The sequence below is a fragment of the Haliotis asinina genome, chromosome 8 (assembly GCF_037392515.1).
Source record: "Haliotis asinina isolate JCU_RB_2024 chromosome 8, JCU_Hal_asi_v2, whole genome shotgun sequence".
NCBI lineage: Eukaryota > Metazoa > Mollusca > Gastropoda > Lepetellida > Haliotidae > Haliotis > Haliotis asinina.
In genome coordinates, this window is record NC_090287.1 from 37,314,466 (window position 1) to 37,384,451 (window position 69,986).

Below are 69,986 nucleotides of genomic sequence, written 5' to 3' on the forward strand. Positions count from 1 at the left end.
TTGTATGTGAGATGAAAGTTTCTTGGGTGTAGCTGACAGTTTTTTCCATGTAAGATGAAAGTATCTTGTATGTGAGATGAAAGTTTCTTGGGTGTGGCTGACAGTTTTTTCCATGTAAGATGAAAGTTTCTTGTATGTGAGATGAAAGTTTCTTGGGTGTGGCTGACAGATTTTTCCATGTAAGATGAAAGTATCTTGTATGTGAGATGAAAGTTTCTTGGGTGTGGCTGACAGTTTTTTCCATGTAAGATGAAAGTTTCTTGTATGTGAGATGAAAGTTTCTTGGGTGTGACTGACAGTTTTTTCCATGTAAGATGAAAGTATCTTGTATGTGAGATGAAAGTATCTTACATGTGAGAACAAAGTTTCTTGGGTGTGGCTGACAGTTTTTTCCCATGTAAGATGAAAGTTTCTTGTATGTGAGATGAAAGTTTCTTGGGTGTGACTGACAGTCTTTTCCATGTAAGATGAAAGTATCTTGTATGTGAGATGAAAGTTTCTTGTATGTGAGATGAAAGTTTCTTGGGTGTGGCTGACAGTTTTTTTCCATGTAAGATGAAAGTATCTTGTATGTGAGATGAAAGTTTCTTGTATGTAAGATGAAAGTTTCTTGGGTGTGGCTGACAGTTTTTTCCATGTAAGATGAAAGTATCTTGTATGTGAGATGAAAGTATCTTACATGTGAGATGAAAGTTTCTTGGGTGTGGCTGACAGTTTTTTCCATGTAAGATGAAAGTATCTTGTATGTGAGATGAAAGTTTCTTGGGTGTGGCTGACAGTTTTTTCCATGTAAGATGAAAGTATCTTGTATGTGAGATGAAAGTTTCTTCGGTGTGACTGACAGTTTTTTCCATGTAAGATGAAAGTTTCTTGTATGTGAGATGAAAGTTTCTTGGGTGTGGCTGACAGTTTTTTCCATGTAAGATGAAAGTATCTTGTATGTGAGATGAAAGTTTCTTGTATGTGAGATGAAAGTTTCTTGGGTGTGGCTGACAGTTTTTTCCATGTAAGATGAAAGTATCTTGTATGTGAGATGAAAGTTTCTTGTATGTAAGATGAAAGTTTCTTGGGTGTGACTGACAGTTTTTTCCATGTAAGATGAAAGTATCTTGTATGTGAGATGAAAGTATCTTACATGTGAGATGAAAGTTTCTTGGGTGTGGCTGACAGTTTTTTCCATGTAAGATGAAAGTATCTTGTATGTGAGATGAAAGTTTCTTCGGTGTGACTGACAGTTTTTTCCATGTAAGATGAAAGTATCTTGTATGTGAGATGAAAGTTTCTTGGGTGTGACTGACAGTTTTTTCCATGTAAGATGAAAGTATCTTGTATGTGAGATGAAAGTTTCTTGGGTGTGGCTGACAGTTTTTTCCATGTAAGATGAAAGTATCTTGTATGTGAGATGAAAGTATCTTACATGTGAGATGGAAGTTTCTTGGGTGTGGCTGACAGTTTTTTCCATGTAAGATGAAAGTATCTTACATGTGAGATGAAGGTTTCTTGGGTGTGGCTGACAGTTTTTTCCATGTAAGATGAAAGTATCTTGTATGTGAGATGAAAGTTTCTTGTATGTAAGATGAAAGTTTCTTGGGTGTGGCTGACAGTTTTTTCCATGTAAGATGAAAGTATCTTGTATGTGAGATGAAAGTATCTTACATGTGAGATGAAAGGTTCTTGGGTGTGGCTGACAGTTTTTTCCATGTAAGATGAAAGTATCTTGTATGTGAGATGAAAGTTTCTTGGGTGTGGCTGACAGATTTTTCCATGTAAGATGAAAGTATCTTGTATGTGAGATGAAAGTTTCTTGGGTGTGGCTGACAGTTTTTTCCATGTAAGATGAAAGTTTCTTGTATGTGAGATGAAAGTTTCTTGGGTGTGACTGACAGTTTTTTCCATGTAACATGAAAGTATCTTGTATGTGAGATGAAAGTATCTTACATGTGAGAACAAAGTTTCTTGGGTGTGGCTGACAGTTTTTTCCATGTAAGATGAAAGTTTCTTGTATGTGAGATGAAAGTTTCTTGGGTGTGACTGACAGTCTTTTCCATGTAAGATGAAAGTATCTTGTATGTGAGATGAAAGTTTCTTGTATGTGAGATGAAAGTTTCTTGGGTGTGGCTGACAGTTTTTTCCATGTAAGATGAAAGTATCTTGTATGTGAGATGAAAGTATCTTGTATGTGAGATGAAAGTTTCTTGGGTGTGGCTGACAGTTTTTTCCATGTAAGGTGAAAGTTTCTTGAATGTGAGATGAAAGTTTCTTGGGTGTGACTGACAGTTTTTTCCATGTAAGATGAAAGTATCTTGTATGTGAGATGAAAGTTTCTTGTATGTGAGATGAAAGTTTCTTGTATGTCAGATGGAAGTTTGTTGGGTGTGGCTGACAGTTTTTTCCATGTAAGATGAAAGTATCTTACATGTGAGATGAAGGTTTCTTGGGTGTGACTGACAGTTTTTTCCATGTAAGATGAAAGTATCTTGAATGTGAGATGAAAGTTTCTTGGGTGTGACTGACAGTTTTTTCCATGTAAGATGAAAGTATCTTGTATGTGAGATGAAAGTATCTTACATGAAAGATGAAAGTTTCTTGGGTGTGGCTAACAGTTTCTTCCATGTAAGATAAAAGTATCTTGTATGTGAGATGAAAGTTTCTTGGGTGTGGCTGACAGTTTTTTCCATGTAAGATGAAAGTATCTTGTATGTGAGATAAAAGTATCTTACATGTGAGATGAAAGTTTCTTGGGTGTGGCTGACAGTTTTTTCCATGTAAGATGAAAGTTTCTTGTATGTGAGATGAAAAATTCTAGGGTGTGGCTGACAGTTTTTTCCATGTAAGATGAAAGTATCTTGTATGTGAGATGAAAGTATCTTACATGTGAGATGAAAGTTTCTTGGGTGTGGCTGACAGTTTTTTCCATGTAAGATGAAAGTATCTTGTATGTGAGATGAAAGTTTCTTGGGTGTGGCTGACAGTTTTTTCCATGTAAGATGAAAGTATCTTGTATGTGAGATGAAAGTATCTTACATGTGAGATGAAAGTTTCTTGGGTGTGGCTGACAGTTTTTTCCATGTAAGATGAAAGTATCTTGTATGTGAGATGAAAGTTTCTTGGGTGTGGCTGACAGTTTTTTCCATGTAAGATGAAAGTATCTTGTATGTGAGATGAAAGTTTCTTGGGTGTGGCTGACAGTTTTTTCCATGTAAGATGAAAGTATCTTACATGTGAGATGAAAGTTTCTTGGGTGTGGCTGACAGTTTTTTCCATGTAAGATGAAAGTATCTTGTATGTGAGATGAAAGTTTCTTGGGTGTGGCTGACATTTTTTTCCATGTAAGATGAAAGTTTCTTGTATGTGAGATGAAAGTTTCTTGGGTGTGGCTGACAGATTTTTCCATGTAAGATGAAAGTATCTTGTATGTGAGATGAAAGTTTCTTGGGTGTGGCTGACAGTTTTTTCCATGTAAGATGAAAGTTTCTTGTATGTGAGATGAAAGTTTCTTGGGTGTGACTGACAGTTTTTTCCATGTAAGATGAAAGTATCTTGTATGTGAGATGAAAGTATCTTACATGTGAGAAGAAAGTTTCTTGGGTGTGGCTGACAGTTTTTTCCATGTAAGATGAAAGTTTCTTGTATGTGAGATGAAAGTTTCTTGGGTGTGACTGACAGTCTTTTCCATGTAAGATGAAAGTATCTTGTATGTGAGATGAAAGTTTCTTACATGTGAGATGAAAGTTTCTTGGGTGTGACTGACAGTCTTTTCCATGTAAGATGAAAGTATCTTGTATGTGAGATGAAAGTATCTTACATGTGAGATGAAAGTTTCTTGGGTGTGGCTGACAGTTTTTTCCATGTAAGATGAAAGTATCTTGTATGTGAGATGAAAGTTTCTTGGGTGTGGCTGACAGTTTTTTCCATGTAAGATGAAAGTATCTTGTATGTGAGATGAAAGTTTCTTCGGTGTCACTGACAGTTTTTTCCATGTAAGATGAAAGTTTCTTGTATGTGAGATGAAAGTTTCTTGGGTGTGGCTGACAGTTTTTTCCATGTAAGATGAAAGTATCTTGGGTGTGGCTGACAGTTTTTTCCATGTAAGATGAAAGTATCGTGTATGTGAGATGAAAGTATCTTACATGTGAGATGAAAGTTTCTTGGGTGTGGCTAACAGTTTTTTCCATGTAAGATGAAAGTTTCTTGTATGTGAGATGAAAGTTTCTTGGGTGTAGCTGACAGTTTTTTCCATGTAAGATGAAAGTATCTTGTATGTGAGATGAAAGTTTCTTGGGTGTGGCTGACAGTTTTTTCCATGTAAGATGAAAGTTTCTTGTATGTGAGATGAAAGTTTCTTGGGTGTGGCTGACAGATTTTTCCATGTAAGATGAAAGTATCTTGTATGTGAGATGAAAGTTTCTTGGGTGTGGCTGACAGTTTTTTCCATGTAAGATGAAAGTTTCTTGTATGTGAGATGAAAGTTTCTTGGGTGTGACTGACAGTTTTTTCCATGTAAGATGAAAGTATCTTGTATGTGAGATGAAAGTATCTTACATGTGAGAACAAAGTTTCTTGGGTGTGGCTGACAGTTTTTTCCCATGTAAGATGAAAGTTTCTTGTATGTGAGATGAAAGTTTCTTGGGTGTGACTGACAGTCTTTTCCATGTAAGATGAAAGTATCTTGTATGTGAGATGAAAGTTTCTTGTATGTGAGATGAAAGTTTCTTGGGTGTGGCTGACAGTTTTTTTCCATGTAAGATGAAAGTATCTTGTATGTGAGATGAAAGTTTCTTGTATGTAAGATGAAAGTTTCTTGGGTGTGGCTGACAGTTTTTTCCATGTAAGATGAAAGTATCTTGTATGTGAGATGAAAGTATCTTACATGTGAGATGAAAGTTTCTTGGGTGTGGCTGACAGTTTTTTCCATGTAAGATGAAAGTATCTTGTATGTGAGATGAAAGTTTCTTGGGTGTGGCTGACAGTTTTTTCCATGTAAGATGAAAGTATCTTGTATGTGAGATGAAAGTTTCTTCGGTGTGACTGACAGTTTTTTCCATGTAAGATGAAAGTTTCTTGTATGTGAGATGAAAGTTTCTTGGGTGTGGCTGACAGTTTTTTCCATGTAAGATGAAAGTATCTTGTATGTGAGATGAAAGTTTCTTGTATGTGAGATGAAAGTTTCTTGGGTGTGGCTGACAGTTTTTTCCATGTAAGATGAAAGTATCTTGTATGTGAGATGAAAGTTTCTTGTATGTAAGATGAAAGTTTCTTGGGTGTGACTGACAGTTTTTTCCATGTAAGATGAAAGTATCTTGTATGTGAGATGAAAGTATCTTACATGTGAGATGAAAGTTTCTTGGGTGTGGCTGACAGTTTTTTCCATGTAAGATGAAAGTATCTTGTATGTGAGATGAAAGTTTCTTCGGTGTGACTGACAGTTTTTTCCATGTAAGATGAAAGTATCTTGTATGTGAGATGAAAGTTTCTTGGGTGTGACTGACAGTTTTTTCCATGTAAGATGAAAGTATCTTGTATGTGAGATGAAAGTTTCTTGGGTGTGGCTGACAGTTTTTTCCATGTAAGATGAAAGTATCTTGTATGTGAGATGAAAGTATCTTACATGTGAGATGGAAGTTTCTTGGGTGTGGCTGACAGTTTTTTCCATGTAAGATGAAAGTATCTTACATGTGAGATGAAGGTTTCTTGGGTGTGGCTGACAGTTTTTTCCATGTAAGATGAAAGTATCTTGTATGTGAGATGAAAGTTTCTTGTATGTAAGATGAAAGTTTCTTGGGTGTGGCTGACAGTTTTTTCCATGTAAGATGAAAGTATCTTGTATGTGAGATGAAAGTATCTTACATGTGAGATGAAAGGTTCTTGGGTGTGGCTGACAGTTTTTTCCATGTAAGATGAAAGTATCTTGTATGTGAGATGAAAGTTTCTTGTATGTGAGATGAAAGTTTCTTGGGTGTGGCTGACAGTTTTTTCCATGTAAGATGAAAGTATCTTGTATGTGAGATGAAAGTATCTTACATGTGAGAAGAAAGTTTCTTGGGTGTGGCTGACAGTTTTTTCCATGTAAGATCAAAGTATCTTGTATGTGAGACGAAAGTTTCTTGGGTGTGACTGACAGTTTTTTCCATGTAAGATGAAAGTATCTTGTATGTGAGATGAAAGTTTTTTGGGTGTGGCTGACAGTTTTTTCCATGTAAGATGAAAGTTTCTTGTATGTGAGATGAAAGTTTCTTGGGTGTGGCTGACAGTTTTTTCCATGTAAGATGAAAGTTTCTTGTATGTGAGATGAAAGTTTCTTGGGTGTGGCTGACAGAATTTTACATGTAAGATGAAAGTATCTTGTATGTGAGATGAAAGTTTCTTGGGTGTGGCTGACAGTTTTTTCCATGGAAGATGAAAGTTTCTTGTATGTGATATGAAAGTATCTTGTATGTGAGATGAAAGTTTTGTTGTGGAAATGTCTGAAAGCAGGCAGCAGAGTAACACCTGCTAGAGATGAAAACATGGACATTGCTCTGGTCAACGAAAGGGTGAAGGGCACCTGTTAGTAAATACAGAGGACAATCAGCCTTGATTACCCTCCGAAACAGCTTTCAGAAAGACGAAAAGGTGATAAGTAATAGTTATTACCATAGTTTCCGAGCTGTATCGGCAGATATCAGGACGGGTTTGTCCGTGGGGCCCATCCGAGGCGAAGCCGAGAACGCTCCCCACGTACAAAACCGCCCTGACATCGATAATTAACAGGACGCTTTCATGAATGGTTGCCCCTGGCAACGAGGTGTTAGTGGGATGTAAGAAACGGATCGCTGAAATATCAGTGATGACAGGTACAACTTAATGAAAGAAATCATTTTATATGTTGTTTTTTTAGAATGTGTGTTGTTATTTTTTGTTTGGTTTGTCTATATTGTTTGTTTGTTGTTGTTGTTGTCGTCGTCGTCGTCGTTGTTGTTTTCTTTGAAGGGTGGGGGTTGGGTGTGGAGTCATGTACGCCAGTCATCACTGACAATATCCACGTCCATCCATACTGACGCAAATTGCACACGTGACACAATGGAATCCAACAATGTGCAATACAATAGGTAATGCAAGGAAGTACATGTTGTATCTTGAAAGTTAAGCATTTGGGATGTCGTAAAGTTAGGTTGCTTGTTCAAAACCTGAGACGTGACAAATACTTGCAACGCCTCTGAACTGATGAAACAATTGTTGTGAACAACGACGTTCGACATTTGACATGCATGTATATGGATCTCTATCGTTTTGTCCAACACTAACAGTTAGAATGCAAGGATGAAGCATACGAGAAACGACTTCATTGGTAAACACTATTTACTCATTGCATAGATCGAATTTTTATTTTTTTTGTTTTTCATGTTTATCAAGTTAACTGCAATGAACAATAAACGATAATATTGCGAACAAAATATAGACATACATCAAAAAAGGTGCCGGAGACTCTCAATGTGTGTTGTTTACGCCACTCTCAACAACATTCCAGTTACATGACGACAGAGCAGACACTGAGAGAATAATGATGGCGAAAACTGATCTGGCACTGCAAAACCGTTTGGTCGAAAAGGACAGAAATCATTTAGCCCTGTACGTCCGACTGTCCAGCCATGTCCAGCCACCTGGTTCGGTTGCGCCTGTGGTAAGGCGTTGGGGCAACATAGCCCGGAAACCAGTATAGGCTGTCTACCGGAGCGGCTGCATAGCCTAGTGGTTAAAGTGTTCGCTCGTCGCACCGAAAACCCAGGTTCGATTCCCCACACATACGCATTATGTGAAGCAATGTTTGGTTTCCTCCACCGTGATATTGCTGGAATGTTGCTATATTACAAATTGTTAAACGATCTGTGTTACATGGATGTTCATCCTTATCGTGTTCCCTACGGACGTTTCCGTATGTCACTCTGTGTGGTCTCTTCACTACTGCCCCGTCCTTTAGGTCTTATCCAGACATTGATCTATCTTTTCCTGCCCGTCCCTCCCTTCCAATAGTATTTTCAAGGCAAATCAGGGACAGTGGTGTAGTCTGTTGGTTAAAGTGTTCGCTCGTCACGCCGAAGACGCGGGTTTGATTCCCCATGTGTGTACAATGTGTGAAGCTCAGTGTGTATACCCCACAGTGATATTGCTGAAATATTGCTAAACTAGCTGAAGTCTAATCTTGACGCGAACCATTACCGTATGAGGAAAATACTCAGCGATGCCAGTCTGACACATATTTCCGTTTGGCGAAAACCATGATCATGGTGCCGACAGACCTAGAAACATGATCAGGGCGAACTGGGATTCGAACCCACAACCATGGGTTTCTGGAGGACCCAAGGGACGGAACTCTACACAGCGGTGTATCGGATGACAGTACTTCCTGTTTCCACGATTACATGAACAATACCTAGGTTCCAGGGCTGAGATTTTTTATGTTCTCTTAGCGATAAGATTGTCGTAAGTGTCAAACGTGTGTACACCTGATTGCTATTTTCAGATATGAAAATACACGGTAAACGTTTTTCGTGCATAAATGAACAATGTCTAGGGTATCAGGAACTACAATTTAAATGGTACATTATTGTTACAGTGTGTAAATAAAATGTTCTATTTTAAATGCGTTCATACTAACACTTGTACTGTGCACAAACTCACAGGTAAGCTCGTTGCAGCTGTAGGCTTGTGGTCTGTTATTGAGGGTTACAAGGGATCTGTGTCTGGTTCAATCTGTGCATCGGCCTGCTGTCAAGGTTCCTATTGTTTCCTAGTTTTCAGGTATCATTGATTTCTTGCCATATTTAAAGCTTTTTACTGCTTTTCACTCGTGGCAGTCTATTATCTGCCTCAGAATCAGCACAGCACCAGCACATTACGCTCAAGTTAAGGCTAGATGTCTCAGTTTTAGATGTACGTGTACAGTGGAGCTATAAGCATTTAGTGCATGAAATAACCCCCTAGAGTTATTTATGTAATGAATGCGCGCGCACATACAAACAATGGCGTATTGTCTTGTGATGATATATACACAATGTACATATTGGTATGTATATATCACATCATATTTCCTCATAGAAACGATTAAGGGAGGTGCAAGTGTTCCTTGATTTATTTCCAGAATATCACCCACAGAGCACGACACACCTTGTGAAGAAACCTGTAAAAGAATAAATGAACACTTGTACTTTCTTGTGTTACCATATTTGTTTCCATAAGTATATATTTAAAGAACCAAAGACGACATACAGGTAATGTTATTAAACGACGAAATATGTGAAGAAATCTGAAAAAGAATAAAGGAAGTATAACCTCCGTTAATCGTGGTTATCTTAGAGCCTGGTACTGGGTACCGCTGAAAAAAAGCAATATTTTATTTATTTCACGCAGATCAGATGTTCACATCAGCTGTTGGCTTACTCTGTCTGCGTCCACGAGGCGAAGTGGGATGTTTTTTTATCATTGTAAATATTAGTTATTATAGTTGTCCTGTACGACAGTAATAATCAGAGTACACGTGAGTATAGTTTTACGTCGCTCTCAGCAATATTCCACCCATATGGCGGCGGTCTGTATATAATCGTGTCTGGACCAGACAAGTCAGTGATCAACAACATGAGCATCGATCTTCGCAATGGGGAACGATGACATATGTCAGCCAAGTCAGCAAGTCTGAACCCGATCTCGTTGTCGCCTCTTACGAGAAGCAGAGTAGCCTTTTATGGCAAGCATGGGTTGCTGAAGGCCTGTTCTACCCCGAACCTTCACGGTTCCGTTGTACTTAAGCAATGTTTTATTCATCTCACGGAGATCAGATGCTCACATCAGCTGTTGACTTACTCTGCGTTCATCCCTGGGGCGAGGTGAGATGTTTTTTAGAATATGATCGTAAATATTATTAATTATAGTTGTCCTACTTGAGAGTAATAATCCGAGTACAAATGTACATGTACATACTTCTATCTGGATGATTGGTAGGTATGTTACTTATAGTATCGCGGCATGGTTACTAAGGCAACTACATGTTAACGTGACTGAATGTCTTACATGATGCGTATTGCTTATGTGAGAGACATGAAGCAATTGATGTATTTTTTTCCATCGTTGTGGGCGTTTTGTTATTGTTCATATAAATGGACAGTCAAGTAGGGATCTCCATATCCCGCACCGCCAGTTCCGAAATAGTCCCTGTCCGTAATACCCAACAATTCATCATTTCTCTACCGCCTACATGTACCTATGTTACAGCATCATATCTATATATCTTTTGTACTAAATTTCACTTTGTCGATGTCCAAGTTTGTTTATCACCTTTCCGTTCTAGAAGCATACGAGGTTGATTGTAATTGCTCATTATGCTTGAACGGTTTTCTGCATTGTGATTATATAATGGTAACTGCATCCGTAGATATGTGTAGGGGTTAAAATATCAGATCATTCGTTTATTCGGACAGAATTTGAGAAAACATGTGTCTCGGATAGGCGATGTTCAATTGTAGATATACGTCCCCTGCCGTACACGGACGTGCAAATTCGTAAAGCTTGTTCACCAGGTGTCCAACTAAGACCCGGCTTAACCATGGCTTATGACAAGTTGGAACGAGAACTGGTGGCTTGTTCTAGCTCGGGTCTTTATTGGGGTTTTGGTGTATGGCATCTCCGAGTAGAACTACATTAAATACATCGGCGTTAGTTTTTCATTCTTTGCAACTATCAGTTCAGTTATTTTCGCAGGGGACGCGGGTCTCCGCAGTTCTGGAGTCAATATAGATACTTTTCTAAAACTAATTGAATCTAGCATTTAATTCTTTTCTTAACACACTCACTGTTGTCACTGAGGTTTTCCATCACCACTGAGCGAAGTGATTCCAACTATGGGTACCTTGGTGTGGTCTGTCGTCACATTTGGCTGTTAGAACACCGTTCATTTTGTCTTTGAGGTTCAAGAATCGTTCACAAACCTTTGACACGACTGGAGATGGATGTTCATGATGTTGAGCACTGGATAGTCTGATCCAGACGTGAATATATTAACAAACCGCTGTCATATAGCGACGTTAAACGACAAATAAATAGACAAAACCTTTTAGAAAACATACCATGCATGCAAGTCTGTTATGATAGGCCCGCATATATTTTGTGGCTGAACTGATGTATATAAATGGAATATGCATCGAAGTGAGAATAACAGAGAGACTCATATCCATACGCACCATCCCTTGAGGGTGTAAACGATCCATTGTGAACAAACCCTACATTCCCTGGATCTCAGACACACAAGGTTGTAGAAAGGCAGTTGTCAACATGTATATATTTAGGAGCTCTTGACAATATCTAAGAAATCGAAAGCTATAATATATCAAGCAGTTGGACACTGAGTAGCAGGATACCAACTTCTGGTCTAACTTCTTTCGTGCTGGTTGACCTCCTTCAACAAAATAGTTCAACAAATCCACAAAACAATTATTTATTTCACTGAAGTAAGCAATCTGATTGTACCTTAAACAAAATGCACTTCAACAGAGGACCAAAGAAGATTCAAAATACTGTGAGGCACGGACACATATTTAGTCTGACCATAAACCTTACGTAGTAAAAAAATAAATAAAAATAACAGAGCACTAAAGAAAAGTAACGGCTTTGCCTAAACCAAACTTGCAACATGGGAACAACTTTTACAGATGAAAGAGGAAAATGTGGGCATGGAGAGGGTACTAAGATGGACTTGTTGATGGGGGTAAGAAGGACATTTAGGTGTACAACAGTGGCTGCATCAGTGAAGAGGAGATTTCAGAGCACATGGGGGTGGGTGGGTTAATTTTTTAACACTGCTGAAAACAGATGGGTTGGATTCGGGTGTGTGGCATGTAGAAATGGTGTATATGGGCTGCATAATGAAGTGGAGGCTTGTAGAGAGTGAATTTGGCTCAACACTGCCCTGAACAGATGCATGAGGTTGTGGAATGAAGAAATGGTGAATAAAGCCTGCATTAATGACCTCTGAGATTGCAGATAAGTCATGTAGAGTGAGTGAATTTAACGCCACTGTTGGCAACAGGAGTGGGTCAGATGGCATGTGGTTGCAGTTGGGATGTGTGGCATGAAGAAATGGTGTGTGGATGATGCATCCACAAAGTGTGAGCTTGGAAATAAGTGGCGAAGGGGATACACCTGGGGTCATTAAGTAAGGTGGACTCATAATTGGTGTGTATAAAGTTGCCCCTCAGGGACAGAAGTAGATGTAGGTGCTAGGGGGCACATAGTGCATACATCCTGTGTGTAAGTCAGGTCACGACCTGTCTGCCTGAAACACTGGATCAAGAGGCTGACCCTGAACACATGGTAGAAGAGGAAGAGATTACACTGAGTGTTTCTGCTCAAAGTTCACATCGGCAAACCACATCAAGCTAAGCCAAGATAAGCCCCCAATACCAGGAAGCTTACTCGCTCCAGCTGCCCAGGGAGTACTCTTTCATTGGTAAAATAATAAATGAGATAATTCTGTCAACTATTTTTTTCACACAGACTTGTTTCCGGGAAAAACACTATGAATTAAAACAATCCAGTCCAATTTTTTTTTTTCACTTTTACCATAATCTTTGGTAAAAATACACAAATAGCACATGACCATAGCATGCTTAACAAAACGGAATGTTGGTGTATAAGCTCTAGGGCTGACTTGCACGTAGTGATCTTAACACCACAATAATTTAACTCCCATTCTTCAACATTGGCTTAAGATGGTTGTAGCCATAAGACTGCTTTGTACAAGTGGGAAAAATTATCTTAGTTCACTCAGTCTATGGTCTCTCATAACACAATTCTGTGAAATAATGAACCTGAAGAAAATACAAAACAAATTGCACTTCAGATGAACAAATGAGGACACACCGTCACTTCCACTTCTTGTGAACTCTGGTAAAACAAAAAGCACCTCCAAACATTCTGTTGAACCCAAAGTGGTCTTGCACTTGGAATAGTTGAAGTAGTTCACTGTCAGATCTGACATCAGAATCACCTTAAGAATGGAATATTTGGTACTGCTATCACAGATGATGTCCTGTTTGATATGAGAGTGCCACAAGCCATAAAGTTGCACTCAGCCTGTGGCATACTATTGGGATTAAGTCTTGGTGGTGCAATGGCCATTCGATGATAGCAGCCACAGAGTGGTGCCTTGTCCAGATGCTATACACTGGCCACCCTCTGTCCATACACTATACTCATGTGATGACCAGTCAATGATATACGCCATACCATGGCACTCTTTATTGCCTAGCATTCACTCGGCCACATGAGTGGCTGGTCAATTATTTAAGCAGTTCACTGGCACGCCGTCTGCAAGGTATACAGATACGATGACCCATCAATGACGCCATACCATGGCACTCTTTATTGCCTAGCATTCACTCGGCCACATGAGTGGCTGGTCAATTATTTAAGCAGTTCACTGGCACGCCGTCTGCAAGGTATACAGATACGATGACCCATCAATGACATGTCATACAGTGGCACGCTGTCTGCAAGGTATACAGATACGATGACCCATCAATGACATGTCATACAGTGGCATGCTGTCTGCAAGGTATACAGATACGATGACCCATCAATGACATAAGTCATACACTGGCACGCTGTCTGCAAGGTATACAGATACGATGACCCATCAATGACATGTCATACAGTGGCACGCTGTCTGCAAGGTATACACCTATGATGACCCATCAATAATACAAGCCATACAATTTGCTCTCTTTGGCAAGATGGCTGTCTGACTGCAGGTGGGCAGACAGTGTTCTGGGAGTGTGACACATCACGTCACACAGCTCACATGTCACTGTATCACTCCGATGCCTGAAAAGAGAAATACACAGATTAATGGTTCACAACACATAATACTGGGTGTCTCATACATATATGTACAGTGGAACCCCATTTATCCAGACATTTTGGTTAACCTCCGAAATTGTCTGGATAACAAGAATAACTGGATCAAACAAGCAAAATGTAGAGGCAAAATCTTACTGATGAGATGTGCACACACCTGTCAAATCCTAACTAATAGCTGAAGTGATATGCATCCCTAGTGTTTTGATGCGCTGGTAATCAATTCTCATCAAATACCTGTCGAGAGATTAACAATGAGTGCACACTGTCGCGCAGTAAATTGTATTGACATGACACATACGCTTGCAACACTGATGTCCATATGGATGAAAGAATCATTTTTCAATGGAAATCTTTGGGAATGGTTGGAAAAGTATCCATCTGAGTTGGAGGTGCAGGGTCTGGCTAACCAAATACCATTAGTTATGGCAAGTTTCATTTCGCCTAAAAATCATCCCGAAGGTGAGGTTGCAGATATATGCAGGGTCAAGTAAGCAGGGTTTGACTGTACTAACAATTATTAAGATTTTGTTACTATCAACTGTCATACTATGAAAGAATCATGTAGATAACAATATTTCCAAAGTCTGTGAGTTTGAGTGAGTAAGTGAGTGAGTGAGTGAGTGAGTGAGTGAGTGAGAGAGTGAGTGAGAGTGGGTGGGTGAGTGAGTGAGTGAGCACCACTTAGCATTATTCCAGCAAATGACATATCAAATGTACCACACATTGTGTACCCAGAAGTCAGATCTTCAGCAATGACAAGCTACCACGTTCACTACATCAAACAGCGAAATAAATGGAACCCTGGTTTTTGTCAAGTTTTCAAAAAGAAGACATAAACATGAACGCTTATTTTCATAAGATCAATTTCTTTTTAAACTTGCATTTCTTTTGCTGTTCACTATACCAGGGTACTCCACCCCATTCCCACTTGTCACAGCCCTACCAGGCTTCTCTTGCTCTGGTGCCACGGGTACATGAAAGCTTGCCCTGCTTACTTGATGGAACGAGTGAGTTTTAGTATTACACCACTTTTAGCAATATTCCAGCAATATCACGGCATGGGACACCATAAATGGGCTTCACACAATATATCCATGTGGGGCATTGAAAATGAGTTTTCGACATGGCAATCAAATGATTTAAACATTAGGCTACCTGATGGAGAGTGCCTTCAGTTCCTGCAGATGGTGTTTCAAGTAGTCACTGTGACGGACTTCATCCAGTAGGGAGCTCCTCTCTGTCTCATCAGGTCTTGCCAGTCTAATGGCATAATGAGGGTTGAGCAGAGGGGGGTCATTACTGCCTGGATTGTGACAGTCTGGTGGCTCCATCAAGTATTTCGGGTCAACCTGAAAGTAACAGAGGTTAACATATAATAATAAGGCTATAATATATACTTAAACATTACTAACTGAGTCATCAGATTCTCCCAGCGGGGGATAAAAAGGGAATGAGAAAGTAGAGAAAGAGAGTTAGTGAGTATGGCGCTTTTGGCAATATTTCAACAATATCACTGTGGTGGGACACTAGAAATCGGGCTTCATGCACTGTACCAATGTGGGGACTCAAACCCCGGTCTTCGGAGTGACGAGTTTTAACCACTAGGCTAATTAACAGCTCGAGAGTTAGTGAGGACTGATTGCACTTTGATGACCATTTCTAATATATCACAATGTGTCAGAATGACCTGGAAGGATAGTAATGGGTAGAGGAACATCTTCAAGGAAAGTTTGGGATTCAAACCTAAAATTACACGTTTCAGAACACCTAATGGGCACAACTATATAGGGAATTGTGGCACCTTAGACACACTATCAGAACACCTAATGGGCACAACTATATAGGGAATTGTGGCACCTTAGACACACTATATACATTCACAATACACTTTGGCATATGTCAACCTAATGCCAGTGATAGTTATGTCTACCAGATTCCAATGACAGTCCTCATTGGATAGAAGCTGGAACAGTCATGTGTATGTTTGAATGTTGGTTATAGATAAACATCCAAATTGTCAGGTAGTAGGGTCAAAGTTTGAGTCTGACCCATCAAGTTCCAAATTCTGGTCCTGTTCTAGTCCTAGTAAAGCCTACCTGATTCCAGTGATAAGCTCTGTCATAATTATAAGGCTCAATAGACTCCCTCCTTTTCTCCACCAGTCTGAAAAAAGGCAAAGAAAACTCCATAGCAGAATTTTATAAATCATCATCATGATGCCAAAGGATTATGATCAAAATGAACATTTCTTCAAGCATACTTATTGTCCAACCAACATTAGAAGGAGGTGTGCTAAAGACCTGTTTGTGAAAGAACGAGGAGCATGCAGTGTACTGATCCAATACCTACTCGAAGGGGGAACAGATTTGAAAACTTCGAGCATGTGAATTTTGTGATATCTGCAGTAACTGCTTTCTATGCAATGATTCGGAAGTGTTGTGGTTCTGTTTGAACACTTGTATACTAGTATCTTGTAGAGTGGACTGTCAAAAGAGTAGCAAAATCTGCAGGTATTTGAAACTTATTGTGTTGCACTCTATATTGGGTAAACAAGTCAAGTCAAGTCATTCATTCACAAACATGTGAGGTTTGTGAATATCATTCACTACAGTGCACACACAGTACACTGAAAAAAGACAGCGATGCTACTGGCATATCTGTCAGTACTTTGCACACAATAGCACATAGAATCCATTCCAGTAGAGCAAGAGTAGACCAACACTCCTCATCGCAGTTTATTGCATTACATGCCCTTGGCCCCTTAATGGTAAAATGACTGCACAGCTATTCAGATTCAAGGGTTCTAATGACAGGTCGGCATTATTCTTAAGTTTGTCTCTGTAATCTATCTAAACCATTTCACCCCACTTGCATAGAATCATCTACATAACCCCACACAGGTTCTGCATACACTTTGAAACTGCAAGATATTTTCTAAAATTTCAAGAAGATATCTTGTCAATAAAACTATTACATTCTATCAAACATACTGACATTGTTTAATACATGTACTAGAGATATTTGGATTTAAGGTACCCTTATTTGACAAAAAATACTGCATCAGTTATAACCTGTGTTCAAATATTTCATGAATATTTCACTAAATATTTCAATCAAACAGACAGGAATTATGCATTTTGTAGCCCATGCATGCACAGACACAGATGAACATACACGAGGACAGACAGATAGACAAAGAGGAGGCAGAGAAATCTAGGAGAGGCAGGCAGACAGACAGACAGAGAGAGAGACACAAGAGGAGGCAGAGAAATCAAGGAGAGGCAGGCAGACAGACAGACAGAGAGACAAAGAGGAGGCAGAGAAATCAAGGAGAGGCAGGCAGACAGAGACAAAGAGAAAGCAGACGGCGAGACAAAGAGGAGGGCGACAGACAGAGGAGACAAAGAGGAGGCAGACAGACAGACAGACTAAGAGGAGCCCCACCTGAGAAGTTTGATCCTGGCTTTACTCTGTAAACTCTCTATGGCGCTACCACTCCATGTGACAGTGTCCTGCGTTCCCACAGTCACGTTGATTGCAAGACGCACACAGTTGATCTGACAAATCACAGTGTATCATAGAAACTCATCCTCCAAAACAACATGAAAATACCACAGTCTCCAACTTGCTCTCCACCAAACTGCAAACCAACCCCCAAATTTAGCAATCCTAAATTGGTATTGGATCCATCTAATTTTTCCCTTCTGAAAGGACAGTTACCCAGTGAACATGTGGGTCAAAACTGGTCTACAGCAACATAATTATGTCCCTTGTAAGAGGCAACTAGCAGGATAGGATAGTCAGGCTCACTGACTTACATGACACATGCCATCATATCCCAAATACACAGATCCATGCTCATGTAGCTTATGACCGGATTGTCTGGTCCAGACTTGTTTAATTTCACACACCTCCACACAGATGGATTACGGAAGAATGCTGCTTTATACAACAAACAGTCACAGAACAAATGCATTTTGTATCTGAGCAACAAAATTTAAAAAATCCTAAAAATCTTCATCCCAAAATATTGATTACTGACCCGGTCAATGTCCTCATCGTTGATGTGGGTGTCAAAGGTGACCTCCATGTCATGATCAGGCAGGATGGGATAGTTGGACCGGTCTTCATATCCAAGGCCACAGATGGCACCAGTGTAATGGGTTCGTTTGGGATTTGTCCTGTTGAAAAACACAACAAAGTTTCATAAGGCCAGCTGAACCATGAAAGATGAAGTGACTTTGGTATTTGGTATCACACCGCTTTTAGTAATATTTTAGAAGTATCATGATGGGGGGACACCAGAAATGGGCTTCATACATTGTGCCCATGTGTGGAATTGAACCCAGGTCTTTGGTGCGACAAGCGAATGCTTTAAGCACTAGACATCCCTTCTGCCCTGAACCAAGACAGAAGAGGAAAACTGCATAAAGTAGTGGGATATGGAGATCAATGAGAAGTTTACGAATGATCAAAAATGAATTACAATTGTTGGTCCATTAGGAACATTTTACAAATTCTGAGGGTACTGTCTATAGTACATGCATAAAGAGTGTCATTTCAAAAGTCGCATGATACCTTCACAAGGATAACTCTTCTATTCTTTTCAAAAAGTGAGTGAGTGAGTTTAGTTTTACGCCACATTCAGCAATATTCCAGCTATATGGCAGCGGTCTGTAAATAGTCAAGTCTGGACCAGACAATCCAGCGATCAACAACATGAGCATCGATCTGTGCGAATGGGAACCGATGACATGTGTCAACCAAGTCAGTGAGCCTGACCACCCGATCCCGTTAGTCGCCTCTTACGACAAGCATAGTCACCTTTTAAGGCAAGCATGGGTTGCTGAAGGCCTATTCTACCCCAGGACCTTCACGGGTCCTATTCTTTTCAATGACACTTCCCACCTACATCTTGCCTCCTCATTCCCCTAATGGACAAGAAGTGCCTCTAAAGTGTTGTTTAAAAGAATTAAGGTGTTATCCATGGGAAAGTGTCATACATTCAATTTCATCTGCATGCCAGCATTCCTTGAGTGTAGGTCACTGTGGCCTATCATTCATCATACATGTCAGTGAGTGACTTAAACTCTCAAGTCACATCAGCAGTACATCTACCATATCATGCATAAATCAAATTATATAATTATGATGTAACAACTCCAATGAACAAACAATACCAGCAGTAAGATCCAATATGAGTATGACTCTTTACGAATTACCTTCACTGTGACCTTGACCTTTACTTTAGATGATCTCTATACTTCTTGACCAAACCCTAATGTAGGCATGTACCATGTTTCATCATAAAATGGATAGTGTTCTCAGTAGGATAAAGCCAGCGGATGTTTTCGGTATCCATTGGGGTCACATACGGATATCGAAGCAAATTAGAGAGGTCATATGCAAGGGTCAGTGGTCGTGTCAAGATTGATGGACATGACTACAGTACTCCACAGGCTTTGATCTCATAAAAGTCAAGGATGGTTATGGTTGATGGAGTAGATTATAAACCAAAGATTGAAAGTCATAGGCTTACAAAGTGTTTGCAAGAGAACAGCACAGGAATCCTGGTGCACAACCTCATGCGAACATTAAAGTGTATTTGTTGTTCAAAGGGTTAATTGATGATTTCTAAAGTTCCATGCAAGCTAAGATTTGCTGACAACTGGAAGTGCTTTAACATAAAAACTTACTGGGAACTTGATGACTTCATGCATTCAGTAAAGTGATCAGGAGAAAATTGTGTCAACGAGCTTGTGACGTCAAGTTTTACTATGCACATATTTGCAATGTCATAGATATGCAAGCACATCCCACGAAATTTAGTTCTGTTGCAAATGAAATCGCACATTTTTAAATCTTTAAGTAAGAATGATACTGTATGGTAGGTAGGTGATCACACTCGTGTGTTTTGGGATTGTTAATATCCACATTACGAAGATACACCATGTATTTAGCAAGCCAAGGCTCCCTAAATACAATGTTTATTCCTAATGCAGGATATTAACCATCCCAAAAAACACTCTTGTGATAACCTATATTTATTTTATATCTCAAGGAATTAAACAAACTTTTAACTGGCAATGGTCTTGCAAGTGATATGACAACTCTAAGATGTCCAAACACTGAATAGGTTCAAAAACAAACTGTGGTGAAATGGCGTTCCAATTAATAACTTAATAATCCATTTATCATGTGCATTTCTCTGAGCGCAACAAATGCTTGAAGCACCAAAACAATATTATTATTACCCCAGTTAACCCAAGCTGCCTGTGAGGGGCTAGACGGTTGGTGGTTACATGACTTATCCATACTCCTGCACGTAAGAGGCAAACCCTCAAAATATTGCCATCTAATGAAGCGGCTCAACTACCAGAGAACAAGGAGCTGTTGCATCACCTGAGTTCTGCCACTGGAGAAAACAGTAGACACATGAGGGCTGGTAAGCCAGGTATCAGGGGCATGATAGTCGTGTCCCTCGCCATCATCACGGACCCCTGGGGATTCAGACCAACAAACGCTGCCACCATCATACGGGCGTGGCTATTCTGCGGCTCATCATCAATGGCCACAGAATTGATACTGTCCTGATCTATCCTCGAGCCTCTGGCAGAGAAACAGAAAATATGACATTCCAACCAGTGTATTTCGATGTTAACAGTGAGCTGAAGATTTAGCAGTGGAAATTTTTTTACCTTTGTGTCATAATCAAGCAAAATGGTACTCTACGTATCTGACATAGACATTAATAGTTACAGGTATATTATTGTGTATATGATGGATAGGAGTTACAGATATATACAGTCCGTTTGAGACAAAATGATACCAATGAATTGTAATCTAACATATAAACAAATAGACATAAAAGAATCATTTAGTTGCCACAGCGTCCTGCTAACATACAAGGCAAAACACACAAACAAATGATGACAGTTTCTTAAGCAACTTTTTTATTTTTGTGACAAAAATTACACAATGATATTGGCTGTTGTTTTTATTGCAGTCTGCATTGGTTTGATTCATTTTTGACTTTGTTTTTGTGTTAGACTGCAATTCATAGGTATCATTTTGTCTCAAACAGACTGTACCTGTGTATGTAAGAGAGAAGAGTCACAGGTACATACCTGTGAATGAGTGAGTGAGTGGGTGAGTGAGGGGGCAACTATGGTTCTACACTGCATTTAGCAATATTCACAGGTGGGGACACCAGAAATGAATTTCACACGCTGTATCCATATCGGGAATCGAACTAGGGTCTTCAACATGACAAGGGAAGACTATAGCCACTAGGCTACCCCACCATCCTATCTGTGAGAGAGGAGAGTTACAGGTACATACCTGTGTCCGTGGGAGGAGAGGATTTGCAGATACATGTGTATGTTTGTGTAAGAGAGGTGTTACATATAGAGAGTTAACATTTGTCACATCGGCAATATTTCAGCCATTTCGTGACGATGTTAGATGTAAACCACATCAGAGAGTTCAAAGTTACATACCTCAGTCTGCCCACAAACGTCATGCTGTGAAAACTCATCTCCAAAGGACTGTGGGGACCAGTCAGTCTTACCTGAAATGTGCACATAAGTTTCCCCTTAAGTGAGAGAGTGAGTGAGTTTAGTTTTACACCGCACACAGCAATATTCCAGTTATATGGCGGCAGTCTGTAAATAATCAAGTCTGGACCAGACAATCCAGTGATCAACGGCATGAGAATCAATCAACATGTGTCAACCAATCCCGTTAGTCGCCTCTTTCGACAAGCATAGTCGCCTTTTATGGAAAACATGGGTTGCTGAAGACCCATTTGACTTCGGACCTTCACCGGTCATTTTCCCCATAAACAATGTTGTATGTTAATTATGTTAATGATTCTTCAACAGCTGCTTACTTTACGCTGGGAACCCTTGAGAGCAGCTCTTGTTTCTCGTGGCATTTCTACATTCATCCATTCCTCCTTCTGTCCCGACAATGCACTATCTGGAGATACTGTCATACTCATTGCTTCTGCACAGCGCTCGTCATGGTTTTGCTTGAAAATTAATACAAACATTCATGACAACAAGCACGACTAACTGAGGCACATCATCTGTTCAATTCATCTAGTCCTAGATTTTTCAAGCTCGCCTAGCGCTCAGATAGTTGGAAGTGCCATACATGAACAATGATCTATGACCATCTTTGTGCTAAGAGAGCCTCAAAAACGTATATATATACTTCAAAAGCTGGGTTTGCAAAGTATTAAACAGATTGGGCTGAAGAGTGCTTGATCTCACCTTCGACAGAAATGACTCCTCAGCAATATCTGCAAAGCCTTTTCTGACCACCTCGTCATTGACCAGAACTTGCTGATTGCTTGCCGTCTTCCCATATACCTGTAGCCTCAAGGCATTCCTCTCCACTGAATACACCTGTAGGCAAGAAGTAGCACTTAACAATAGCACAGAGATGCCACACCCAAATTAATGCAATTTGGAATTTGATTTCCTAAGATGGAAAAATTTAGGAATTTTTCCACCAAATTGCTGCACTAGAAACTTTTCAATGCCATCACTCATAGTGATCCTTATGCAACTGAAACCAGTTCACAGTACTTTCCAGCAGTGTTTGTGAATCTTAAGTGAATGAAGTAAACAATGCATGGAATTTTTCAGGCTACCTACTCATCTTCCGGATTACTTTGTGTAAACAGTATGAGAACTTCTGTAAATAAAGGGGTATATTTGTTTTATCAATCAACATTTATAGTCAAATTTATATCCTTGTTATATTTTGAAACAAATCTGAATGAATTTGGCTTTGCCAGAATGTGGAACCGATATTTTGCAGGATGATTTTGATCAATTCTGGAGGGTTGGCACCTTTGTTTACTTCAACATCAGGGCATCCACAGGGCATCCACAGGTCATCACAGTTAACACCTGCTTAATACTTCACTACCTCTTCTCCATCAAATACAACCTAGTCAGCAAGTCTGACCACCCAATTCCATGAGCTTGGGTTCATTTTGACAAGGTGTGTAGGTAATTGTAACAGCACTTCTTTAACAAAAGCTGTGGTAGAGTTAACATTATTTTGTGAACCAGGGTCTTAAGGGCAGTTCTCATCTGGACGCCTGAGGCATGTTCAGAACCGAGAGCGCCTATGCGATTGCGAGTTAGCTGTGAGGATAGTTCGCGGGTGCTCACAGGCGCTCATCCGGGCACAGGCGTTCAGGATCAAGAGCTCACAGCCGTTCACGGGAGCTCGCGATTCTGAACATGTCTCTGTTGATGCACACCTAATTAGTGACTTCTAACACTTCTGCAAGAATTGTTTTACCTGGGCATACAGAATCCTGTTGACATACTCTCTAGTGAACCACTCTGTCGACTCCTTGCTCCACACTCCATCAGGACACCTCAGACTTGATGGCCGGATGTGAGCCAGGTAGCATTCAAATGCCTGAACACAACAAACACAAAATCATACATGCAGGCACAACGCTGTCAGAAGAAAATTCGAACTGAAAACTCACTCACTGCTTCAGTTCATTTGGATTTAAATGAGAGTGATGAATGATTAAATACCTCGAAATAGTGAACAAAACATAAATAAGACACATGGTCCTGAAACCTCTGTAAGCAACAGGATCTGTAACCTGACTTTTTATGATCATGTATCATTATTCTATTTAATTTTTCACACCGAGGGGTGACTAACGGCTGATAGACTGTGCTGGAAAACTTTAGGTGCAACTTAGCACATCCCTCTACTCGTCAGGGGCCGTTAAGTCACCCCTAGTTGTCAACAGTGAAAATAGAACAATGATACATGATAGTTCCTCAAACAACTATTTCTCTGTTGGGTACAGAGATTTAGGTACCATGAGTCTCGTTAATGCTCTTGTCTCCATTTCAAGTCATTTAATCATTCATCATTCTCATTTGAACCCACTATCCCTCCCAAAACAAAAGATCATTCCTTCAGCATGTTAGGGTTAAAAATGACAGGTTACTTGATGATAGACAGACAGGCACACGTACTGTGCCATTTGCTCACTTGGATGAAAACAACCAACATTTTTTTAACAGCCCAAAAGAGTGTGCCATGGGCTTCTTCCAGTGTATCAAGTGTTAATGTGGATTGTGCTGATACTAAAACATTAAAACAAGTGTGATCAGAAAACATATGCAGATATGCATATGCATATGCAAACTGCTCAGATTTTTTGTTGGCATGATAATTTTTGTACATTTAATAATCATTTTTCACGAGAGATAAAATTTCTTTTCCTATTTTTCACTTCACCCAAAAGTAGAAGCAGATGAGCGAATGATTTTATTTCCAAAAGTGATTTTATTTATAGATTTCCATATTTTTCCATCATCTGTGAAACAACAACTGCACATAGAGATAAACATATGCACTTCTCAGAATTCACCTGGAATGGGATTTCCAGCAGCCTCGAAGGCAATGCTCGTATGTGATCTCGAGACACCGTCTCTGTGTTCCCATAGTCAACAAAGAACACCTGTCAACAGAGAACATGATCAACATGGATTTCATGTAAAAACCACACACACATGCAATCTACAATCAGCAAGTATGTCAGCCGAGACGTGATCAAGGAAGCATTGGAAACAATGATGAGCTAACATTCATATCTACCATGCTTTCATTGTACGCATGACAACGACAAAGTTGTGTCTGTCGACATTTGTTTGTTGTCTAACGCTGCACTTAGAGATATTCCAGCTATAGATGGTTGTCTGTAAATCAGCTTGACCAGATAATCAAGTGATTAAGATCATGGAGTGAGATTTACACCGCTTTAATCAATATTCCAGCAATATCATGGTGGGGGACAACACAAATGGGCTTCACGCATAGTACCCATGTGGGGAATCTAACCTGGGTCCTCGAACCCATTCCTTCTGGATCAGTGTAGCCACTTCAGCACCCCAAGCTCATCTCCCTGAGAAAATGGGCCTTTTGGATCTGGCATCGACAGATGGCTACCATGAAAAACACAAGGCCATGATACAACAAGGCCATGAGCAGCTGCATGAAGCACTGAAAGCAAAGCCTCAAGTATAGTCTCAAACTACTGCACTGTCCTGGAGTCATAGGATATTTGTCAGCTGATACTGAGGAGAAGCTCTGTACCTGCACCAGGTTTCCCCGGACCTCCATAATCTTGCCCCGGTAGAAGGCTACGGACTCATCCTGATAGATGGCAGCACAGTAGCTCCCCGGCGCCAGAAACCCTGTCAACTGCCAAAATACACACACACATGAAGGACAATTGAACAATGATAACTAAAGTGATGCTTAAAGCAGAACTTCAAGCATCTGAGGAAACTAGTTTAAGAACTCATTATGTATTGAAAGAAATTTCACCTTACAGAACATAACGTCACAAGACCACACAATAAAATTTTACCAGCAATTCGGGCTGGGATGGTTAAAAATTTCTACTCAGGTACTTCAACCTTTTACTACCCAACCCTATCTGAATTCACAATATATTAATTCCTGATAATACTTGTAACCTATGGCAATAAATTTGTCCACTGGGAAGATAAAATTTTAAGTGTTTCAAGATTGTAACTACATATCATACTCAAACAGGTCACTGTAAAAAATGTCTAGATCTTGAAAGACTATACAAGCTTCTAATCAAGAAAGAATAAGGCATTACATTGTTTAATCTACTAATCAAATGACAGGTCTGGGTATTGAGATGGGTACCCGTGTTCTAGTCATTACCCAACCAGCCCAGGTACCCGTCTCAGTCCTACTAGCTGTATTGCTATTTATATAGTAAATTCTGAGCAGTGACAATCTCAAAAAGACCATCAGTTTTTGTTCATAATAAAAGCTGCTTGTTATTTGCATTTCTACAAAATATACAGCAAACTTACTGGTTGGTTGGTTTGTTGTTTCACACCTCACTCTGCTAGATTCTAGCTACAAGTCTGAACCAGCCAATCCAGTGATCAGCAACATGCGCATCGATGAATGCATCTGGGATACGATGACGTGTGTCAACCAAGTCAGCCACCGACCCCATCAGTCGCATTTTATGACACGCATGGGTTAGTGAAAATACTGAAGACTAACTCCCATCCAGAACTTAACAGCTCATATTGTTCACTGACTATGAATAGTTGTCAGGTATACTGTACCGGAGCCAAGGCGGTGGAGCTGTTAAGCTGGTCCTGCACATATCTCAGCTGATCCATGGCCATGTCCGTGTAATACTGTGCCCAGAAGTGGCCGAACTCCACCACCTACACAATAACACCTAGCATGAGCTTCTATCTGCCCAATGATAGTCTGTGAAAATGTACCCATGAAGTTAACTTTAAACAAAAAGGAAAATCAAATAAAGTGAAATTAAGATGGTGACTCCTCATAATTTTACCTTGGTACCAGAACATTCAAATCTCAGAAGAAGACCCTAGGATAACAGTTGTTTAACAAATGATTATAGTTTCAAATCGCCATTATTGCTTTGAATTACAAGGGGGTACGCTTTCACTGCAAACAGACTATAAGATATGATGACATGCGTCAGCTCAGTCTGTCTGTCAACCCAACCCAATTTCACAACCACTATGGGTGCTTGGAACATTGCAGACATAGTACCAAGTTTGGTAACATCCCAACATATATGTATAAAACCTGCTCATATATCCATCAAGTCATTTCGGAGATGAATTCAGCCATCATCAGTTTGTCTGATGCACCAGTGATATTTCGAAGGCATGCTTAACCATCTGATTCAGCCATTGGCAGTTCATCTGACGGCGGATGATACTTTGATGGCATGTTTAACCATACATAGGTGAGCTATCAATATTTGGATGATAACAAGCATTGGTCGAGATCAGTACAAACATCCTGGACATGTGACCTTCAAACTTATCCATGCATATAATGGCATAAATGAACACACACACAGACACACAAGCATCCTAAAAGACACAGAAATGTTCAACACTTTATAAGTTTAATATTCTAGAGTGTCTGAGTTTAGTGTTACACCGCACACTGCAATATTCCAGCCATAAGATGGTGGTTTATAAATAATTCAGTGATCAACATCATGAGCATCGTTCTGCACAATTGGCATACGACGACATGTCAACCAAGTCAGCGAGCATGACCACTCGATCCCATCAGTTGCCTTTTACAATAAGCATGAGCTACTGAAGATCAATCCTAACCAGGATCTTCATAGGTAGTGATAATGCAGAACATGTCCAACCCCATGACACTTATGAGTATCAGTATATGTACCTACCGCAGTGACCATGATAGCAACACCTGACACTGAGGGACTGGGAGGTTCCACAACTTGACCAATGGTTTGCTGAGTGGACCCCTTTAGCCTGTAACAGGACTGCCAGGTTATACACAATACATGTAGAAACTACACATATTTCCCACCATAGTGAGCAAGTTGCCAGCTTTTAGTAATTTTGGCAGGCTCAGGGAACCTCACCCTAACCCAGTGTTAATGGTTTCTCCATACTTCTAGCCAAAGGTTGTGATTTTTTAAAAGTTCAAGGCATTGATTACGACCTGAAGTTTTACCAATATACTATACAGAGCAATCTGTTCCATACATGTCTTAAACACTGACAGCTTCTTTCCATTTCATCTAGATAGACCTTTCACATTTATTGCAACAATTTAAATTGATTTTCACTTCATTTTCTGACAACGGCTTTATCATGCAGTCAAATCCCTAAATCAGAATAGACTGAAGTGTCATATATATTTTTGACAATTGTACAATAGTAGCAAGAGAACATTTACTCACCTGTTGGTCCGTAGCTGACCCTGGGAAGCCACCATGTCCTGAGCTCGGTGCAGGTTGCTGGCAATGATGTTCGCATCTTCCCTCGTGTACATCTCTACCTCGATGGGTATCCTCAACAACCTGAACACAGCATACACCATTAATGTACACCCATTAGTTACAGGTTGATATACTGAGCACCACTACAGCTACAACTTGGAAGCGAAGGGAAGTTAACAAGAAGACAGTCATCAATATCCCCCACACCAGCAAACTACTCTTCATGAGTATGTATACTAATTATTACTGTATGTCAATGTTATGGTGTGCATATGGCAGAGTGGAAGGAGAGTATTGTAAAGTTTAACAGGACTGCTCTAGAAAAAAATCACTACCACCAAATTCAGTCAAGGTCAAATATTTCATTTATAATACAAACCTACCAAAAGGTACCACCATTCGACCAAACCTATCTGTGTGTCAAATTTGGTGAAGGAATAGTGAACGGTTTAAAAGTTCTGCTCCCGAAAAGAGAACAACCACCAATTTCAGTCGAAGTCAAACAAGTCGTCATGTAAACCACAATAAAAAAACATAAATCACACACTGGTGTAACCCCCAAAAGGCACATCTAAGGATCAGTTCAGGATTTAAGTTTGATAAAGCTAAAGTTTGGGAGATCTGCTCCAGACAAGATGACATCCTCAAAGCCACAGTTTAAGTCATGTTTTTATGGAAATCACAAAAATAAAATTCATATCTGGGCCTAATCCCCAAAAGGCACATCTATGGGTCATATATATGCACCTAGTCTGATGAAGCAAGCATGTATAGTTTAGGAGGTCTGCTTGGACAAGATGATATCCTCATAGTCACAGTTTAAGTCATGTTTCCATAGAAAAAGCAAAAAAATAAAAATAAAATTCATATCTGGGTCTAACCCCCAAAAGGCACAGCTAGGGATCAGGCTTGACTTATGTGCCTAGTTTGGTTCAGTTATCACGAATAGTTTAGGAAATAAGCTTCAGACAAAGTATAGTAGATGCACGAACGGACAGACTGAACTGTTTCTACATCCCCTGCAACTTTGTTGTTGTGGAGATAACAAAGCAGTGCCCATTACCTGAGTTTGATGGCCATGTAGATGCCCTTGTGGACACGAGACTCACACAGCGTGTTGCCCTTCCATGGGAATTGGATGAAAGCCCTGGAAATACAGTAGACAAAATTACAACACCTGTATTTGCTGTTCTATTTTCACAAAGCCATAGTTGTGTTTATGCCTTGTCTCATCATCAGATTTGAGTCATTTTGGTCGAAGAAGAACCTCGAAATCTACTATTTGTGAAAAATATTATGCTTAGCAATCTGTATCCTCATGGGAGACATAGTCGCCTTTTATGGTAAGCATGGGTTGCTGAAGGCCTGTCAACCATTACACGTCGCATGTATTCATGACCATCCATCCTATCAAAAATTACTTTCTTAACTTAAAGTTATGAATAAATGATGGTTCTAGAAATCTTGTACAGATTCATCCAATTTTTCCAAAGAAGTTCATATGCATTTGCGATAAACAGATGACAACTAATATACATAAGATAACTGACTTGGACCTGCAGGGATAGAAATGCAGTTTATTCAATGGCTGTCCAATATATTTTTTCATAATTCATGGACAGTATCACTGTTATAATTTTAGTCAATCCTGCTGAGGCAGACGAAAAAAATTCATCTGTCATTTATACATTTACCATGACATGTGCATGCAAATTTAGGCACTAATTTCACTGTGAATGTTTGAGCTCACTTTGTTTCCTCAAAGTTGATGATGGGAGGCGGGTCCCGACTGCACTCGCTGAAGATGCGCTGTAGTTTGTCCTTGTAAAGCATACCCTGATTGGCTGGGAGTCCCTTCAACTGAACACAAGGTCATAGATCATAGTGGCCTACTGGCGATGACGTGGTGAGTGAGTGAGTGAGTTTAGTTTTATGCTGCTTTCTGCAATATTCCAGCAATATCATGCCCTACATGGACAGCAAATGAGTGCGTATGATCTATCTTACATCAAGTCTATCAATATTCTAGCAGTATCAGTTTCTGGGGAAGAGAAAGTTATAGGCACCTCAGGTTTAATGACCTTGACCTTTAGTCACTAACTCTTTGTAGATCTAAAGTTCTCAAAAGTTCAAAAAAATTCCAATAGAAGATGCTCAGACTATTGTGTACATAAGACAGTTGGAAAGTCTAATTCACATCTAGACCTGGGTTTGTAAAGCCTGTTTCTGCTGTCCCCTTCTGTGATATTCCTTGAATATTGCTAAAAACGGTGTAAGCTCAACTCACTCAACAATCAGTGATAAAGCAGATTAGACTTGAACAGATCCACAGTGTTACTAAAGGCCACATTCAAATGACTATCTGAAACAGAAGCGGTCAACCGCAGGTGATGCCATCCTTTAATGTATGAACATCAAACACAGCTAGCTTCACAATATCTCCCAAACATTCACAATACCAAACATTGTTCTGTATATTTATATTTTCTAACTGCATGCATGAAATATTAATGACAGACTAATATATATATAATTCTCAACTCTGTCACAGCAAGTAAGTCTCAGTAAACTTAGTCTCAATATTATTCGTTGCACACCTCTAATGTGTCTAACACACCCTAATACTAGGTCGCATCAGGTTACCTCTGAGCAACCTATGACCATCCAATCAAACGTGAGATGGCCGAACAAATTTAACCAATCAGACAATAGTTACAGTTTGGCGAGACTGGATTTCCCCAGTCACTGACACTGATCCCTCAACAAACGAAAATCCACATAAACACAAGACATTTGACTTGCTGTACAGTGCACTCTGTCCAAGTCGGACTCGTTCATTCTCGGATTGCCTATGTACCGGACAGAACCTCAATCCCGACATAATCCCTCTCTATAGGCAATTTCTGAGTAAATCGGACTGCTGTCTAATTCAGACTCTCAGAATTAGACACAGCGCACTGTACATACACCTAGGGTTTTCTGATGACATGGTTGCCATTAGCCAATATTTTCACAAGCTGACATCCTTGAATACAGACAAAACCCATATTTTCAGCTCTGTTGACATAGTTCTAGCATGCTCCATGTGCATCATTCAGAACTTATCTTCGGGTACAAATCTTTTCAAGGTAAAAGTTCAAAAGGTATGTGCAAATGTCCCCTTTCGCGATTTGGTAAGCTGTGGTCTGATTGGTCAATCTCAAATGTTACCTGACGTGACCTCGTATTAGGGTTTGTTAGACTCAGTAGAAGACTGTAACAAATAATACTGAGACTAAGTTTACTTAAGCTGAGAAACTCAACAACCTAGTCACGTCAGAATAGCTGACAAAAAGGGTCCAATGACTTACTGAATATCATTAAACCCCATTATACCCCTGCATGCAACACCAATCCCTGCTTTGTCTGGTCATTAATAGATGCAAGGTGCCATGTTATATATTGAACAGCAAAAGAAACGCATCTCTGGCTATTTGTCTGGTTTTTAAACAGAAAACATTTCACTTTTCCAGAACCTGCGTTTCCCTTGCTGTTCAATATAGTATTGGAATGTTGTTTTTATTCAACAACCAACAGATAAATACTAACTGCAACAGTGTTCATGGGATCGTGGTTGGACAGCGTCCTGAGAGCATCCCCTTCATCTACTTCTCCCCGCAGGAAGTAGTTTGGGTAGAAGGCCCCACACAACACAACCTGAAACACACATGCACTTCAAGTAATCATGTCTCTTCAGGGAGGACAGTCAAACAGCAACATTCTGAGTCTGATTTACAGTACTGCTTGACAATTGTTTACCTTCAGTAACAGCCTCTCTTTGGATGAGTTGTAGTCCCCTTTAAATTGTGGCTGTCTGATGGGCTTCTGGATGTTGAACCTTTCAAGACGCTGCTCTAGTTCCCGGATCAACTCACACACCTGCAAACAACACACTGATTACTGCCTGGTTCAGTCTGGCCAGTACTAACACACTAACACACTAAATACCTACTAATGACACACTGATCATCACCTGGAGTCCAGAATGACAAACTACCCATCATCAGGTGTCCAGTACGACACTCTGACCACCATGTCTCCAGAATGCAATCTGGATCATTACTTAGTGTCCAGTATGACACTGACCATCACCAAGGGTCTAGTATAGCACACTGACCATCACCAGGTGTCCAGCATGACACACTGACCATCACCTGGTGTCTAGTATGACAAACTGAACATCACCAGGTGTCCAGAATAACACATTAACCATCACCATGTGTCCAGAATGACACATTAATCATCATGCTGACAGCTAGGTGTCCAGTATGACACACTGACCATCACCAGGTGTCAAGTATGACACACTGACCATCACTGGTGCCCAGTACAACACATTGAACATCACCAGGTGTCCAATACAACACACCGATCGCCAGGTTCCAGTATGACACACTGACCATCACCACCACATGTCCAACTCACACAGAGATCCAAAGAAAACCTATGACTATAGGAGGCACACGACTACACCCCACACATACCTCATTGATTCTTCTGATCTGAATGAAGTGAGATTCCCCCCACTTCCTCTCCGTCATCCCTGTCCGCTTGAAGGAGTGATGTTTTTTGTTGTTCTCCCACACCTGTACCACACAAACACTTCTGTAGCAACACTGTAGTTCATCCCCCCTCCACCCACCTTTTTATAGATAAATAAACAAATAAATTACCATTGACATGTTAATTTTGACAGAATATATTATTTTGTATTTGTGTTTCATTATGTAATCAAAACATTTGCCACAAAATTTAGCATTTTACCATATAATATATAGCGAGGCAATCATACAAAGATTACCTTGTAAGCATTCAGGATTGCAATGCAGTCACTCAAGGAAAAGGCTCCCCAGCTGTACTTGTGTCTGAAACAAGTGGGTTTATGAGTACATCCACAGAAGTCAAACTGTTTGCCAGACCTGCTGCATGGCTATCTGAATCAGCAATTATCCTGAATCCTCAACTCCTTTGACTGTTGACACAAAAGATGTCCATAAATTAGATTTAGTCCAGATCTATCCATATTTGTTAATCCTCCAGAATCTGATCTACAGCATTGTTACACGCTGCCTTCAAAACAATTGCCGGAAAGGGACTATGTTATGATAACTTACAATATCACTTCCTGTTTTTTCAGCGTTTTGCACATGGGAATGTCTACACCAGTCTTAAACAAATGAAATACTCTCAGCACCTTAGGCTAGCTAACCACTGTAGAAACAGTGTGAAACTGTCTACAGTGTAGTCTATTTTGGTTTTATTGGTTTGACTTAAGACACAAAATGGGCCTGCAAATTTCATCCATGGAATGTCGATTTTAAAGCCTGCTGACACCACCAGGCCCTATCAGCCAACTGGCATGGTAAAGTATTACAAATACTGGTCTCTGGCTACTTCAACACTGATAAACACTTAACTGGAGTAACATAACATGTTTGTTTGTTTCTCTGTCTTAAAATGATGCACTCAGCAATGTTTCAGCTACATGGTGGCACTCTGTACATCATCAAGTCAGGACCAAACAATCCAGTGACAGATATCATGAACATCGATTTACACAATTGGGATACAATGACATATGTCAATCAAATCAGTAAACTGATCCCATTAGTGAGTGAGTGAGTTTAGTTTTACGCCACACCCAGCAATATTCCAGCTATATGGCGGCAGTCTGTAAATAATCATGTCTGGACCAGACAATCCAGTGATCAACAACATGAGCATCAATCTGCACACTTGGAAACCGATGACATGTGTCAGCCAAGTCAGCAAGTCTGACCACCCAATCCCGTTAGTTGCCTCTTACGACAAGCTGAGTCGCCTTTTATGGCAAGCATGGGTTGCTGAAGGCCTATTCTACCCTGGGACCTTCACGGGTTTGATCCCATTAGTAGCCTCTTAGGAGCAACAAGGTTTGTTGAGGAATTCTAGCCCAGATTTTCACAGATCCACTATCATATAACACATACTGAAACTGACATACTTGTTGGATTATCAAACGTGACCTGTGGTAACATAATGTTATGGAACCTCTGAAAGGCATGATAGACATAAAAATTCTTATCCAAACAAAACAGCACTCTGACATACATCCTCCTTTGCAGGAAGACATACATCACTCATTTCAATCTCTGAAGATGGAACAATGCAAGTACTGTACTAACCAAGATAAAATAATAACTGACTGGCCATCACACTTTATCTTTTCATGTAAGTAATTTGAGGTTGAACTGAACTCTGAAAATATCTGTCAGACTTATATGCAGGTCAGCTTGATCATGAACCCTCTAAGCCACATTATCACAATAACTGTGAGGGAGTGAGTGAGTATGGTTTTATGCCGCTTTTAGCAATATTCCAGCAGGATACCAGACATAACAGAAATGGGCTCCACACATGGTACCCGGGTCTTCAGCATAACAAGCAAATGCTTTAACCACAAGGCTGCCCCACCACCCCTAAATTAACTGTAGGGTTGGGCTGGCAAGAAAAAGGTTAAGGTTATTCTTCTATGGCACTACAGTTCAGGTGCTCTCACATGACAGATTAATTTTCTTTCAGTAATATGAAAGAAATGGGTGGCCCTTAACAAAAACATCAAATACACTGAGCAAAATAACAAAAAAACTTACTCAAAAGCTTTCAGTTTAGCCTTGAAAGGTCTTGCAAAGATACTCTTGAGAGAGAGTGCTGCTCCAATGATGAGACACTCTTCCAGAAGACAAAAGACATGGCCAAGGACAAGCAGTTTCCCAATGCGTATGTCGACTGGCAGGTCTGCAAGTACCCTCCCAATGAAAGTCAAATCTCCATCATACCGGCTGTTCAGTGCGTTGTATGATGTGGCTAGGGCACCCACCTGGAACATCACCATGTATTGACTGTTTGATTTGGCAATAACCATAATAACTGTGTACTATATTCTGTAAAGTACAGTCACATGACAGGTTTGACTGCAGTCTAGTTTCAACTGTTTATCTGCAGTCAAGTGGTTATGACATATATTTTTCAACTGCAAAACATCTTAATGGCGTAAACTTTCAAATGTAATGATCTTAATTTCAACAAGATGATACATGGGCTTACGTATGTGATACATCTGATGATTTATCCATAAAATCATGTAAACTGCCATCACAGCATCATATTCCAGTAAACTTTTCTAGCAGATCTATGAAATGCTGTTGCCAGTGAAATTCAAAATCATTAAGTGGGGACTATGAACTTCAAAATTACAGCAATTTCAAGCAGGAAAATATATAGACAGACAAGTCTGGTGCAGACAATCCAGTGATCAACAGCATAAGCCTTGATCTACACAACTGGGAACCAATGACATGTCAATCAAGTCAGCAAGCCTGACCCTCGTTGCTTTAGCTGCCTCTTACAACAATCATGGTTTACTGACGATCAACTGTAACCCAGACTTCACGGGTCTGGGTTACAAGCAACAGTATGATCTATATTAACATGCAGCATGTATAATATACGGTGTTCCCTTAAGACAAGACATGGAATGAAATGAAAGAAGGCATTACCTCTTTCAGGTTGAGGATTGTTCTCTCAATATCATCCAGTTTTGGCGGAGACAAAGCAAGACCCAGCAGGCGTCTTGGCTCTCCCATGTCGAGGATCTTTGTCTTTAGAACCAGAGTTTCCAGGGGGCAGCGCTGAGCAAAGCATATAGAGGTTAGCAGACAGATCACAAAAAAGTCAGACGTTGGTGAATAAATGTAAAAATAGTAGGATGTCACAAAATAGATCATGATTGCACAGCACATGGAGGTCAGTGAACAGATGTTACAACACATGGAGGTCAGTGAACTGATCTCACAACACATGGAGGTCAGTGAACTGATCTCACAACACATGGAGGTCAGTGAACTAATCTCATAACACATGGAAGTCTATGAACACACTACATAAGACATGGAAGCCAGCATATTGATCATGCAACACAATGCAACAAGCTCACAAAACATCAGTCACACACATTTCATCCTGGACACCTGGACAGTAGGAGTCTGTGAGCCTGAGAACCGTACCTGCATCTCCGGTATTCCATAGTCAGGCAGACACTGACTGAAGAACGTCTTGGTCACCATGAAGTAGCAGCGGCCATTGGAAACACGTCCAGCTCGACCTGTCAATACATGGAATAACATTAACTTGTACACCTTCAAAACTTCAGACAATAATTGTTCAGGCACATACATGTAGAGCTTAAGGTGCTTACAAAGGTGTGCACTATCAAGAGCAGATACTGAGAGAATGCTCAAAGATCTCTAATCTTGTTGAATGTCATTTGAAGATCATCAAAATAACATGCGTGATAAGACTAAACGATAATTACATGCCATACACCAATGGTCTTTCAAAGCGACAACATTCCAAATAACTATGGTTGTAAGGAAGTGCAAATGGTGATGCACACTCAGAACATTCAATAATATCATATCAACATTGATTAACTCTGATAAATCTCCTAAATATTTTTAATCTTTTAAAATAAAATTGAAGATCCCCTACTTTTTTTGAAGAGTATAGTTTGTAAAGACTATTTTTTCAAATACTCAAATTGCCATGTTCAGTGTGCTCCTTAGTGAGTTGTTTATGCAAAAGCCTATTAAAAATAAGTCAATCCTAATGCCCATACTTTGACAGAGACAGTCAAAGGATATATTTCTGGAAAGGGCCCATAAATAGTGACTTGTGCTGTAATTATGCATCAATTTATCGATGGACTGAAACTACTTCATCCTGTTTTTATTCTATATTAAATGACTTCAAATGAGAGCATTTAAAGAGAAAAGAACATACTGCAATAGTATTGCAATAACTGGTCGCAACAGTATGTTGAAACAGACTATCACTACTTGTTTCCCTAACAAAAGTCACACTTATAACCACATATTAACATGAGGACTTCGTAACACTATGTGATACATGTCTACCACATTCAAACAAAACTATTCAATATAAGGCCACACCAATCTTATTAAAATCTAAATATTTTAGATATTTAAATACTTACCTTACCATAGGTCTTATGCATATTACCTCTAGCTTCGCTAAACGAGATCAGACAGTCGTTGATTCGCCATCCCCTCGATGGCTACCTCATGTAGTCTACGAATGTAGTCACGGAAGTGACGTGATCTCTCCACTCGCGCGAGAGCGCAGAATCCAAAATTAACTTTTACCGTCAACCGGAAGGTCCGAAGAGTCCAAAGTGGGGAGGAGCATCCAGCGTTGGGAGGGAGTCACCGCCCTATGGTAAGGTAAGTATTTAAATATCTAAAATATTTAGATTTTAATAAATTTTTAACTTACCTTACCATAGGTCTTATGCATATGGCTTCGACAGATGGATGGTGGTGTGGACTCCAGAGGACCATCCCTCAGCAAACAGTGCACATGCATCAGGAGAACTCGGGAAAGCCAATGTCAACGGTCTCAGGATAATACCTGGAACAGGACAAAGAGCAACCCAATAGAACTCCAAAGAAAAACCGACGCACCCTGGGGGTGAGGTTAATCTTAAGACCAAAGGTAAGTAGAAGTGTAGTTACCTAATGGGCGGATGGTCGGGTAAGTTGCTGAGCAACCACCAATGGACCAAATGACTGTAATCCCTCCACGTCTTCAACTGCCAAGTCCCTCAAGTAGTGGGATGCGAAGACAGTTGATGACCTCCAGAAACAGCCCTCCATGATCTGCGGTACTGTGCAGTTCCGATGGAGGGCCATCGTAGACGCCAAGGCCCTGATCTCGTGCGGGTTACTTGCTACCGGATGAGGCAGGTGCTTGTCGTCATAGGCCGCCAGGATAGTCGATCTGAGCCAGAGGGCAATAGTATTTCTGTTTACTTCACCTTTGCAGGACACGGCAAAGGGAATGAATAACCTTTTGCGGGATCGTCTCCTAGAGGCTGACCTTTTAATATAGCATCTGAGAGCCCTGACTGGACATAGCAGCTCCTCCTCCAAGTCATGATGACCCAAGATCGTAGACAAAGGAGGGATGGAGAATAATCTGTTAGGCTGCCCGGGAAGCTGGTTCTTAGCCACAAAATCCCAAAGCAAACCCAAATGAGCACGTCCGTGTCTTGACTGTTCAAATCGGATCTGAGTAACGTCAAGAGCATGGATCTCGCTGACTCTAGCCGCTGTTGCCAATGATAGTAAGAAAACCGTCTTCTTGGAAAGATGTTCAAAGGAGGCTTCTTCTAATGGCTCGTACGGCGGCCCTCTGAGATGTTGAAGGACAACATTAAGATCCCAAGCTGGAGGACGAAACTTGGTCTTCTGGTCTTCCAGCTTGAAAGCTTTGAGAAGCGCAATAAGTTCCGGTATCTTGGAGATCTGTGAATCTGACTTGATAGCAAGGACAGAATTCAAAGCTGACAAATAGGTGCCTAAGGTACTGCCTTTGAGATGTCTAGAGTTCCGTAGGTAGAGAAGGAACTGTGCCACAAACTGAGGAGATGCTGCCATGGGATCTTGAGATCTTCGTGCGCAAAAATTCTCAAAAGAGCGCCATTTGTCGTCATATAAAGAACGGGTAGAAACTCTATGCGCGCGAGCTATAACGTTCGCCACGTGCGCAGAGTAGCCCTTAGCCTTTAATGCTCTCTGCAGATGACCCATGCGTGAAGATGGAATCGCCGTGGATCCGGATGCAGCTGTCGACTGTGTGGATGTCGAAGCAGATGCAACCACTCTGGAAGTTTGTAAGGGTCTCCGCTGGCGAGCCGTCGAAGATCGGGAAACCACGATCTGGCTGGCCACCAAGGTGCGACCAAAAGCAGTCGGAGGTTCTGCGTCAGTCTGATCTTGGCGATTACATCCGAGAGAAGAATTGGAGGAGGGAACGCATATGCGTCCAGTCCTTCCCATGATAGAGACATCGCGTCGACTGCCCACGCCTGTGGATCCGGCACGGGAGATACGTACGTTGGTAACTGGTGATTGAAACTGGTGGCAAAAAGATCTACCAGTGGTCTCCCGAGTTGCCAGCAAATCTGGCGAAATGCGTCCGGATGAAGCATCCACTCCGTCGGGGATGGTTTGCCGGGGCGCGACAGGGCGTCTGCCAGAATGTTTTTGCAGCCGGGAATGTGACGAGCCGCGATCACGATGCCGTTGCTGTCTACCAGATCCGCTAACAGGAACATCTGGTCCAGAAGTTGTTTGGACCTGGTTGTACCCTGATTGTGAATCACCCACACGACCGTGGAATTGTCGGACGCTACCAGGAGTCTGGAGTCTGTTAGGACCGGTAGCCAGTGGCGAACCGCTAGGATGACTGCTTGCATCTCCAGGCTGTTGATATGCCACTCCTTTTCGGCGTCTGACCACAGCCCTGAGGTTGTCTGGCCGTTCAAATGAGCACCCCATCCCAAGAGGGATGCGTCTACAAACAATTCGTGGTCGTGGTTGAAGTTTGTCAAACAAACACCGGCGCAGACGTTCCACTCTACCGTCCACCACCTGAGGTACTGATGCAGGTGCGGGGGTAGAAGAAATGACGACTGGAGGTCGTTCTCTCGAATGAATGGTAATAGGAACCTCTGTAGTGGGCGCAGCATAAGCCGTCCTCTGAGGGTGAGGTCCTGCGCCGACGTCAACAAGCCCAACAGAGACTGCCATTCTCTGAGGGTGAGAGGTAGGGACAGAGCTCGATCCGTAAAGGCGAGAATCTTCTGCCATCGATCGGGAGGGACCCTGACTAGATTGAGCCGAGTCAGGAACAACCCCCCAATGAACGTTAACTCCTGCGTTGGTTTCAGTTGCGACTTCTCGAAATTGATAATCCATCCCAACTGTTGAAGTAGGCGTGTGGAGAAGTCCAGTTGTTTGCGTAGCAACTGAGGTTTGAAGTGATTTAGAAAACAATCGTCGATGTAAGGATCGAAGTCTATCCCCCGGAGGTGCAGAAACCGGGTGACAGGCAGTGTGACCCGAGTGAAAAGCCACGGGGTCGTAGAAATTCCAAACGGCAGCACTCGCCACTGGTAGTGTACTCCGTTGAATATGAAACGCAGGAACTTCCTGTGGCGTGGGAATACAGGAACGTGCAGGTAAGCATCCTGTAAATCTAGGCTGGCCATCCAAGCTCCGGGTGACAATTTGGCTCGGATCTGATCCAGTGATGTCATTCGGAAATGCGGGGGCTCGGCTAAATACAGGTTGTTGAAAGTCGCCATGTTGTGAATCATCCGCATTTTGGTGGAACCTTTCTTGGGTATCAGGAAGATGGGTGAATAGAACCCCGGGGAGAGATGGGGTTCTGACACTATCTCTATAGCATGTTTTGTTAATAAAATGTTGATGTTTTCTAGGATAAGTACCTGTTGATCTATTGAGTACCCTCGTGACAGGGGAGTGGTAGTCAACGGCGGAGCTCTGGCTAGTGGTAGCTTGTAGCCGGCTCTCAGGATCTTGCAAACAAACGGGTCTTCCAGGAATGTCCAGTTGGCCCAGAAGATCCCTAGTCTCCCACCTACAGGGGTCGGATGAACTGGTACGACTGGGGGTGGGAGGTCCCAGTCGTAGTAGTCCATGGCTTCAGCGGCCGGAGTAGGGACGCTTGCCCCTACCTCGACCGGACGTAGCTGGGGCATCCCTGCCACGTTCTTGAGGCTTGCGCTGGACATCTGAGTCTTTGGTACGACCTCGTCCCCTCCCAAACGAGGAACGGATCGACTCTCTCCTGGGTACATATCTTTTCTTGGCATTACCCCTGGCTCGGCCACGAAATGCAGAGCCCAAGGCCTCGAAAGTTGACAGCGCCACTTCCGTGTTAGTAAGTTCGGCATGTTGTTTATACACCGACGGTATCTTTTCATCAAAGAGGAACTTAGACGTAAATGGTGCACGAAGAAGTTGACGTTTAAATTCCTCTTGCCAAGAACAAGCATCTAAAAATCCAGATCGGCGCATAGTAGTAGTCATGGCTAGCGCCGCACGTAAGTGTCCAAGTAGGTCATGGAGTACTCTGCCTTGCCAAGCAAAAATGGTAGTTAAATGATCCACCCTCGAGGCATTATCCTCTGACAAATCCAAGGCTGCAGCGGAGGTGGCTGACGCAAGCGCCGAGATAGGTTTAAGCATACGTTTGAGTTCAGTATCAACAGCTGCTAACTTTGAATCCTGAACTCTGTAAGATGACGGAGTTGAACTTGACAACCTCTTAATTGAATCGTCTAGCGCCGCCCCGTTGTCGGCAAAATCCAGACTGTGCACTTTATAATCTGATTTCTTAGACTTCGACGCTTTGATGGTCGGATTTAAGGATAACTTCGCAAAGTCCGAGTCTAACAAAGTAATCGCATCCGCCACCATAGGGTGTGGTGGAATAAGTAACTCAGGAGTCAAGTGAATCGACGCCGGGTTGTTTGAATCCGAAGAAGGGGAAGGACAGTCCGGTAATCTGTCGGCAATCCACTCAAAGACAGCAGTTAAGGGAAGATAGGTGCCATCACTATCACCAACATTGCCAGGTTCCTCCTCATAGTCTGGGCAAAAGAACTGTTCCTCGTGTTCCTCCCAGGAAATAGAGGTTGATTCTCGTCACTGACTCGAGTTGGAAGCAGAGTTCTTAGTGTTAAATTCTTTGCCGGAAATCCGCAGTGGTTCCGGTGATCGCGAACGCTGGGATCTAGAGAGACGTCGTGGTGATCTTGACCGAGATCGCACTCTACGTCTACTTCTGGTACGTGAGTCTTCCTCTAAGGAGCGCCTTGGAGAAATTCCTTAGCTTTGCTTAGCTTTTTGTTTAGCTTTGCTTAGCTTTAGCACACTTATATGTGAAGTGAGCCAGAACTGTCATTCCCTATACTACTGCGGGAAACCGACCGGGAGCGCCGGCACCTGCTACGGTGTGGAGAACGAGAGCGCCGACCCTTCGGGGACCTAGAACGAGATCTGCGCCGGGAGCGCTCAGCCTCTAAACGACGAGCGCGCTCTTCATCCAGCTGGCGCTGTAACATTTCTTCCTTAGTCAGCGTATGAGACACTCTGGGGATCCGATAAGACGTAGTTATAGGAGCAGGGTCCGGCAACAATATTGGCGCTGGCGTTGGTACAGGCGCTGGCGTCGGAATAGGCGCTGGCGTCGGAATAAGCGCTGACGAAAACACCGGTGCTGATGTAAACAAAGGCGCCGGGACAGGCAGTGGCGCCGGGACAGGCAGAGGCGCTGGTACAGGCAACGGCGCTGGCGTAAGTCTAGGCGCTGTCGTTGGTAAAGGTGTAGATACCGAGGTAGGGAGTACAGCAGCGCCCGGCGTCAAGAGAGATCGCAGAAGCCTCTGAACTTCAGGATGGGATAAGGCATCCGGGTGAGATAAATCTACAAAGGCGTCCGAACGCGTAGGCTCTGGAGAGGAGCGCGCCGGCGTAATAGATGAGCGCTCCACACTCGGCGTTGATAGTGGTATTGAAGGCGGTGGTAGATCTTGGTCGTCAGGTAAGGATCCCAAGGAAGACGCTGGCGACGACATTCTTCTCTTACGTTGCGTAAAACGTTTCCTCCGAACCGCCAAAAAGGTCTTGAAATCGGTGAGAGATAACGCTTGACAGTGTAGGCACCGACTATCGATGGAACAAACAGCGGACGCACAATCCGGACACCAGGGATGTGGGTCCTTGGCTGATTTCTGCCCCTTGCAGACAGTACAATAGTGTCGAGTCATACACAGAACTGTAACAGACAAGAAACCACGACTTGACGACATGTTAATACAATACTAGGAGGAAAACCCCCTACATAAAAATGTAGAAAGTAGTTGCACCCCTACGTAAAAAAATAGGCACACCCGTAAGTGCGGGGCAGCGAAAAATAACAACCACAATGGCTGCCTTCGCTACGCTGAAATTCATGGCAGAAAAAGTATGCTAAATACCGAAAACACAAGTGAAAATGACCAAGCATGGACAGAAACATGACGGGCAAACCACCAACAAGATGAACTACCCTCATGGACGCCATGTCGTTCTCACCTCCGACATGGCCAAGCCAAGCCTGAGTGAGAAAAGAACAACACGAGGTAGCAAGGTAAGCACATTAAATGCTTGTATGACTTGACTTTGATACATAATGAGGGGATACAAACCATACCTACCAAGGAGTAGCAACTTTATTGAAACTACACACAGTAGGAAAAAAAACTGCAAACCAACACGTCCGTTCGCACGAACGCTAAAGGTAAAAGTGAATTTTGGATTCTGCGCTCTCGCGCGAGTGGAGAGATCACGTCACTTCCGTGACTACATTCGTAGATTACATGAGGTAGCCATCGAGGGGATGGCGAATCAACGACTGTCTGATCTCGTTTAGCGAAGCTAGAGGTAATATGCATAAGACCTATGGTAAGGTAAGTTAAAAATTTATCTCTTGTTTTACGCATTTTCGGCCAAGAAAACCTGAAGGTAGGGAAAACAAGGAAAATCTCATGTCAAAGTAATATTCCCCTTAAATGCTGACAACACTTTACAACTGGCAATTTATGAAGTGCTCATGGGACAAAACACAATCTAAAAAATAATTTCATGTCTGTTTACATTTTTAAAACGTTAGGATTTTATGTTTGGAGAGGGGTAAGTTAAATGTTTTTTCTAATTCTTGAAAAGATATGACCAGCAGATTCATAAAACAAGAAATGAAACTGGTCTGGCCTATGTGTTATCACTTCAACAAGTACAGTGAAGTTAGTGGCAGACACAGAAGACACTGAGCTGACCTTTCCTCTGTGTACAGTTGGCCTTGGCTGCCCAGTCCACTATCAGGTGTGTGTAGTTGGTCATGGGGTCACACACCAGATTCTTGGTAAGGCAGAAGTCAATAACTACACACAAAACAGGACACACTATTACTGTTATTATTATAATCTATTTATATAGCAACAGGGTTGAAGATTGGCTTGCTCACAGGAGCTTTGATTTTTTCTCTCAATCAATGGATGTCAATCTCAATTCAGTCAATTCAAGTAAACTTAGCCTCAGTATATTTCGTTAAACTCCACTACTGTTTGAAACAACATGCTTCAGTTCAAAGAAACATACCATATTTGATGTCAGGGACAGTTATCGATGACTCGGCAATGTTGGTGGACAGAATCACCTGGAATACAAAAAGTACACATCATGTAGGATGAAGGATAAAGCAATTCCAAACACATGCCTCAACTGAAACAGTGGTTCAGCCCTTGCAATACGTGACAAGTAACAAGTAACTGAAGCACCAATCAGTCAGGATCAGTGGCCTTGTTACAAAAGATAGGAAACAATAGTGAGTGAGTAAGTAAGTTTCGTTTTATGCCATTTTTTAGCAATATTCCAGCAACATCACGGCGGGTGACACCAGAAAATGGGCTTCACACATTGTACCCATGTGGGGAATCAAACCCATGTCTTTGGCGTGATGAGGGAATGCATTAACCACTAGGCTACCCCACCGCCTCTAGGGAGCAATAACTTCATTACCTTAACCATGTGTTACATTTTCACAATATATTGCAATACATGTTATAATGGGCCAACATATATTGCAATATATTGGAATACGAAAATTTTGGCAATATGCAACCCCAACAGGGTCAGTCATCCAGGCAGCCTGGTGACCCATAACCCTAACAACGGTCACATCTATATCTTGGTGGCAAGGACCTGTGTGTACTCACCTTCCTCTGCCCCTTCAGAGCTGGTTCAAACACCCTCATCTGTTCATCCTGGGTGATGGTGGAGTGTAGAGGGATGACTTTCAGGCTGAAATGAGGGAGGGAGTGAGAATGGTTTTACACCACTTTTAGCAATGTACCAGCAATATCACCGCAAGGGGGTCAGCAGAAATAGGCCTCGAACATTGTACCCATGTGGGGAATCAAGAACAGGTCATCACAGTGAAAAGCAAATACCTTTACAGTTAGGCTACCCCATTGCCCCTTTTCAGGACGAAACACAAATCTAGATGCTGCATTCATTTATATATCAAATGTGTACATGGAATTCAAAACTTCAGTTTAAGGTGAATATAAACACTAAAAAGATAGTAGCCTTTACTAGGGTTGTTTTTGGATATTGGCCAAAATAACCAACTCCTGAAACGAAGGCTGGATTTGAAGATGCGACTTACTTGTGTTTTGCTTCATGAACTCTCAGTTTGTCATACAGATCCGAGATTTCACCATAACCTGTCAAAATGCTCAGAGAACTTAAATAAGACAATAACTAGATGGATAGATGCACGGATGAACTGATAAATGGATGGATGGATGGATGATTCATGTGAGACAGAGACACAGACAGTTCTTGAGGATAATAACAGTTAATCTAGAGGAAAAAAATGACAGATTGTATGGTTCACATATATTGTAAAATAAGTATACATCATGCTCCATTCCATTTTCAGTTCCAATAGTTTTGATTGATCAAGAACATATATAAAGAGTCTGGAGCGAATGAATTGTAAGTATGTTTAATAATGTTTATCATGCAAGAGGTTGATACCTGGAAGAAAGCACAGTACAGTTCCACGGACTGGGGAAAAGTTGGTGTCTTTGTCCAGCCTAATAACAGAGACAGACACAACGAATACATTCATTGGGTAAGTGAGTTTGATTTTATGCTGTACTGAGCAATATTCCAGCTACACAGCAGCAGTTTCCAGATAATCAAGTCTGGACCAAACAATCCAGTGATCAACAGCATGAGCATTGATCTGCACAGCTGGGAACTGATGACACATTCAAACCAAGTCAGCGAGCCTGACCAACCTGATCCCGCTAGTTACCTCTTACGACAAGCAATGGATACCAAAGACCAATATTTCAACACCGACCTTCACGGGTGATACATTCATTATTAGAATATTACATCAACATAGTATGAGACATTATTCTTCTGGAATATGCAGAATAATTGAAGTATACTAAGCAAACAAACAATCATTGTTAGAATATATCAATTAACTGACTGTAAAATAAAAATAAAAGATGCAGATCGCTAACCGTATTGCCCACATACTTGTTTAGTATGAGTTCACACAGTACTTCATACAAAAGCCTGACAACAAACACATACCCTTGCTCTTTGCGTTCCAGTGAGTCGAACTCACATATTAGTTTGACAGCCATGTTCTCAATCTCCTCACTTAACTCAGGCTTAGACTCATCGAATTCAGGGAGCTGCACACAAAGAACATAACTGTTATATATGGTTTCTGACTAGTGAATGTGTCCAGAAGGTCACAAGGTCACCTAGTAATATAACTATCAGCCCTCCATAACGTACATATGAGCAGGTGTGTGTGTGTGTGCGTGCTCATGTCTTTGTTGCTCTATGTCACACTCCATATTCTTTATTATGATACTCTGTTAATAAACATGTCTACATCAGACAATCCAGTCCATCTGGGAGAAATCCATATGTCAATAAACCTGATGGAGCCGATATTAGACAATCATCATCATCATCAGTGTTTAAAATCAACAACCATAAAGCAGTATCTTTTCACAAGGCTGAAAATTATTTCAACTTCCGACAAATAAGACATATTGCTTGGAACATTTTCAACGAATATGAGCTGCAGAGTGGTTTGTGGATTCTATAAAGTCTCTTCACAAGCACATAGAGGAATTTACAGTCTTGCTGTACAATCAAAAGAGAATGTTATGTCACGAGTATAAGTATGTATGCTTGCATAATCAGGGGTGGAAATAGGGGTGGTACAGTGGTACATGAAAATCACTTGCCCTGATAATTTATTAAAATCTAAATATTTTAGATATTTAAATACTTACCTTACCATAGGTCTTATGCATATTACCTCAAGCTTCGCTAGTAGAGATCAGACAGACGTTGATTCGCCATTCCCTGAATGGCTACCTCGTATAATCTACGGATGTAGTCACGGAAGTGACGTGATCTCCCTACTCGCGGGAAAGCGAGCCATCCCAAAATTCACTTTTACTGGCAGCAGGAAAGAAAGGTCCGATGAGTCCAAAGTGGGGAGGAGCATCCAGCGTTGGGAGGGAGTCACCGCCCTATGGTAAGGTAAGTATTTAAATATCTAAAATATTTAGATTTTAATAAATTTTTAACTTACCTTACCATAGGTCTTATGCATATGGCTTCGACAGAGAGGACGGTGGTGTGGACTCCGGAGGACCTTCACATCTTCAGCAGACCAAGCACATGCACAGGAGACCCGGGAGACCAATGCCAACGTCACAGGGCAAACCTGGAAACAGGACAAAGGATAACCCAAGGGAACTCCAAAGAGAAACCGACGCACCCAGAGGGTGAGGTTAATCTTAAGACCAAAGGTAAGAACAACACAATTACCTAATGGGCGGAAGGCTGGGTGAGTTGCTGTGCAACCACCAACGGGCCAAAAGACTGAAGCCCCTCCATGTCCTCGACAGCCAAGTCCCTCAGGTAGCGTGAGGCAAAAACGGTGGACGACTTCCAAAAACAACCCTCCATAATCCGTGGCACCGTACAGTTCCTGTGGAGGGCCATAGTGGACGCCAGGGCTCTAATTTCATGGGGGTTGTTCGCCGTCGGATGGGGGAGTTTCTTGGCATCGTACGCCGCCAGGATAGTCGCACGAAGCCACAGAGCAATAGTGTTTCTATTAACTTCCCCCTTGCACGATGAAGAAAAAGGGATAAACAGTCTCTTTCGGGAATGTCTCTTCAAGGCAGACCTCTGGATGTAATATCTAAGGGCCCTGACTGGACACAGGAACTCCTCCTCCGTATCATGTCGTCCGAGGATGGTCGATAAAGGCGGGATGGAGAACCGTCTATCTGGTTGCCCGGGAAGCTGATTCTTGGCAATGAAGTCCCACAGCAATCCCAAGTGGACTCGACCATGCCTAGCTTGTTCAAAACGCACTTGTGTGACATCCAGGGCATGAATCTCACTAACTCTAGCTGCCGTAGCTAGGGCAAGTAAGAAGACCGTCTTCCTGGACAACAGCTCGAAGGAAGCATCCTCTAGGGGCTCATATGGGGAGCCTCTCAAGTGTTGCAAAACAACATTCAGATCCCAAGCTGGAGGGCGGAACTTGACCTTCTGGTCCTCCAACTTGAACGCCTTCAGCAGGGCAACCAGTTCTGGAACTTTAGAAATCTGACGATCCGTCTTGACCGCCAAGACGGAGTTCAATGCTGACAAGTAGGTACCCAACGTACTCCCTTTGAGATGCTTGGAATTACGTAGAAACATCAAAAAATTCGCCACGAACTGTGGGGAAGCTGTCATGGGATCCTGTGATCTCTGAGCACAAAAGCTTTCAAATGAGCGCCACTTGTCATCATAGAGGGATCTGGTGGATGTCCGATGAGCTCGGGTTATGGCATTCGCCACATGCAAGGAATAGCCTTTCGCCCTTAATGCCTTCTGTAAATGGTCCAGCCGTGCAGATGGAATCTCAGCGGATCTGGATGGAGTTGTTGGCTGTGCGGATGACGAAGGAGGTGTGGCCAATCTGGAAGCTGAACCGGATCTCCGCTGACGAGGCGTCGCAGATCGGGGAACCACGGTCTGGCTGGCCACCAGGGCGCGACCAAAAGCAGTCTCAGGTTCTGTGTCTGCTTGATCTTGCCAATCACTTCTGGGAGAAGAACGGGTGGTGGAAAAGCGTACGCGTCTAGACCCTCCCACGACAGAGATAGAGCGTCGACTGCCCAAGCCTGTGGATCCGGTACGGGAGACACGTAAGTTGGTAGCTGATGGTTGAAGCTGGTGGCGAAGAGGTCCACCAAGGGTCTCCCGTGGCGAAGGCAAATCTGACGAAACACGTCTGGATGAAGCATCCATTCCGTCGGTGAAGGTCTGCCTGGGCGCGACAACGCGTCTGCCAGAATGTTCTTGCAGCCGGGTATGTGTCGAACCCTGATTGTGATCCTGTTGCTGTCTAGCAGATCTGCTAACACGAACATCTGGTCTAGAAGTTGCTTGGACCTGGTCGTGCCCTGATTCCGGATAACCCAGACGACTGTGGAGTTGTCCGACGCCACCAGGAGCTTGGTGTTGGACAAAATCGGTAGCCAGCGGCGAACTGCTAGAATGACGGCTTGCAATTCCAGGTTGTTGATGTGCCACAACCTTTCGGCATCGGACCACAGCCCTGAGGTCGTTCGGCCCGCCAGATGGGCGCCCCACCCTAGTAGAGACGCATCCACGAACAACTCGTGGTCGTGACTGGAGTCTTCCAAACAGACGCCGACGCAGACATTCGATTCTACCATCCACCACCGGAGATACTGATGTAGATGTGGAGGTAGAAGAACCCGTGACTTGAGGTCATTCATCTGGATGAATGGTGACAGAAACCTCTGTAAGGGCCGTAGCATAAGGCGCCCTCTGAGAGTAAGATCCTGCGCCGATGTCAAAAGACCCAACAGAGACTGCCACTCTCTGAGGGTCATGGGTTGAGAGAGACCTCGATCCGCAAACGCCAGAATCTTTAGCCATCGATCTGGAGGGACCCTGACAAGATTGTCTTTTGTTAAAAATAATCCCCCGATGAAGGTCAGTTCTTGAGTTGGTTCCAGATGTGACTTGTTGGTGTTGACCATCCAACCCAGTTGATGCAGCAGGCGGGTGGAGAAGTCCAAGTGTTTGCGTAGCAGTAGAGGACTGCCGTGGTTGAGAAGGCAGTCGTCTATGTATGGATCGAAGTCCACTCCCCTTAGATGAAGAAACCTGGTAACCGGAAGCGTGATGCGTGTGAAAAGCCACGGGGCCGTAGAAATGCCAAACGGAAGCACCCTCCACTGGTAATGTATTCCGTTGAAGACGAACCTCAGGTACTTCCTGTGACGCGGATGTATGGGAACATGTAGGTAAGCGTCCTGTAGGTCCAGACTGGCTAGCCAAGCCCCGGGAGACAATTTGGCTCGAATCTGCTCTAGGGACGTCATTCGGAAATGAGGAGGGTCGGCCAGATACTGTCTGTTGAAGACCGCCATGTTGTGAATCATGCGCATCTTGTCGGAATCTTTCTTTGGCACCAGGAAGATGGGTGAGTAGAACCCCGGGGAGCGGTGGGGTTCCAGCACTGTCTCTATGGCTCTCTTGGATAACAGAATGTCGATATTGGACTCTAGGAGAGCTAGTTGGTGTTGAGGATATATCCGCGACTGGGGAGTAGATGTCAGCGGTGGAGTCTCGACCAAAGGTAGTTTGTAGCCGGACTTCAGAATCTTGCTTACAAACGGATCCTCTAGGAATGACCAGTTGGGCCAGAAGATCCCTAGTCTCCCACCTACTGGAGTCGGATGGACAGGTACGACTGGGGGTGGGAGGTCCCAGTCGGAGACATCCACGGCTTCAGCGACCAGAGTAGGGGCGCTTGCCTCTGCCTCGCCCTGGCATCGAGGGGGTGTCCCGGCTGCGCTCCTGGGGCTTCCGCTGAGTGTCATTATCCTTGGTGCGGCCCCGTCCCCTCCCAAAGGAGGAGCGGATGGATTCCCTCCTGGGAATATAGCGCTTCTTTCCACTTCCTCTGGCTCTGCCACGAAAGGCAGAACCAAGAGCCTCAAAGGTAGACAGCGCGACTTCAGTGTTCGTTAATTCCGCGTGCGACTTGTAAATATCTGGAATCTTGTCGGCGAACAGAAACTTGGAAGTGAAGGGAGCCCGAAGTAATTGGCGCTTAAATTCCTCCTGCCAATTACATGTATCCAGGAAGCCGGAGCGGCGAACCGAAGTTGTCATAGCCAACGCTGCACGTAAGTGACCGAGTAAGTCATGAAGAACTTTGCCCTGCCACTGGAAGATCGTCGTGAGATGATCCACCCTGGAGGCGTTGTCTTCTGATAGGTCTGCTGCAGCCGCTGAAGTAGCTGAGGCTAACGCCGAAATGGGTTTAAGCATACGCTTGAGTTCCGTGTCAATAGCTGCTAATTTGGAGTCCTGCACTTTATAAGCTGAGAGTGAAGAACTTGACAAGCGCTTGAGTGAGTCGTCCTGGGCTGCACCATTATCTGTGAAGTCTAGGCTGTGGATCTTGTAATCCGACTTCCTTGACTTAGACGCCTTGATCGTAGGATTCAGAGACAGCTTGGCAAAATCCTCGTCCAGGAGAGACACTGCCTCCGCCACCATAGGATGAGGTGGAATTAGTAGTTCCGGGGACAAACGGATGGACGCCGGATTATTAGGATCGACTGACGGAGAAGGACAGTCAGGTAGCCTGTCAGCAATCCACTCAAACACTGCCGATAGTGGTAGATAGGTGCCATCATCCTCGCCTACACCTGCCTCTTCTTCATAGTCAGGGCAGAAGTGTTGCTCCTCCAAATCTTCCCAAGAGACTGAAGTCGATTCCCGCCGCTGGGTGGAAGAGGTAGAAGGCGTCCGAGTAGAAGAATCCTTCAGTGAAACTCGCGAGGCCTCTGGTGAACGTGAACGCCGGGTTCTGGAAGAGCGCCGAGGAGATCTGGATCGCGAACGGAAGCGCCGTCGTCTAGGAGAGCGTGAGCATGAGCGCGAGCGCCGGCGCCGACTACGGTGAGGAGAACGGGACCGCCGATTCCTCGGAGATCTGGACCATGATCTGCGTCTCGAGCGCTCAGCTTCTAAGCGCCGAGCGCGCTCCTCGTCTAGCTGACGTTGTAGCACCTCTTCTCTAGATAGCGTGTGAGAGATCCTGGGGATCCGGTAAGGCGCTGGCGGAGGCACAGGAGCCGGCGTCTGAACAAGCGCTGGCGTAGGTATAGGTGCTGGTATTGGAACCAGTGAAGGTGTCCCCATCAAGGCTGTAGACGCTGACGTGGGCATAGGCGCTGACGTAGGTGTCGGTGCTGGCATAGGCGTAGGCGTTGACGTTGAAATTAGTTCGGGAATCAAGGCAGGCGCTGACATGGGCGCTGGCACAGTAGCTGAGGTCGGCGCTGGCTCTCTAGTAGAAGTGCTGGGCGTCAGGAGAGACCGTAATAGCCTCTGAACTTCTGGGTGCGCTAAGGCGTCCGGACGGGATAAGTCAACAAAGGCGTCCGAGCGAAGTGGCTCCGGAGACGATCGAACCGGCGTCGTAGATGAGCGCTCCAAACCAGACGTCGGCGTTGGTGCTGTAAAGGTAGGCAGCTCCGGGTCGTCCTGTAAAGAACCTAAAGAAGAAGCTGGGGAAGACATTCTCCTCTTCCGCTGAGTAAACCTCTTTCTACGGACAGCTAAAAAGGTCTTGAAATCCGCCACAGAAAGACTAGTACAATGCTGACAGCGGCTGTCAAGGGAACAGGTCTGCGATGCACAATCCGGACACCAGGGGTGGGGATCCTTGGCTGACTTCTGCCCCTTGCAGACAGTACAAAACTGCCGAGTCATACACAGTTAACTGCAACAGATAAAAACATACCCGAAGCGTGAAATAAAACAATAACGCTAGAGGTAGAAACGAAAAACACCCCTACATAAAAAATGCAGCAAAAGCGCACCCCCAACCTAAAGTGGGTACGCCTGTAAGCTCGCGACAGCGACGGCTAGCAACCAACATGGCTACCTGTGAAACATGCCACGTGGGACAAAAAAACACATGAAAAACGGCAAAAATCGGGAGGAAATACCATACAAAATAGCAGAACAGATGGAGGAAGTATTCCTGACGGAATAAAGAACCTCCAAGGCCGCCATGACACCTCACAAACAACGCAGGAAAACCCACATCGAAGTGAGAAAAAAAAAGAAACATTTACAACACGAGGTAGCAAGGTAAGTGAAGTTAAATTCAATTTAACTAACCACACACCTAGGGAAACAAGACATACCTACCTGTTGAACGACAACTTTATTCAACACAATAGAAAACTCCGAGCGAAACAAACACGTCTGATCAGACGAACGCTAGAAGTAAAAGAGAATTTTGGGATGGCTCGCTTTCCCGCGAGTAGGGAGATCACGTCACTTCCGTGACTACATCCGTAGATTATACGAGGTAGCCATTCAGGGAATGGCGAATCAACGTCTGTCTGATCTCTACTAGCGAAGCTTGAGGTAATATGCATAAGACCTATGGTAAGGTAAGTTAAAAATTTTTCCACTATATCAGTTGATTTTCTTGTTGAGTTTTTTACATCAACAGCATAATTAACAATGGGAAGTCAACTGAACACCGGTACAGCATGATATACAAATTTGCTACCTGGCCAAAAAAAATCGCTGTACTGGGATGTCGTGGAATGGATTTTTTTCCACTTCTGATGACCAATACCACAAAAGGATCACCAACCTGGAGTTTCATCAGTACTTACCTGTCCAAGCGCGGGTGTGAGATCATCAGCGTAGAACTCCAGCACCCTGAACACTCGGCCCTCAACACTCACCACTGGTACCGGTTCCATCCGGTCACGGATTGGCAGGGCAAAGTAGTGGGCAAACACGTCAGAGTCTATGGTGGCTGACATCAGGACCACCTGCAGGACAGGACAGGACAGGCTTTACAAGCACCACAACCACACTTGGCTTACTACAGAGTACTCACAGATCAAACACATACCACACACAGATCAACTACAGCCCATACACAGACCACACAGACTGATCACAGACCACAAACACATCAACTACAGATCACATACAGATCAACCAAAGACCAGACATGAATCGACCACAGATAAATAACAGATCAAACAAGACAGAAACTATCCCACAGATGACCATTTGAGTTGCGCTAACCTTGACATGTTGTGAGTTGGTCCGCAGCAACTTCCGCACAATCAGCAGGGCAAAATCTGACTCCTGGTCTCGTTCGTGAACCTGACAAACACAAATGACCATATTTTCATGTACGACCAAGGATCTCACACATATTCCAGCTACAGAAATTGTCCACAAGAATTACACAATTAAAATCAAATGCATGTTCATGTATGAAGATTTGTGACTTGTGTAAATGAGTAGACTGGTATAAATAAGCATGAATTAGAGAATGAGTTTGGTTTTACGCCACTTCTAGCAATATTCCACCAACATCACAGCAAGGAGACCCCAGAAATGGGCTTCACACATTATGCCCATGTGGGGAATCGAACCCAGGTCTTTGGTGTGACAAGCGAACACTTTAACCATTAGGCTACCCCACCACCCCTAACATCTGGATGACACATTTCACATTTAGTGCACTAGTGGTCAGCAGCCTGACCTCATCAAGAATCACGTGTGTGTACTGCAGCATGTTTTTTGTCTTTATCAACTTCTCTCTCAGAACCCCAGTTGTACAGTAGGTGATCCGAGTGTCCTCCGATGTTTTGTTGTCCATGCCAATCTGAAAGGAATACATAATCATCATCTGGGACACAAAATATTTGTTCTTGTACAAAAAGCTGAGGTGAGGTGAGGTTTATCACTGCTCATTATTCAACTTGAGTGGTGAAGTGCATGTATTTAGGTGTACAGAGTTCTAAGCTAACCAGTGTGGTATGTCACAACCAGGGTCAGTTGGTTGGTTTGTTGTATAAAGACACACTCAACAATATTCAAGCAAAATGTCAGTGTGTCTGGACCAGAAAATCTAGTGATCAACAGCATGAGCATCATTCTACATTCTTCATCTTACCAAACAACACATAAACGTCGTTCTCTAATTGGCTGAGTGCTCTTATGTTATTTTCAATGTGCCCCACTTACAAGCATGGTACATTATAAGTTGTTCACTGGTCACGAGGGACCATGGGTTGAGGTACCCTTGACGTTTGTTTACATTCACGGCGGGACCAGTGAACAAAGCATTTATCCTACCAAACACTTAAATGTAATTCTGAACTGTCTGAAGCATGATCACCGGATCTTACACTTGAGCCAACTTGTGTGAATCAAATGATTTGAATCTTGCTGTTTTTTACCGTAGGTATTGTCTTAGTAAAGCTGCCATGATGTAATTCCCCTTCTTAAGTTAATATTCACAGGGACTGCATCTGAACACTTTGTCAAAATTTATTTATTGGAAAGAGAGTCAAATGTTTTGTAGCCATCGCTAGATTTTGTGGGTGAAACAAGAAAAACAGATTTAGAATTATCTCCCTTCCATCAATTTCCAATTTAGGTCAGCCTGACCTCCCGATCCTGCTCATCGCCTTTTAGAGCAAGCATGATCGGGTTATTGAAGATCAGTTTTAACCCAGATCTTCACAGGTTTCCTCTCTAGTTCAACAAGAATCAGTACAATCTGCAATGATTTTCACTTCACACATCTCTAAGCCAAGCACTGTGGTAGGTCTAAATGAGCAGGTCACTAACTTGGTATCCACAGATCGTTCCAAGAGTCCAGTTTCTCTCAGAGCACACCCTCCTTGCCACACTGACTGCGGCAATACGACGAGGCTGTGTGATGATGATGTTGCAGTGCTTGTGTTCCTGAGCATAGTGATCCAGGATGTACTGGGGTACCTGTGTAGTCTTGCCAGAGCCGGTGGACCCCTGGATCACTGTAACCTGGTTACTCTCTATAGTGCTCAACAGCTGGAACAAAGGCCATCATACTATTCATAGTCAGAACGGGAATGGTATTGTTCAAACAGATGACAGACCCAAACTCTAGATACATTTTTTGCAGTCTGGGTATTTCAGCCATGGTATCTGTAATATGCATGTGCTACTGGTCTTCAGTGGGTAGTCAAATTTTCTGATACTCACCATTTTCTTAAAAGTTGGGATTTTCTATTTGTAAGAAAATTTTAGAAAAGATAACTATAACTAACTGTTTGTCATTAATATGATCGTTGTTTTAAAAGAAAAATAAACAATGTGAAGTCTTTAAAAGATGAGCGATGTGGATGATATTTTCAGAAAAACTAATCAGAATGAGTGTTACAAACCAAAATGTTTATCAAATTGAAGTTTACATCAAACAAAAATGTCTCTTGTCTTTACAGCTTGATTGAAGCATCTGTTATGAAGTAATGTGCATCACAGGTCTTACTTCTAAGGCAAGACTTATGACCAAACAACTTGATTACCTACAGGCAAAAATAGCTCAACTCATCAACAAACAAACACATGAAAAACTAAGGTCACAGTCATACTGTCCAGCTAGCCTAACGAATCAGAAGGACATGAGAAATGAAAGCACCTGTTCCTTGTGGTTTGTGATGGGCAGTTTCTTGTCATAATTATGAGCGAAGTGGTAGTTGTTGTAGACTTCAGTGGCACCAGGAGGCACAAGGTCATCTGGCATCCCCACAGACCCAGCCACAGTGCTGTCTAGTTCGAGTTGCTCCATCCCCCCCACCACATCCCCACCAGGGGACATCGGCCCTAGCTGCAGAGGCTGAAACACACATTAAGGCTACAGAATTCCACAGAAACTTACCACACACAATGTCTAAAGAATATTTCGTGCATAAGTTCATGTGTATACGTGTGCATGTGTGGGTGCTTAAACTAGCCCAGACATAAGCAGGTCATACAGTGCCAGTTCACTGAGAAACCATGCCACAGTTAGGCATGAATATCCCACTCAGACACATTATACGGACTCTGAACAGACCATTCCTTGTACCTTTTAATGCCAAGAGCCAGTGTGTTAGTATCACATGGTCAGGGATCCAACCCGCAACTTTCCACTCTCCAGGCAGACGCTCGAACTATTCCACCACAGAGACATTCATCAAAAGTGTAAATGTTACGTTAAATATATACCCAAATTCAAGAAATTTCAAGACTTTGTGCTTTCCTCAGAATGTTAAAAACAAGCAAACTATTACAGTGTACATCTGACCACTTTATCAAAAGCAGCCATGCCAATCTGGACTTGTCAGAGAGGTGAACAAAGTATGTGATCTTGACAACCAGTTGAGGAACTTCATGTTTGTGGAAGTTTCAGCAGCTCACAGATTTGATCAGTGACTTAGTGTATTGATTTGGTGCCTCGCTGACAGTTTGGGTTCAAAATTCAGACTGCACTCAATCAAGGATTAAAATTTGGACTTAACGCTAGACCATTTATATTTCTTGTGTTACAAATTTGCCAGATGTATTTTTCCAAGAGCGTGAAGAAAAACAAAAATAAATTGTCCCCACTCAAAAAATAAAAACCTAATCTTTTCGTAAATATAAACTTACAAGAAAATTTGTTTTCAGATTTTTTACCCCATATACACCTTATAACTTGCCAAAAGTAAAATACTTTTAGCATTCAAAATGGTGATTTGTTTCAAAAATATTTTCCTCCTGCCTTTAGATTTTCTTTGGACAAAAATCCATTAAAACCAGAAATAAAATGTGGTAAGGACTGATTAAGAAATGTGTTATCCCTGGCATAACATTCATTTAATCTCATGGCTAAGGAATATATATATATACCAACAACACTGCTATGACTAACACAGCATACACATTAGACATGTGCAGTTGAGAGCAAGATCAAGGACTGAAGTCTTGGAAGTCTTGACTCTGAATATCATGAAAGATAAATCAAGGATACAGAATAGAAAGCATTTAACAATAAAATCTGTGAAAGTGTAATCTTTAAGCATTTTGTTCAGGGTCTTATGAAATACAGAAATAGGCATCCTCAATACACAAACTTGCAGAATGTATTCACAGAAAAAAATTACACTGCTTCCCTGAGGACCGCAATCAATGTTAATAATTGTGTCAAATTCTAAACAAATAATATGAAATTCATACAATTAACATGACTAATGTAACCATCTTACAGTAAAGAACACTCAACAATTTCACTGATTTAGTTCACCTTGTTCTTCTTAGAGGTTTAGTTTTGTAGGTCAAAGTAAAATCCTGAACCTTTCATCATATAACTATAAGTTGTGCAGGTACACTCAAGATGCTGAACAGAGCACTACCCTACCTTAGTCTTACAAAAAGTTAAGACAGAACCACCATGGTCCATCAGTGCTTCTGTTGTGCTCAATTTCATCACTAACTGTACAGATGGAGGGGTTACACAGAGGGCAACACTTGCTGAGAAACTCTCCACACATCACCTTCACCAGAATCTGTCATACCTTTGTAATTCCCTACCTAATGGAACATGACAGACCTCATCAGTTATAACCCATTTGATTGCTGGAAGTACATTCTTCACATAATCTCTGAGTTTATACACTGAACATGCTAGAAAGGAGTGACATACACACAGCCTGGGTACAGTCGAATGATTAGTCAAAACTATATTATCCTCTACTTCTGCAGGTAACTGGTTGGTTGGTTTGCTGCTTTATGCAGCACTCAGCAGTATTCCAGCAACATAGAGGCACACTGTAAATAATCAAATCTGGACCAGACAAACCCATGATCAACAGTACTAACATTGATCTAAGCAACTGGGATGTGACGACGTGTCAGACAAGTCAGCAAGCATGACATCTAAATCCTGTTTGTTGTCTCTTACATAAGGCTAAATAAAAAAGTGAAATTTTTTCAGGCATCAGCGCATCACTTTTATTTGTGCACGTAACAATTTTTTATTGCCATTTTGAAAAAAAAATTTTGACTAGGCCACATCCTGATCATCCATTGGTCCACAATGAGAATGAGTGTCTGTAACGAGTGTGACTGAATCTAGAACTCATTAACGTGTGCTAAACTTTCCAAACTCTGTTTCTGAGAGAAAAAAAATAAAATGTGTTCCTTCCTCGTCACTGTTTTTTTATCAAAAATTAAAAATATTGTCCTACAACCAGTCACTTTTGAAAAATAAATGTGCCTGAGAAACATTTAATTTTTTTTATTCAGTCTTAGGCAAGAGTTACAGAAGATCAATTCAAACCAAGATCTCCATGGGTCTGCTAATAACTGGAGCAAATGGTCCAGTAGTGGTAATATATATTAATGAAACAAGGCTTATTGTTTTCCCCTGTAACCACGGTAACAAATAATTTTGAATGTGGACACTGGGGTGTTCCAGACCTGGTAATGCTGCAAGAGGTGCTGCTCCTCCTCTTGTTGGACCTCCTCCGCATACTCATGTTGGTCGACAGACACGTTCCTATAACACTACATACACATATTATCATACTCATCTTGGTACACAGCCAGCATCTGTTATCATGGCTATTTCATTTTGGGAAAGACTTTCGCCCGTATCCCCACCCTACATGTCCTTAAATTTCATCATGTTGATCCTTGTCAAATCACATCATCTGAATATATACTCCTCCTATGATAAGCAAGATTTTTGGCATGTTTCTTTGATGGTATCTGAACATACAGAAGGAACCTATCCAACTTTACACAATGCCATTTAGAGAGTGGTCAAATGCAACATGTCATATTTGGGATTTCACTTTCTTAGTAAAGTACAAATTCTAGTACTTTTTTGGTTGAGTCCCATCCAGGATTCAAACCTGTACCCTCAGAGTCAGGCAACTTAACTCCAGCAAACAAAGTCAGCCGCCTAGCTCGCTCGGCAAGGAAGTCGCGGTGGCTGATGGGCTGAGTGGCTGACTTTGTTTGCTGGTGACTAAGTGCCTGACTCTGAGGGTGTGGTTTCGAATCCTGGATGGGACTCAACCAAAAAGTACTAGAATTTGTACTTTACTAAGAAAGTGAAATCCCAAATATGACATATGTTGCACCTATCCAACTTCTAAAAATGCCACCTAAACATATATATTTCCTTGTGTCCTGATGAGTATGACACAGGTCCTTCTTCGTTTCAATCATCAACCATGCATATTGTTTTCACAAGGAATAACCATACGAATATACTCCATGAGTGTTTCCCGAAACGCACCTTTTATAGGGTGGAAGATGCTTCGAAAAGTCATTTTGTTGCACTCCACGTACACTTCCAGTTCGTGGGTCATAGTCCCGGCCTCCAGTGAAGCTTCGTGGCACAGACTGTATCGTGGACTTTTTCTGTGTAGCTTCTTTTCCTATCCTGAACCAGTCGTCAATATCTTCCAGTGTAATATCAGTCGTTAATCTGCTCATCTTGACGAGCTGTCCTAATTTTTGTTTGTTATGAACTGTCAACACTTTCGCACATGGCGCCTAGTGGAGCTGTTAATGGCTGCCGTTAGTTTCGCACCAAGGGGGCGTCTCAAAACAAACGATTTTTGTAATCAGAGAGACTCTGTGTCTATTTTTTTCTAACGAACTTTTGAACAGTTATTTCACGCAAGATGACAAGTTCATTTTGTGGGGCTGTAGTTTGGTGTTCCGCACTGTGGTCAGTAATTTGAAAGCACTAGCGAAACATGCATTCATAACAAAGGTCAGCCTCTCCGTCGCAGATCGATGCTCATGCTATAGATCACCGGACTGTCATATCGCTTGAATTTGGGAATTTGGTAAGTAAACAAAACACAATCTATAAGTTAGGGTGATTGGAACTATTATTGCTTGATGCATTTATAGTTCTTGGGTGAGTTGTTAGAAAGCTTGTGATGGCGAATGTCAACTGTTTCTGGGAGCTTTTATGTTGGGTGGACGAGCAAGTTTAGTGTTATGTGGCATTCAGCAAGATTCCAGCTATATGACGGCGGTCTGAACATAATCGAGCCTGGACCAGACAATTCAGTGATTAACAGCATGGGCATTCATGATGCAGTTTTTTATGGTGGGGAGGAATATGATAACATCCCAGTTGATGATATGTCTGAGATGGCTGATTTGCTGGTTAACGTTGTGTTCTCTCTATTCCTTTATTCAGTAATAGGGGCCATAGGCCCAGAGTACAAACAGATTTACACAATATATGTATATATAGGTGAACACTGAACAGTGCAATGTATACAGGTGACAATGTATAAAAAAAATGCTAAAGTAATTAATAAATTGTGCTTGATGTTGGAGTTGTCTCCCTAACATCATGAGTCAAGACACTGCTTCCTCACTGCCAAGGCTTGAAGATAAATTCTGCTAATAAAGACTGGTTCTCAAAATTCATGATATATATAAACTTCATTTCATCTGACAGAGTATATGGGATATTTAACAGATGCACACGAAGATCATGATACTGGGGGCAAGTTATAAGAAAATGGATTTCATCCTCAAGGACAATACTGTTGTATACAGACTCACAGAATTTACAAACTCTCTCTTCTATTGCAATTCCTGTCCATCTCCCTGCTTCAATTGCAAGATTATTATTAATACACCTGAGTCTTATAAAAGTAGTTCTATATCTTGTTGTTTGCACCACACTGAAATAGGATTCCATTTCCAGTGAAGATTTATATTTGTGATAGAGAGATAACTTTCTGCTTTCTTTTGTATTAGCCAACCAGTTCTGTTTCCAACAATCAATAAGTCTTTGTTTGAAGAGATTTAAGAAGAGTGTTTTATCTTCAACTCCTTGATTTTCCCACACAATGCCGAACACATAGGAAAAGAGTAAGTACCTCACTGAAGAGGCCCATGTTTTTCTTCCTGTGCTGTCCAGAGCACACAGCATTGAATAACATGCTTTAGGATAACGTTGGCTGGACATACATAAAAGTTTAAACCAAAAGTTAAGCATTCTGCAATCTGACCAATGAATAGCGGAAATCTCCCAAGTTCTCCATAAATGACTGATTTGTTTGTACCAGATTTAACTGACAGAATCCTTTTACAAAATTTCATATGAATGCTTTCATCACAGTAAGATTCTTCGACGCCCCAAATTTCTGGAGCATAGTTAAGTACTGATACAACCATTCTGTCCAACAGAAAGAGTGCATCTTTGGTTTTGAGTTTAAATTTGTTTATAAAATTCAAAAGAGTATACATGGCTTTATCCACTTGCTGTGCAAGAGTCTTTCTAACTAAACTCCATGACAGTGAATGTGAAATAGATTCCCAGATACGTATAAGAACTGACTACTTCGATCTCTTGCGACTTCATACACCATTTCTCATTTATTTTCACAACTCCACCTCTTCTGAAAACAGTAATTTTTTCTTTACTTAAATTAATCGTCATTCCGTATTAGTCACAAAATTCCACAGCAATGTCAATGGTTTTCTGTAATCTTCCAACACTGTCACTCACATTTGAAATATCATCAGCAAACATCAGAGAAGTAATGTTGTCAAAAACATCGTTTACAAAAATTCCCTCGCAGTCTTTGGCCTTGCACATAATTGTTAATTCATTGATAAAAAGAGTAAATATAAGAGAACTAATCATACAGCCTTGACGGGTGTCAACCATGCAGGAAAAGTAGTCTGTTAAAGTCAGTTTTTCTGCAAGAACACAGGATTTCAGTTGATCATACATAGATGATATAACTCTAACATTTTCCTACTTAACCCATGACCTACAATCACATATTTCATGAGGTGGTGCTGCACACTGTCAAATACTTTAGTGAAGTCAATAAATATACAGAAGAAGCGACCTTTTGATTTGGATAGATAATTCTGGGCTAGGGAATAAATAATTAATATGGTCCACTGTACCTCTACCCTGTCTGTAACCACACTGTTCTTCACCCAGAATTCCCTTATCTTCACACCAAGCAACTAGTCTGTTATTCATTATTTTTGTGAAACACTTCCCCATCACTGAGAGAAGTGAGATACCTCTATAATTGTTGGGGTCTGACTTGGTATCTTTCATATGCAAAGGATATACAATTGTTTCACTCCATTCTGCAGGGAAGATTTCAGAGTTAAACACACTATTAAATAACTTACGGAAGTACGGTGTAAGCTCAGCAGACCCATGATTAAGATGTTCATTCAATAACCCACCAGGACCAGCTCACTTTGTTCTCTTGGATTCTATTGTTGATGAAGTGTGGTGTTTCACCTACCTCTGGTTGTTCACAGTTACAGTCAGTATTGAAAACAACACTTCTGGGTTCTGAGGATTTGGCGGTGTTTCTTCAGTTTCCTTAAAGAAGAGTATATTACGGGAGGTGGATTTGGTGATGGTGGACTCATTGTTGGCTTCATGAAACAAGATGAGCATGGTGATGTTGGCAGCTTGGTTTCCTGTGAAGGTGAGCTAGGAGTGAGTGAGTGAGTGAGTTTAGTTTTACGTCGCACTTAGCAATATTCCAGCTATATGGCGACGGTCTGTAAATAATCGAGTCTGGACCAGACAATCCAGTGATCAACAACATGAGCATCGATCTGCGCAATGGGGAACCGATGACATGTGTCAACCAAGTCAGCCAGTCTGACCACCCGATCCCGTTAGTCGCCTCTTACGACAAGCAGTGTCACCTTTTATGGCAAGCATGGGTTGCTGAAGGCCTATTCTACCCCGGGATCTTCACGGGTCAGGTGAGCTAGGACGATGTGGAAGGCGCTGATTCAGATTTATTGGTTGTAGATCATATTGAGTATGGGTATAAAGAAGATTATTTGTCAGGGAGTTTTAGGGACGAGGGTTAATAAGGTCAGTGAAGACTTGAAAGAGACTCTGCATCAGGACTAGCACGAAAACGATGGATTAATTGGTGCGTGTGCAGATGATGCCAGACCAGCGTTGACTATAACGTCAAACGCAACATGCTTCCAGCGTTGTTTAGCGGGCGGGAATACCAGGTCGGGTGGAACGCCGTGCTCTTGAGGGAAGATGTGGCAATTTATTCCATCCCTTTGGAAATGTTTCATCTGCATGGATATATATTACTACAGAAATAATGAATGGACAACTATTGTAAGAATGATGAAGGAAAGGAAGACGAGGATCCATGCAGGGGTCCTGCCGCCGGACGCATGACGATACTCAGCAACATATATATTACTTCTTCTTATATGCACTGGCAATGGCTGATGGTATTTTCACTACTTTTAGACTATCCACTACTTTATTTAAACTTCTCGTAGGATGAGGTTACTGTCAAATTCCTGTATTCCAGCGGTGCCTGAGAATTACACTCTTCAATGCTTGATTTCTCAACACGATTAAGGCGGTGTTCTAACGCTGACTTGTCTTCCTTGGCTTTGTACCGACTTGTACGTTCGACAATGAGATGTAGTGGACGTTTGTAGTCCAACACATACCTCTAATTTGCTGCTTCGTATTTACTGTGAGAAGACGTCACGCCATGACAGAGCCTTACTGTTTCCGAATTCTAAAATACCAGAAACATTGGCAGTATATAGAACATACCTAGGCTTTATCGAAACAATTTACTAATTAAATTTTGACTAATTAGGTGCCACAGGTCCTGGGGATGAAACATTTGCATGCCCAGTTAATTCCTCAGAATGTTTTCAAATCTTTCCTGAGAGGGATCAGTTATCGGCTGTTGGACGTGGTAAGTCGTCCATCCTTTATAATTATATATTTCATCAACTATTTTATTTGTGGCGGAAGCTGGAAGTCAACCTGATCTTGAATCATCTTTTCCCCCTCTTGAACTCTGCTGCCAGTTCTTGGCACCATGTCAGCTTGGAAGGTTGGGCTATCCAGGGCAACTCTAACAGTAGATTGCTGTAGACCATCCCTGTGCCATCACAGCCATACTGAAACGAATGCTTATGCTTGTTCGGCCTTTAAGTTTCACAATGTTGAGTCATTTGTAACCAGTACAGTTAGATGTGGTGCATTTTAGTGAAGTTTTACCTGTAACTGACAAGGTTTCTAAATTCTCTCAAGACTTTCTCTCTGGAAACAATTTCTCCTCTCTAAATTGCTGTAATTGTCAAAACAAATTCTATGTGGCCTCTGTTGTTAGCCAAACTACCTGGCAAAAAAATAGTTTTCAGATTTTACTAAAATGAAATACAGTGGCAAGCTTGATGTTATGGATATCGATGTATTGTGGAGACAAAATTGTCTGCTCCTCCTTTGTAATAGTAGTAAAGTTAATAGGCTTATGGCAACTGTTCCAATAAATTGATCAGATACAAAATGTTTTGTGTTTCCAGCATGCATTTGAACTGGTGGAGGTTGCATATTCCTTGGATGTTGTTTAAGAGATTGTCCCTGCTTTGAAAAAGAATCTTTCACCATAGCCAGGAAAACAAGTCTTTCAAAATTTCCCACCAGACCACAAGACCAGTGAAAGGACAACAGTTGGTCATTCAGAGGTCCTGATAAATGTTTGCAAGTCAGGGACCACTGGACCAGCATAAATTTCGCACACTGCATAAGTCTTTGAATCTATATTTTGTATGGAACAACAATCTCAGAATGTCTTGGTTGATCTATGAGAAAAGAAAGAGGAAGTGAGTTTAGTTTGCAGTATCTTCCAGCAACATCACTGTGAGGAACACCAGAAATGGGCTTCATACATTGTGAACATGTGGGGAATTGAACCAGGGTCTTCAGGGCGATGAGTGAAGGTCTATGACAAAAGATTGTTCCATACACAATTCAATGACAACTAACACAAGACAAAGGGTCTTCAGGGCGATGAGTGAAGGTCTATGACAAAAGATTGTTCCATACACAATTCAATGACAACTAACACAAGACAAAGGGTCTTCAGGGCGATGAGTGAAGGTCTATGACAAAAGATTGTTCCATACACAATTCAATGACAACTAACACAAGACAAAGGGTCTTCAGCACGATGAGTGAAGGTCTATGACAAAAGATTGTTCCATACACAATTCAATGACAACTAACACAAGACAAAGGTCCACTCCTTTATTCTCACTGACCCTGCTTTGATCTAGATTTGCACTATGTGACCACTATTTTAAAATTCACTTATCACAATCAACCACCATTGTAAGCACAGTCTTTCACGAGCCAACATGGACTCCAGGTTAGAACTGTCATTACCACTGGCTATGGAAATTAGTCCTTTTGATTTATTTCCGAGATTGCCATGTGAACATTTTTTGTAAAGTTTCAAATTTGAAACAAATACAAATGACACTGGCCAGTTAGTAACTACATGTTCACCAACTGATTGTCTATGTCCAGCTGCTTCTGACTTTAGATGGGGCTTGTCATGGAGGAGATACATTAAGAGATCATTACAGCCTTCCAGGTGCTGTCACATCCTGGAACGTCTCCCATCAAGCCTGCCATGTTTACAAAACAGTGCCAACATGACTGTACATGATATCACACTAGCATGTCAATCATTTGCTGCAAATCATCTGAACTGTTCGTAATCACAGTAATGATACATGTCCACACAACAGTGTATTCATACAGATTTGATTGTTTAAGAAAAAACAGTTGCTACAAACTATAGATACTATTACCATGTTACCAAATAACATAACATTATTACAGAGATACTGTAAATATGCTCTTTCCATGTGATACTTCACTTACACATGTTGCGTCAGAAAGCTATAAACTTCAGTAAGACTGCCATATAAAATTTGCTGAAACAAATCAGTAAAAAGGTACCAAATTCTTTTGCAGATTGCACAAGTTTGTTACGAAACACACCTGGTATGAAATTTCTTCTCATTCAAACTTTCTGGTCAAGCAAGTCTTGCAAATATAATAATGTTACTGCAGACAATTTCTCACATTTCCTGTTTTTCACACAATATATACCAGAATATCAAAACAAGCATCTGCAGCTATGTCTTCCCTGTTCCGAATATTCTGGCTGTAAGACTGAGGTTTCTTGTGTTTAGGTCACTGACAGTCCGCTCAAGTTCACGTATCTTGGTACCTTGCATTTCCGTTTGCAGACCTAAGTCTTGTATTTTTTTCTCTAATGACATAAGTTTCTGTCTCTCTCTCTCCTCCTTGATCTCCTCCTTTGTAGCGGACCTGTTGTATTCATACATCAACGTACCCACAGCAATGGAGAAGATGATGAACTCTCCCAACATCTCCGCACCAAGCTCTGTGGCCATCTCGTCACTTAGCTTGTCCACGTGCTTGGCACGACCAAGTCCCATGAGATTGAGGCGGAAGTTGACCTCAAACCAGTGGTAAACTGACAACAGAGGACAAAGTGGATTAGGAGTTGATCTTACTCTAGTGGAACACTGACTGAGTGAGTTTAGTTTTCCACTGCTTTTAGCAATATTCACCGCAGGGGACACCAGAAATGGGCTTCACACATTGTACCCATGTGGGGAATCAGTGGTTTTCAGTGGGTCATCTGAACACTATCATCACTAGACTACACAACCTTCCCTAAACTGACTGACGACAATTTGGATACGGATACATGTTCTCATTCATGTTTGTTTTGGAAATAAAGGATACTAAACGACCTTCAGTGTACTACCGTTTCCATTAAACAAGTGAATGAATTGGTATCAAATGAGCAAAAGCAAGTTTCATACTAAATCCTTCACAGGTTTAATGAAAATGGTTTAATGAGTTCAGTATTCTGTTTATTACTTCCAACACAAACTGATAGAAATTGAGGCTAGAGTGTGAGAACTCTAAGTTTTCCTCAAGTCAAATAGGGTCCAGTACCACTGCAACAGCTGCATTAGCATTGTGACGTCATAACTCAGAACCCTTATGACGTCATACATCTAGCGGTATTACTGAAAAATATTACACTGCAGTATCTTCCACGGGCGAGTAATAATGGTTAATATCTTCCATTAGTAATAATTGCTCCATGTGCTTACTTCCTACACAGGATAATTATTATCACAAAATACAAAAGCATGATTACCTCATCATATTTTATCCTTTATAAATTTTATTATCATAAAGTATATTTTTGTCTCTCTTAAATGGTTTTCTCGAATATATCATATTACGTCACTCGGTTAGTCATATGGAGTGAGGCAATATTTCCGCAAGATAACATCCTTGAACATTGCCAGAAACACTATTTTCAGGGACTGTTTACTCACTGTTGTCATGGTTGTAATGTGCAAGGTGTGCATCACCCGGAAGGGATCGTACACTAAATAGCATTCTGAATCGTTCGGGTACGAACCTTTTCGAGATAAAAAGTTCAAAAGGAATGTGTGAATGTCCACTTTCGCGATTTGGTAAGCTGTGTTCTGATTGGTCAATCTCAAAGGTTACCTGACGCGACCTCCCATAAGGTTTCGTTAGACTCGGTGGTGGAGTGTAACGAAAAGCACTGAGGATAAGTTTACTTAGACTGTATGGCTAGGGGGTGATGGGGGTTGGTGGATGATGATTTTCAAGGAGAAGCATGTTACATGTACAATGTGAATGATCCTACAATTTTTATGTATAATTTTCAAATAGTTTTACCTAGAAATTGTTGACCCTTCAACATGTGTACAAAATTGATGCCCCCTTCCCAAAATCAAAATGGTGACCCCACCATAAAATCATTATCACATCCCCAAGCGATAAATTATGAACGGTTCCTAATATCATTTTTAATTTTAATCCCTCTGATACATAGTTTGGTACACCAGAAATGGTCTAAAAAAATGTGGTCATGTAGGGAATCAAACCCTGACCCTTACCAAGCAAACACTTCAACTACAAGGCCATCCCACAGACACCTTATTGTTATTATACCACCCTAAGACAACTTAGAATGTACATCAATTTTCCAATGACATAATTTGATTTCACTAGCTTTGTGAAGTTCTCAAACTTATGCCAGTTTCACACACATCAACTACGGTGCAAACCTCGTGCCGGTTTGAATCAAGAATGTATTAAGAATTAAGTGAGTTGCGTCATTATATATTACGCGTTTTCATGGGGTATCGACCAAAGAAACCTCGACACTCTACGCCTTATTCTGGGTATTATAGCAACTGACAATACCTGTCATAAAACATCGTCAGAACTACAAGCTACTCAACAATCTGACACCAAAAGAAGATAGCTGTCAGGGCCGGCTAAGGTCATGATCGTGAACACATTTAGTATACGTACGCTGCGCTGGTGGCATGCACACATATTTCTTGAAAAACGGGCTGCTTTTCGCTCTCCTTTTCATGGCGTTAGCGACAGGCTTGCTGGCCTGTTTGATTATAAGAGATCCGAGTTTTACCAGGGGGAAGGCACCAGCAACCATTCTGAGACTGAAAATAACCTAAAAGTGTAAGCTTTAGTCATTTAGAGTTACCTCCCCAAGCATTAGACCGAGTTCCTGGCTTGTGGCGCACAGCTACAATGATCCCAGTTTACCTCAGAAAAACAAAACAAGCTCCCTACTCCGATAACCCCTTTGTGGAGTTCTCATATGCAATATGTTAGCATCACTTGAATCATTCCATGCTTCTGTAAGAAAAGTATCCATGCGATGTTGCGATTGTGTATAATTATTACCAACAAGGTAGAACTATTGCGTGAAATAATAATTATAACCTTTCCGAGTTTGGGATGTGATTATTCTCAATGATGATTGGTTAGTTATAACAAAAAAATGACAGTGACTCACTGGTAACAGGATATGTCGTCATTGTTAATGACGTCACAAATTGCTTAGATTACGTAAGCTGAATTCATCCCCTCGGGGAAATTTCTTTGCAGGCTTAACCTTTTCTACATTTGTCATAAAATATTTTCTCCCTCCAATGTCAGCCAGTAGTTTGAGAACTAACGCTTAGCTTCCCAGAAGAAAAGATAAACGGCAATTACGACTTTCAGTTGATTGTTCTCCTAATTACCCATACTCAAATTTGGTGGCAACACTTCAAAACTTAGTGGTCCCATCTCCCTGCAATTTCTACCGCCTGTAATGACCACGAATGTATCCGTTAGCATGAACAACCAAGAATAGTTGTGTACTGCACACTAGGGGTTGTGACAACACGGAAAGTGTCTGCACACAAAGTCGACTCCAAGGTTTTCATATCCGGTCACAGGTGGGCTGGATCCCGACACCTCAACCTCGCTGGATCACTACCCTGGCGCTTTAGCCGGCTCGCCCACCCTAAGCAATGTGACAAGTGACATAATTGTAGGAGCGGATAATGGATTCTGGAAAGGGGGAAGCACATAAATCTGAAATCTGAAGTCTAAAAGTTAGGAAGAAATGCTCCGCGGGATTGTTCAATGTATACGGCACATACGTATCCCCTGCAGGCAAACACACGCACCACTAGTCTGCCATACAGAGACCCCGAAAGAAATATGCCAACTTGACCGCCCATGCAATGCTAGAATATGTGACATGTCTAGATTACCATAGTTTCTGAGCATGAAGAAAATCTCTAGGCTCCCTCTTATTATAGTATACGAAGAAATTATTAACCATTTTTTCCTGTAAAATATGCCTATCTCAGAGACGAGCTGTCAGTCTAACGTAACACTAAACCGTATGGACTTGTGCTAATGCAAGTCAGGATGTTTATACGTCACCAGGGAGGATGTCAGTCTAAGTGACATTACAGTGGTTCATAATTGAGCATGAAGAAGTTGGTGCCAAACGTGCATAACGTTTTTGGATGATATGGAATAT

General features: G+C 41.9%; 2 protein-coding genes across 2 annotated transcripts; both read right to left on the reverse strand.

Moving 5' to 3' along the window:
• Nucleotides 1-11,448: 11,448 nt before the first annotated feature.
• On the reverse strand, nt 11,449-59,759 carry LOC137294435 (ATP-dependent RNA helicase TDRD9-like). The gene is made up of 37 exons (XM_067825444.1): nt 59,486-59,759; nt 58,660-58,738; nt 55,859-56,056; nt 55,027-55,248; nt 53,933-54,055; nt 53,467-53,547; nt 53,043-53,204; nt 45,862-45,965; nt 45,289-45,347; nt 44,915-44,972; nt 44,463-44,547; nt 43,846-43,903; nt 43,524-43,628; nt 35,824-35,921; nt 35,317-35,448; nt 34,411-34,637; nt 32,580-32,643; nt 32,263-32,364; nt 31,538-31,657; nt 31,328-31,435; nt 29,490-29,599; nt 28,803-28,886; nt 27,701-27,820; nt 27,179-27,266; nt 26,058-26,162; nt 25,036-25,143; nt 24,311-24,400; nt 23,209-23,331; nt 22,164-22,298; nt 21,779-21,919; nt 21,387-21,457; nt 20,290-20,496; nt 17,930-18,068; nt 17,332-17,444; nt 15,984-16,050; nt 15,043-15,236; nt 11,449-13,851 (listed from the first exon to the last, which is right to left on the reverse strand). Exons 1-37 carry the CDS (start codon nt 59,683-59,685, stop codon nt 13,722-13,724), a joined length of 4,410 nt encoding a protein of 1,469 aa, XP_067681545.1. The 5' UTR covers nt 59,686-59,759; the 3' UTR covers nt 11,449-13,721.
• A 5,520-nt stretch (nt 59,760-65,279) lies between these two features.
• Nucleotides 65,280-68,658, reverse strand: LOC137294019 (putative OPA3-like protein CG13603). Its single transcript, XM_067824937.1, has 2 exons — nt 68,456-68,658; nt 65,280-66,557 (listed from the first exon to the last, which is right to left on the reverse strand). The coding sequence occupies exons 1-2, from the start codon at nt 68,595-68,597 to the stop codon at nt 66,193-66,195; spliced, it is 507 nt and encodes a 168-aa protein (XP_067681038.1). The 5' UTR covers nt 68,598-68,658; the 3' UTR covers nt 65,280-66,192.
• Between the last annotated feature and the right edge of the window lie 1,328 nt (nt 68,659-69,986).

What these genes read in the sequence shown, in the direction of transcription:
- LOC137294435 (XM_067825444.1), bottom strand. Translation starts at nt 59,685, where the DNA reads ATGAGCAGATTAACGACTGATATTACACTGGAAGATATTGACGACTGG. An exon ending in CACACGTGATTCTTGATGAG is followed by an intron (nt 53,548 to 53,932) that starts GTCAGGCTGCTG and finishes TGTGTTTGTCAG; the next exon opens with GTTCACGAACGAGACCAGGA. An exon ending in TCACACCCGCGCTTGGACAG is followed by an intron (nt 45,966 to 53,042) that starts GTAAGTACTGAT and finishes CTTTGTGTGCAG; the next exon opens with CTCCCTGAATTCGATGAGTC.
- LOC137294019 (XM_067824937.1), bottom strand. Translation starts at nt 68,597, where the DNA reads ATGGTTGCTGGTGCCTTCCCCCTGGTAAAACTCGGATCTCTTATAATC. An exon ending in GTGCATGCCACCAGCGCAGC is followed by an intron (nt 66,558 to 68,455) that starts GTACGTATACTA and finishes CTCTGTTGTCAG; the next exon opens with TTTACCACTGGTTTGAGGTC.